The 70,803-nt window shown below is 46.1% G+C and overlaps 1 protein-coding gene and 1 long non-coding RNA gene across 3 annotated transcripts; one reads left to right on the top strand and one right to left on the bottom strand.

Moving 5' to 3' along the window:
* Positions 1-26,110: 26,110 nt before the first annotated feature.
* Positions 26,111-67,493, top strand: COG2 (component of oligomeric golgi complex 2). Of its 2 annotated transcripts, none has more exons than XM_072970970.1 (18): positions 26,111-26,315; positions 33,304-33,465; positions 34,544-34,609; positions 36,661-36,741; positions 38,285-38,388; positions 41,018-41,126; positions 42,310-42,489; positions 44,148-44,272; positions 49,251-49,377; positions 52,730-52,869; positions 57,165-57,226; positions 58,480-58,631; positions 60,285-60,482; positions 61,368-61,440; positions 61,737-61,879; positions 64,333-64,472; positions 65,527-65,710; positions 67,208-67,493. In XM_072970970.1, exons 1-18 carry the CDS (start codon positions 26,244-26,246, stop codon positions 67,310-67,312), a joined length of 2,223 nt encoding a protein of 740 aa, XP_072827071.1. In that variant the 5' UTR covers positions 26,111-26,243; the 3' UTR covers positions 67,313-67,493. The 2 variants fall into 2 exon arrangements, with proteins under 2 accessions (XP_072827071.1, XP_072827070.1); XM_072970969.1 differs by having other exon boundaries at positions 61,734-61,879.
* Positions 48,572-51,602, bottom strand: LOC140699230 (uncharacterized). Its single transcript, XR_012077250.1, has 2 exons — positions 51,492-51,602; positions 48,572-49,058 (listed from the first exon to the last, which is right to left on the bottom strand). It is a non-coding gene; the product is annotated as an uncharacterized lncRNA (long non-coding RNA).
* Positions 67,494-70,803: the final 3,310 nt, after the last annotated feature.

Genomic DNA, 70,803 nt, shown 5'->3' with positions numbered 1-70,803 from the left:
CTTATTCACATTCAGCTGAAGTCACTTTTGATCAGATGAACGAGCCTGTAGGCAAAGAATAATCCAACAGCCATCAAAATGGACGTCATGTTTACATCACACCATGTCTTTTAGAAAAGAAGTCTCATGGATTTGAATTATTAATAAAATTGTAAACTAGGATCATTTGGTCTGAAAAACATCTGTTTAAATAAAGGGAGAACGTTATTACTGTTCCCTGAGTGTTAAGACTGGTGCCGGGAAAGACAGGGGGCAGCACCAGCACCAAGGCACCGGGGCGCCAGGACCAGAAAGGAGGTTGGCAGACGAACCTCCCTCTCTCAGCCCCTTTTCCAGGCACCATTCTGCATAAAGTTGCTTTCATTACAAAGCCACCTACCTGTATCATTTAAATATAGTGTGAATTATATAATTAGCCTACATAATAATGTTATTTATGGCACACCCTTCATCTCAGGATGTGCAAGCGCTGTAAAAGCTGCACTTACGCAGAATTACCGGTGCCTCATGTTTGACCTGTAAAGGCAGGTTCCTGTTGCTGAGATCATCAGGTCTGGAAGTGAAAGGATGGGAGAGGACTTCCTCTCTCTGTAGACAACCTGCAAAACTGTCATCAGCCAGTTCTCAGGATGACACCTCTAATTGTTTAAGTGTACCTTAACCCCCTCCTGATCCGTGTGACACTGGAACCCTTGAAAGAGATGCTGAAACACGGCCAATTGAAGGAGTCGATGTGAGGGCTTCTGTGAGCTGCAGATGTGTGGGCTAGAGAAAAAGCCGGGACAGACTTAGATGCACCCCTAACATCTTTATGATTAAAAAGCTAGCCTGGTACTAATAGATATTCTTTCTCTCTCGGAAATCAACAATCATGCTAAGTGAAATAAGTCAGAGAAAGACAAGCACTGTAAGATATCACTTACACATGGAACCTAAAAAATACAACAAACGAGTGAATATAACAAAAAAAGAGCAGACTCACAGATTTAGAGAACCAGCTAGTGGTTACCTGCGGGGAGAGGGAAGGTGAGGGGGCAAGATAAGGGTAGGGGAGCAAGGGGTACAAACTCTTAGGTATAAAATAAGCCACAAGGATGTATTGTACAACCCAGCGCTTACAGACGGTGCTTTATAATAACCATAAATGGAGTATCGCCTTTAAAAATTGTGATTCACTATATTGTACACCTGTAACTTCCATAATATTGTACATCAACTATACTTCAATTACAAAATAAATAAGTCAGTAATAGACACAAAATGAGTTTAACATTTAAAAAAAAGTAAATAAAAGAAATCAATAACTTGTAGGCATGTTTGGTAGCCCTCACAAGTCTCATATTTTTTTCAAATATAGCATTATGATCTTCAAAAGACTGTATTTTGAAGGTGTTAGTTATTCCGTGTCATAGTTTGGAGGGAGAAGGTGGGTGGCCATAAGGGCCCAAGTGGACAGAGCAGAAGTGACTTGCTTAGGGTTACCCCGCTGGTCAGGAGCTCGCAGCGTTTTAAAAATTAAAATTGCTGGCAGGAGGGTATAGCTCAGTGGTAGAGCACATGCTTAGCATGCACAAGGTGCTGGATTCAGTCCCCAGTCCCTCCATTAAAAAATAAATTAAAATTGCATGTAGACCATCTTACCTTATAATCTAGAGGGCAGAGAATGGGGAGGTAAATATACAAATAAACAGCTTAGCTACTGAAAGTTAATGTTAAAGATATTGAAACAAATAGTTTTAAAGATACACTTTACAGGTCAAAAGAATTCAAGAGAGTGACCGGGAATTCTCCAGTGTGACAATCCTGAACCTGCTCTCTGTCCTCTAATCCTTCCTGGTGGATTTTAGCTTTATGGTGCTTTCCAACACTCCAGCACCCCCAGGGATTTTGGGGGAGTCAGGGCAGAAGTGAGACAGAAGCCAGCTATGTGGTCCCCGTGTGTCCCCAGGCGGACCCTACCCTCACGCTATAGCCATCGTATGCTCTCCTTTCTTTCCCACCCCATCTGCCCATCGTAAGTAGCCCCTGACCTGCACTCCTGTTCTCATTACCGGAGGCTGAAGATGTTTGCATAATCCATCCTAACCATCAACTTAGAAGCCCCGCCACATTTTCAGGGTCATAGCAATGCCAAAGTGAACGCTTTTGTGCAAATGTGTGTACAGAGTGGATTCCTTCACCCCTGCTTTCGACCAAGGGGTGATAACAAATTCTCCGGAGAGCATCACACCAGAGGGCAGAAGATTCGGGTTAAGAGTCTGCTCTGCCTCGGCAGAGCTGAGCTGGGAGAAAGTAGCGAAGGGTAAACACCTCCTTGGTATTTTCCTCACATGTGGAGACACACAGAAAGCAAAGCAGAAAGAACAGCTTGAAATCGAACCACACTGCAGACGGTCAGCCCAGAGGCACCGTTCACGATCCACTTAACCCATAGCAGGGGCCGCCTTCCACTGACCAGACAGAAGGAACCGGACCTAGGCCCACTGGCCAACAGCTCCCCTTTCTCTTGTCCAGAGCTCATCTGTCGTCCAGGCCTTTTCCATCTGCCTCTAACTGAAGTGGCAGCCAGAGGTGAAAGCGGGCAGACTGGCAGCTTAGGGACTTGGACGCTTACCTGGATAACGACCAGGGAAGTGCCAGCTCCTCCTTTCTTCTCATCCTGTCCCACTCCCCGAGGGCTCCACCACACTGCGTCCTTAACAGGCTAAAAAGGCTTAAGACATCCAACTACAATAGGGAAGAACAAATCTGCCTCTATCTTAGATCTGTTGCTTTGTCTCTGACCCTGTGCTCTGTTTCCTGGGCTCAGTCATGCTGGCTCTGCACCTTTTGTAAAAGAATGTTGCCTAGAGCCTGAAATGTGCAGGAGAGCCCAGTCTCCAGGCTCTGACCTTTAAGGGTGCACCACTTTTCCATTCTTACAGAGTTAAAAAGTTGTAGAACAGAGGATAACATTTGTATTGTTGGAGAGTTGCCAGAACATCATAACCTGACCTGCATGGACAGCTGCAAGAACAAAGGATTCTGACACCAAGAAGTTTGTAACAGTCAGTCACACCCCCGCCCCTTTCAGTATAAAAGAAGCCTGAATTCTAGTTCTGGTGAGATGGTTCTTTGGGACACTAGTCCCCCATCTTCTCGGTCTGCTAACTTTCTGAATAAAGTCACTATTGCTCGCCCCAACACCTCATCTCTGGCTTTAATGACCTGTCATGTGGCAGCAACACTAAGACCTCCCCCAGAGGACACCAAATCTCAGGCCATCTCAGCTCTCTGCTGGTGTGGTAAGGCGGCTTACGGGCTGGAGCCCCAAGAAGGCCACAGGTGCAGGCCATTAGGAGAAAAGCACACCGAAGTCAAGGCCACACAGAAATGACAAGAAGGCTCCAAGGGCACCAGGGGAGCACCAGTAATTTCCCCGCAGTCCTAAATAATAGTAGAATAATGGTAAAAAGCAGGCATGAAGAACTCCATTGTGCACACATATTTGCATGTGTTCAAAAGGATCCTTGCACAAGGGTGTTCATTTCAGCACTGTTTCAAAATAACAACCACCACTATCACCACCAAATACTGGGAAACCACTTAATGATTCACGAATGGTTGACTGGATAAATCAATTATAACATGTTCAGATTATTAGCTGTTCAGAACACTTTTCAGTAGATTAAGCAAATTATTAATATATTCAGAATATTACTCAGCATATTAAAACGTATACCAGATTTTTATGCTTTTTAAGATATATTAAGTAAAAAAAAGATTGAGTTGCAGATGAATGACCTTGACAAAAAGAGGAGTTAATTTCCAGAGACCCTCCCCTCAATCATGCGGCAGAAGGGCATAACAGTTTTCTATTTTCAGTTGATGTTCTGTCATGCAACTAATTGGACTCAATCTCTCAATTCTTCAAGGTTGAAAGGGTCTCCCATAACCCTGTTTTACCAGGAAACATCCCAAGCCATGCAAGATGCATATTATAAGACCCTCGAGGATAGCACGTGGGGCCATGTTTCACATCTGGGGTCTCCTTGAAGCCTCCAGTCCAAGCCCTTCTCAGGGTGGAGGCTGGCTCTGTGTTGCTGGCTGGCAGGCTCCCAAAGACTCTCCAGGACCACTGGTGCTTCGTTCCTTGAGGCTGCTGAAATACATACGTGACTAAGAAGCTCATGCCTTGTAGGGCACTTTGATTTGAACATAGCTTGACTGACTGTAATGCAGACACGAGATTTTCATGTGCTGATATTGGTACTGAGAAGACAGTGGCGAAGCATCAAGACTATAATAATTTTGAAGTTAGTGGTAAAGAAGGGTAATAAGAGGAAATGATACAATCATTTAAGAGAAACCACAAGATCAAGAAGAAGGGATGGAGCGTAGGTAAGTAATCATATAGAAACTGAAAGAGCATTCCCTGGAGAGGAGGTTAGTCTATGACTTGCTCCCCTCTACTGCCTGCTTCGCTTCAGCCTATAAAATGCTCTCCCCTCCCAACTTAATAAAGGGACCCTCAACCTTGTCTCATGTGTCTGTAGCTGCTCCCATCTGCCTCCTTTCTCCTTCTATTCCCAGTCAGTGGTCATGAATAGTTCCCTGGGATCATCACTTCCATAGCTCTTCCACTCAGTCCCACTCCTCCCTCTCTTGTTAAGGGCATCAGTATCTCAAATATCCGAATCGGATGGAGCATTTTCAATTCTTAACCTGATTTGAGTGGCAGTTGGGTGTCGTGAAATGAACCTCAGCTTGCTTCTCTTTTGAAATTTGACTTACATATCACCTCTCTCAGCCAGGCTCCCACTGACACCTGTCAAGAGTCAGGGCCTCTCTGCTCTTTCTGTGCTCTATATATACATCCACTTGACATCTCCTGTCTTATCATTACTTACAGGCTTGTCTCCCTCAATGGCTTGTGAGGTTCTTGAGGGCAAAGGCTGTGTCCCCTTCAGTACCCTGTCCCTGGGTCCAACTTCAGATCCAGTCAATAGGAGATGTTCGGTAATAGCTACTGAATGAATGCATTGAAGAATGAATTAGTACATGAATGCTTATGGGTAAGCCTGGAGAACAAAGACGAAAAGATCCTAATTCTTCAGGTGACTAAGAAGACAGAGCTCTAACTCAGACTGAGGAGCAAGTAAAGGAGGAAGCAGAAAAGAAAGACTGAAGAACCCCAGCTTTGGGTCTAAAAACATAAACCCTGAGAATAAAATACAGAGAGACAGTTATTCTGGGCAATAACAAACTAGGTTGAGACCTTCTTTGAGTAGGTAGAATAATGGAAAAGTTTTCCTTTAGCCTCTCTGCTTGTGCATACACGGTTCCAGGTATCATCGCAAAATGGATAAAATGGATTAACTCCATTCTGCTGATGGAGTCTCTGTTTGCTATTTCAGACAGCAGGCTGGGGAGAGACCTTGGTATCAGGCACTGAGCATATAAAGGAAAAATTCTGCCAGTTCTTTGAACGGTGGGCAGGAAGTCATGAGGCCATGATGTTGGGGAGCCAATAGTTGAGGGCCCATTTCATCACAAAGAGCAAAATAAATATTCAAAGTAACAGAATTTATTCACTCTTGTACTCCAGGCAGAAACTCGCCTTGGCTGTCAGGTCTCAGGAAGAGGCCCACATCCGTCCTTTGCTCTCACGCCTCCTCTTACAGGCAGCGAGGAGGCAGGGGTTCTGAGAAGGGGTGCTGTCCCCTTCTTGGAATAACACCTGATCGTCTGGTGCCAATTAGCTCAGTGTCCTGGCAACAAGGTTAGCAAAACTCAGCGTCTGCATCTGGCCTCGGTGTCGATGTGCCTGTCACAGTTCTGCTCAAGGCGAAGCATCTAAGAACCCCGCCATCTGTTCCTGGGGAAGGCTGGACCAGGACTGGCAGAGATCCGAGAGCCTGGGGGAAATGACAGCGATGCAGTGTCAGGCCCCTGCTGCACTGGTATTAGATATAACTGACTGGGTCTGTGGGCCTCCTTCCTGCCTCACGCCTACAGACCAAGCTCCGGAGGGGCCAGACCCTATCGCCCCCAACCTGAACCCACTCAGCGCCATGACTCTCAGTGTGAACTTGGACATCAGTCAGTCTGGGCATATATCTCCCTTGTGCTTCTTAGCTAATGATCTAACTCAATCAAACCTTAGTTTCCTCACAAGTTTAAAGACACAGTATTAGGAACTCCCTCATAAGGTCATTTAGAAGACTGAACCAGGTAACAGATGTAAAGGGCTGGGCTCTCTGCCTCATTACCCTTGGCCATTATTGTTGGTCTTGGCACTGTGGACCAAGGTCATGGTAAGTGTCCTCCCTGTTGGGTAGGCCAACAGAGAGCCCTCCTCGGGGTGGACAGTTGCTGCTTAATACCATCTTCCTCCCTCTGGGCACCAGGGTGAGAGTCCTGCTCAGAGCTTGAGAGCACTTCCAAGTCAGATGGAATGCTGGCTTCTTCACTTATGACCTGGTACTTGGGCAAAAGGCTTATCATTTCCAAGCCTCATTTTTCCCATCTGTAAAATGAGGATAAAAATATGTGTGCGTCCCAGGGCTGAGGGTGAACCTGGTGCCTGGATAAATTGTGTGTGCTCGGGAAACTGAAGCTGTTACTAGCGTAGTATTATTTTTCTTTTTATCGTCATCTCTAGTTTCGGTGTGGTAGGTCAGGAAAATAAATTATGGTCGTGGAACAGAGAGTTTTGCTCAGGCTTAAACCTTTTTAGATAAGAAGAGAGGGGAAATTCTGGGAAAGATGCTCCAAGAAAAGAGGTAAATGTAGACAGAAAAATCCAATCCTTTCGTGGCTAGTCTTTATTTCTTTCTGAAAATACATTGGGGGTGAGAGGATAGCTCAGTGGTAGAGTGTGAGCTTTGCATGCACAAGGTCCTGGGTTCAATCCTCAGTATCTCTGTTAAATAAATAAACTGAATTACCTCCCCTACTAAAAAAAAATAGTAAATTAAAAAAATATTTTTAAAATGTTTTAATTAAAAAATAAAATAAAAATAAAAATATACTGGACTTCAATGGAAAAGATATGAATACAGGAGTTAGTTGGATGGTCTTATATTTCAAAGCATTTTGTTTTTATTTCCTATAAAAACATCTGTCAAATATTTGCAAATCATATGTCTGATAAGGGATTAATATCCAGAATATATCAAGAACTCCTACAGCTTGACAAGAACCGAAAAACAATCCAATTTAAAAATTGGCAAGACTTTAAGACACAAATGAACTTATTTACAAAACAGAAACAAACTCACAGACATAGAGAACAAATTTATAGTCACCAGTGACGAAAGGGGTGGGAAGGGATAAATTGGGAGTTCGAGATTTGCAGACACTAACTACTATATATAGCATAGATAAACAACAAGTTTCTACTGTAGAGCACAGGGAACTATATTCAATATCCTATAGTAACCTATAATGAAAAAGAATATGAAAACAAGTATATATATGTATATGTTTGGCTGAAACATGATGCTGTGCACCAGAAATTGACACAACATTGTAAACTGACTCTACTTCAATCAAAAAAAAATTGGCAAGACTTGAACAATTTTCAGAAGATATAAAAATGGCCAGTAAGCACAGGAAAATATGCTTCATATTAAAATCACAATGAGATACCACCTTACACCCACCAGGACGGTTACTATAAAAATAAAAGTGGAAATAACAAGTGTTAGTGAGGATATGGAGAAACTGACATCCGTATGCACTGATGGTGGGAATGTAAAACGTGTAGCCACTACGGAAAACAGTGTGCAATTCCTCAAAAACTTAAGAATAGAATTACAATCCAGCAATTCCACCTCTGGGTACATATCCCCCAAAATTGAAAGTGAGGACTTGAAAAGATACTTACATATTCATATTCATAACAGCATTATTCACAATAGCCAAAAGATGAAAACCACCCGAATGGCCTCAACAGAAAAAAAAAATTTCAACTAAGTTGAATTTTAAAGACCTTGTTGGCTTTATTCAACAATTCATGACTTCTGCAGCATCCAATCTAGCAAATAGAAAGGAGCTCTGTGAAGCTGTTTCACTTCATTTTCCTGTTTCATTTCACAAAATGAGAGACTTTTTTAGGCAGAAGGGAGCAGGAACAAGGAAGTTACACTAGCAAAAAGTGGATTGGTTGTGGTAAAGTCACTTTCCTTTGCGGGGTAGCAGGGGTCTAGCAGACAGATTACCTAACTTGACTAGTGATTCCTGGTTGACTAGTTTAAGATTCTAACCCTGGGAAAGACTAAAACTGTAATGACGTTGTCTCAGTTTGGTGATGTGAGTTTCACATATGTGACATCATGTTGAACCTGTTGTCTCATTTTTAATAATGGATGGACAAAATGTGGTATGTACAATGGAATATTATTCAGCTTTAAAAAGGAAGGGAATTCTGTTGCATGCTACAGCATGGATGAAACTTGAAGATGTTATGCTATAGTGAAATAAGACCAACACAAAAGGTCAGATATTGCATGATTACACTCACAGGAGGTACTCAGGATAGGGAAATTCATACAGACAGAAAGTGGAATAGAAGTTACTAGTTGCCTAGGGAGGAGAGAATAGGCAGTTCCCGCTTAGTGGGTTTGGACAGTCTGTTTGGGATATTAAAAAAAAAAGAGTTCTGAGAGAAGGGTGTAGCTCAGTGGTAGAGCATGTGCTTAGCATGCACGAGGTCCTGGGTTCATTCCTCAGTACCTCCAATTAAACAAAGAAATCAACCTAATTTACCACCCCCCAAAAAAATCCCAAAAAAAAGTGTTTAAAAAAAAAAAACTCTGTGCTCACATGATGTCACTTATATGTGGAATCTGAAAAAATAGATACAAATGAACTTATTTACAAAACAGAAATAGTCTCACATAGAAAACAAATTTATGGTAACCAAAGGGGAAATTTGGGGTTGCGGGAGGGATAAATTAGGAGTTTGGGATTCATTGACTCATTTGCTGTACACCTGAAACATTGTAAATCAACTATATACTTCAATTCAAAAAATGAAAAACACAGGGAAAAAAAGAGGTCTGTGGATGGATGGTGGTGATGGTTGTAACAATAATGTGAACATCCTTAATAATACTATACACTTAAAAACGATTAAGATGGACTTATCAAGGCCTGAAAGTAATTAATAGTTTATCTCCTTCCAATCATTTCAAGGATTTCAGAACACTTAAATAACGTACAGTAATGAACACAGCAATAATGTACCACTGTACAAGAATGTACAAGTCAACTGTGACAGGTCAAAGATGCCAAGGCTAAGTCAGACACCCCATTTCCAACAGTGCATCAAACTCGTGATTGTTCTGTGACATCTAAGTTCTAGGGTTTATCCGGACATGGCTTCTATGGTCGGCACTGCATAGAATGGGAAAGGGGTGCCTGGTCTATTTTTGCTCACAAAAATAGGGGTTTTATCGGGCCCTGGGATTCAGAACGAAAGATCAGTACTTAATAAAACTCTTGTTAAGTGGTTTAATTTGTTGTCTTGCTTCCCCCCACCCACCAAGTTTGATTTAAACAAGTGAATTGATTTGATCCACAGAAGGTAATTTGAAAAGGGATGGGAGAATAAAATGCATGAACTGCAGTTAAAATTGATTAGAAATCCAGTAGAGGATGTTGCTACATGTGAGAGTGTTTTTTCAGTTACTTTACCGCGTGCCCCTTCAGGAGAAAAGCAGTGCTGGACCATTGCTGGAAATACATCAGGAGAGATGCAGGCTGGCGCTTCTCTGGGACTGGCTGGAAAGCATTTCTCTCACTGAGTTTGTGTGTGGGAAAACGAATCATCACCTTTACTTCATAACATAGCCAAAAATTAACTTGAAATGAACCACAGACTGAAACATAAGAGCTAAAACCTTATGCTTCTAAAAGGGAATGGAGGACAAAATCCTCATGTCCTTGGGGTAAGCAAAAGTGGGTGGGGCCAGATAGACTGTGCCTTGGGTGCAAGGAATTTGGAGGCAGGAAGTATGGGGTCCTCTTTTGGTCCTGAATCTCAGCCGTGGTGATGCATCTAGCCCTAAAAACCTGGCACATTGAGCTGAATTTGGCTCTTAACTGTTATCAGCCTGGGTTGGATTCAGAAGAAGGATTATTCATTGGCACCTTCCCTGATCTCTAAGAGCACATTGGTCGAATGTTATTTCTTTTTCCCAGATTTGGGAAACCATGGCAAGGGTGGAGGAGTAGGGGCTATGAAACACTCTAAGATCTCTGGAAGAAGGACAGCTAAGATTTACAAAGGACCCATAGGGTAGTTGCTCTTCCCAAGAGTGTGTCTTCCCTTTGACTTGTTGCCAAAAGCCTGTCTTTCATCTGTCTTGGGAGGTCTGTGTTTAAACATAATAACAGTGAATTACCAGGTTGGTGGTGGGGGTGGGGGTAGGTGGGGTGGTCATTGAATGCAATGGATCCCACCTTTTCTGTGCCCTCTATTTTCCTTGCTTCTCTCCAGCTCCCCTTTAGCCTGTGACAAGCATAATTAGCTTAAAGAAAGTTATCAAACAACCCTGCAGTTAACTTAGCCCCCAGGTGTCAGAAGAAACAGCCTAAGTCCCTGAGACATGATATGAGACGTGTCCCCAGCTTACCGATGTAACACCCCAGCCCTGCGCACTGTGGGAAGCACTAATCACATAATCCAACAGGGGCCCCGTTGCAAAGCATACATCAAAGGAGCAGGGCAGACGTGAGGAAAGACAATTATGTTCAGCAAATGAACTAAAACAATTATGCAGCCACCCACTGGGTACAGAGCTCTGAGCTCCGCTTCAAATGGGCTATGACATAATCAATTGAGTCGAGCTGGTCAGTCCTTTCCCAGAACTCATTCTGGGATGAGTACACTGATGTTGTCAAGGAGGGCAGTCTGAAAGGCGCTCTCTTCTCAGATCTCCCGTGAGTCGACAGTGATTCCCCATAATCATTAGGCACCCAATAATGGCCATTTGAAGACATTAAGACCCTACGCCTGGTGATCTTGTGATAAGATCATATCATATCTTTGTCATAATTTGTGACACCCTTCCTATAGCTGAGGAGTTGCCCCCACTCTACCTTTCCTCTCCAAAGCAGAATGAGAAACGTATATTCTTCTTTTTTTTTTTAATTTAAGTACCATCAGTTACAATGTGTCAATTTCTGGTGTACAGCACAATGTTCCAGTGATGCATATAGAGAAGCGTATTTTCTCACTCCACCATTCAACTGACCTTACGATGTGATGTGACCTAAGAAGGGCCCGTGAGAGACACCCACATGAGGCTTTGGAGGGAGAAGAGGCCGGCACCACATGGGGTCTGTTTCTAAGAAGGTTGGAGGCAGCTGCATGGAGCTGTCCCACCAGCTGTGGCCAGCGTTCTCTCCAGGGCCCCCATTGGGGTTTCATTGCAGCATCTCCCCTGGGCAGCTCCAGCCAGGGGGAGCCCGGCTCTGGTTGTGACACAGCCCCCAAACCTGACTCTTACCTCCCTGGAGATTCTTTAAGGCCCCCAATAGTCTCTAATAAAATCTTTTTCTTTCAAATTAGCTATAACATTGACTGACAGTGTCGTTTTTCAGAAGCTAAATAACAGGAAAAAACTTGTAAGTGCTTTGGAAACTGTAGAAGGCTGAACCAACCGATGGTGGCAGTCAGAGCACGTGGCTTTTCGAGGTAAGAAGCATCAGCCCCAAGCTTGCACATCAACGGATCACTTTCTAGCTTGTGAAACCTGTGGCAATTTACAAAGCAACACACGGGTCACAGGACCCATGTCAGAGATGTTCCTTTGGAGCCACATGACAGGAAGTCTAACCAGGATGAAGAGATGGGTTCCAGAAGTTTCCAAGGCCACTCAGGGTAGGAACTGACAAGACAATTCCTGTCCTCTGTGCTCTGGCATCGGACACTTTGTCCTTTGGGAGGGCAGATGACCAGAAATGCCAAACTGGTGGGCAGTTTCAGGGGCCTGCAAAAGAATTTGGTTTAGTAAAATCTGGTCAAGGAGGGACAGGGCATGGGGTCGTGCAGCCCCCATGCACTCTGGTCTGAGCCCTTCAGCTTATTAGCTCACAAATTACACCCTCCTTTTGTCTGCAGGGAGCATCAGGTGGGGTGAGATGATTGGAGAGGGTGCCCTAAACCAGCATCCTTACCACAACATTTTTCTACAAATATTAGGCGCTGAACACATGGAGCAAACTGACAAGTTGTCTGAGCCATGACTTCTCAATGTTTACCCAAACAGTGTTCATTTCAGGGTGTGGGTATGTACTGACGTCTGCAGGGCTTTGGGGGGTGTGCACATCTTTGGTAAACAAATAAATTCCCCCAAAATGACTTTTGGGATTCTGGGCCAGGCCAGCTGTCTCAGGTCGAAGAAAGGCCAGGTGTATGGTAGAAAGACCTGGAGAACTCGGGGAGCTGTCTGGGCAGCGGCTGCCACTCGGGCAGGCTCTCAGACAGCCAGAGACGTGGTTCTGGGGATGAGTCAGCTTGGGGTCACCCTCAGTGGGAGGCCCCCACCCGGCTCTAACGCTCTGTCCTTGCCGGGATTCAGCTGTGTTGACACTCCCTCCTCCGGTCTGGACTCTGCATCGCCTTCTGTCTCGGCTCCAGATCTCTCTCTGCCTCACAGCTTTTGCTTATTCACAGCCCAGCTGCCTTGTGGCTTCAGCTGAACGTCCTTGCCTTGTGTCTTTCAGCGTCTGGCCCCCTCCTGACAGCAGATACTAATTACAGGAGTTCTGCTCAACTTCTCAATGGGAGTCTCGGATGGTTTGCTTTAGTCCCTCCCTGCACCCCAGACCCTCTCAGGCAGAACTCCTCGGGGGTCCCCCAGAATGCAGGTTGGGCCCTGGTCATATGCCTCCTCCAGTTCCACCCGCCCAGTCACCCTTTTGTGTCCCCTCACAAATGGATGCCCCTGCTCCCCACCGCCCCAGCCATCACTCTCTCTCAGGGGTCACAGCACAGGTAAGAGATGTACTTCCGGCTGATGGACACCCTGAGCTCACAAATGGTGAGCTGTGCAGAGCCTCTCTGGACAGATTGCATTTTCCAAACATCACGGCACCTGCATAGCCCCATCCTACGTGCTCCCCTTGGAAACAGGACAGCGACCTTATGAATCTGTGGTCCTTCTCCTTGAATCTAGTGATGGCCAAGGCTGAGTCATACAGTCAAGCGAGATGACTCCCACTTACCTTCTTAGAACCCTTGCCCTTGGCATCCAGCCAGGACACTGTGAAAAGTCAGCCAGCGGGGGAGGGGCAGGGACGGCGCTTTGGAGGATCTGCAGCCCGGTCCTGGGTGAGGGCCCAGCAACAGTGTGGACACCAGACACGTGAGCGAGCCAGGCAGAGGTTAGCCCAGCCCCAGCTCACACTGATGGAGAGACAGACTGCCCCCACCGAACTGAGCGTGGGCTGCAGATACATGAGAAAAAAGAAACACTTATTTTAAGCCATTAAATCTGGGGCCCCCTGTTACACAGCACCAGGTAACTAGAACCACCCATTACTGTCTCCTCGTGACCTTACCTGTCAGCAAATCCCCGTTTCCTGTGCTGCAAGGTCACCCCCTCCGCCAGCCCCTAACCCTTTGTCTTTAAATGTGCTCTAGCTGCTTCCAACCTAAAATTGAAAGAAAGGAAAGAAAGAAAGAAAGAAAGAAAGAAAGAAAGAAAGAAAGAAAGAAAGAAAGAAAGAAAGAAAGAAAGAAAGAAAGAAAGAAAGAAAGAAAGAAAGAAAGAAAGAAAGAAAGAAAGAGAGGGAGAAAGAAAGAGAGAAAGAAAGAAAGAAAGAAAGGGAGAAAGAAAGGGAGAAAGAGAGAAAGAAAGAAAAGAAAGAGAGAAAGAAAGAAAAGAAAGAAAGGAAAGGGAGAAAGAAAGGGAGAAAGAAAGAAATCCTTTACAAATTCCTTCAAACAATCCAAAATGCAGCTCCCTCACCAGGCGGGGTAAACACTCGTTTGCATGGCACAGTGTTTTTTGGGTAAAGGCTCCCTCTTTCCCTTCACCCCTGGCCACTTCCTCCCCACATTGGGTCTGAGGGTAGGGTGGGTTGGAACCCAAGGGTGGTGGAATCAAAGGCCCTTGGATTCATGTTGCATCCTGGGAATTGGTGGTCTTTGCTGGGGGACACTGGCTTGGGGACTGACCTGGGTGTGTGTCCTGAGCTCCCACTGCCTGAGTCTGCCTTCTGTCATGAAGTCCCAGGGCGCTGTGACCATCTCATCCCAGCCCATTCCTCTTGGTCTCACCTCTGCTCCCCACCAGGAGTGGGGGACCCCAGCATGTTCTGCACCCCACATACAGGCTGCGTGGAGCCAGCCCTCAGCCCCCGTCTCCTCCTCCATCCAGGCACTAAGCCTCTTGGCTCAACTTTAATGGTGGAAAGAGCATTCTTGCACACTAGGAAAAAAGCGCTACCACGGTGTCCGCCAAGCCTGGCTCTTAGAAGTTAAAAGGAAGAAATTTTTTCTAGCTGTGGATTTTTTAAAAATCCAACTTTGAGACTCAGATGCTCAATGACTTCTTTGATTTCAGTGGTACCTGCTCACCTTCCAGGGACTTACAGCTCGGCTGTAGGGATTGAAGTCCACATGGAATGTAATTTCAGGCCAGACTGAGAATATATCGATGTTGTTTATGAAGAAGACAATCCCCGTTCCTCAAAGTCAGTCTTAGAACAAGCAGGGTTTTTCTTCCCCGTCCTTTGGGAGACCCTGTTCTGGTTCCACGGCTTTCCCCGCGTGCTCCCAGCAAACCCCAGTGATCTCGGGGCTGGGGGGCGGAGGTGGGCTCACTCACCTGAGAAGGCGAAGTGGGGGCCCAGGCGCTACAAGAAAATCAAATCACGGGGGATACTTGCTGACTTTTTAAAATTGAAGTGCAGTTGATTTATAATATTAGTTTCGGCGTTACAGCAAAGCGATTCACTTATACATGTATATACACATACTTTTGTTTCTTTTCAGATTCTTTTCCATTTTATGTTATTACAAGAAATCGAATATGTTTATTTTTAATGAATTAAAATGTAAATGGATGTTCCCATCTTCGAAAGCCAAAACTTGCCAGCATCTCCAAATTCTTAAAACTAACTCCCACCTCTTCCAGCTCCATGTCACGTTGGCAACGTCTACACTCTGACCTGCGTCCGGAATCCTGAACAGAGCCTGGCATCACTTTATGTGCCCCTGTTACTGACCTGGCTCACTCCCAGGCCCTACTTTTTGGAAGTCAGGGAGGCGCAGTAATATATAGAACCAGAGTCTTTGAATGGAGGCGGAAATTCCTTCCAGAACACCCACAAATGCCCCCCATACCTGCCCTTTACATCTGCTTTCCCTCAAGTGCCCAGTAAGTTCCTAAATCATTCCGTTTAATTTTATGTTTATATACCTGGAATTACTCTTTCTGTTTTTTATTATCTTGAGTCTTCAGTGTTTAAAATAAATGACACATTAGACCTCCACTTTCCCCAGCTCAGTGATGGTGTGTGACATACAGCAAGTGCTCAGTGTAGGAGGAGTTTGGACTCGATCCAAAGGATACGTGGGAGATGCTGCAGGATCTTAAGCAGAAACGTGATGTGACCGGACTGGTGTGTTGTGGATGCAGTGTGTGAACTTGGTCACGTGGGGGCAGAACTGGAAACAGGCAGTTAGAGCAGTTGGGAAGCTGCCGCAGTGACCTAAGAGTGCTTCTGTTTGAACTGCCCTGGGGCGGGGACATGGAGGTGGCAGGTAGACAGACAGGACAGGTGGGTGGTAGAGAGAAACACAGAACTTGACGATGGATTTGACGGGATAGATGGAAAACGGGGAAATGACTTGGGCCACCTGGGCTGGTGGTGTCTTTCACTGAATTCGGGACACAGGACATGGGACAGACTGGAGCAGACAACAAATGTGGTAGAAGTTTGAATCCGTCACCTGTGTGATAGCCACACAGACCTGCAAGGGAGCAGCAGTTGGATACAGGGGTCTGGAGCTCCGGGAAGCGGTCTGAATAGGGTCCCTCACAGGTGTTGTCATCACTTTAGGATCACAACTCAGATACCTGAGGGGAGGGAGGGGAGACACATAGTGTAAATGAATGCTGCTATTTACAACAGCCGAGACATGGAAACAACCCAAATGTCCAAAATGTCCATCAACAGATGACTAGATAAAGAAGATGTGGTACATATATACAATGGAATACTACTCAGCAATAAAAAAGAATGAAATAATGCCATTTGCAGCAACACTGACAGACCTGGAGATCAACATTCTAAGTGAAGTGGGCAGGAAAGAGAAAGAAAAATGCCATTCAATATCACTTATATGTGGAATCTAAAAAAAAATAATAACATTAGAAAAACAAGGGTACAAACAAGCAACTTATTATTGATAACTTAGATGATGGGTTTCTTGAATATGTGTGAGCACATCTGACTGTCCTTTATGATTGGGTTACCGCATTCTGTTGATTCTTATTTTGCAGTTGGCTTTATTCCTTTGATGACTATGTAAGTTTAAAAAGCTAAAGCTCTAATCTGTTCTTTGAAACGATCAGTACACATATGTAAACTAAAAAAAAGTGCATTATACTGTATATATGTATTTACATGCAATATAATGTATATGTGCAGTCAAATTGTAATAATTCTAATAAAAACTGAAAAAGGGAAAAAAAAGTGCTGCCAGTCAGTGTGACCAGGAGGAAGGGCACGGAGGGCCTGCGGGGGAACCAGAAAGTTCCAGGGTTGCCCCGAAGAGATGGGGGTGCTCAACATCACCACATCTTCTGCCAGAATATGAAAGCCTTTATTTTTAATACATTCTTGCAGCCAGGGCTTCAAATAAAATGCCCCGCACAGAAGAAGAGTCCAGACAAGAGGGGCCAGGTCTTTCTGTTGCTCCGATCACATCAAGGCTGCCCTGGGAGTCTTCACCCGGCACAGCCTGGCTGGGAGGCTCCCTCCTGTGTCCCTTGGGGAGGGAATAAAAAGGGAAAGAAAAGTTCTGGAAGGTTTCACCCCAGGTGAGTGGAAGGTGGCGATGAGGTTTGTTTCACATTTTCCAAAGATCACTGTGGCTGCTGAGGAGAGAACGAAAGGAAGGAAGGCAGAAATAGAAACAAGCTATTCTTCAGTATTTATGGAGTGGCTAGTCTGCGCCAGGTGCTCTTCTAGAGCCTGGAGATGGAGTCGTTAAAGAAGAAAAAGAGAAACTTGCTGCCCCGCCGTGAAGCTTCCATTTTAGTAGGAGAGCCAGACAATAAGCAAGTAAGTACACTTAGACACCAGAGAAGGTGTGGTAGGCAGCGTTCTAAGACAGCCCTGTGATGTCTGTCCCCTTGTGTTATGTCCTCTGAGTGTGGACAGGACCTAAGACGTGCTTCTAACCAGTAGAATTTGACAGGGTCAGGGGCTGTCACTTCTGAGGTTACATTGCATCACATTGCATTCCATAGACTGTTTTTGCTGACTGAAGTGAGAGGCCCTCTTGCCAGACTTGAAGAAGCAAAGAGTCATGTTTCAAAGAACCCGTGGGGAGAGTGGTGTGGCCGGGAACTGCGGGCAACCTCGGGGAGCTGACGTGGTCTCCAGGTAACAACCGGAAGGAAGCTTCCCCCCAGGGCACACAGGTCCAAAGACATGAATTCTGCCAACAACCTGAGCAAGTTTGGAAGCAGACTCTTCCCCGGTTGAACTTTCGAATGAGAACACAGTCCAGTAGACACCTGCATTTCTGTCTTGAGTAAGACCCTGAGCTGAGGACCCAGTTAAGCCTTGACTCCTGGCATACAGAAATAATGAGATAATAAATGTCTGCTGTTTAAAGCTACTAAGCTTGCTATTTGCTATGAAGTAACTGTTAAAACAGGACAACACGCCCAAAATGGAGTTGCTTATGCTAAGCCCCATGTCACCAACTCGAGTCTTCATTATAATTTCTCCTCTTCCGGAAATGGAATCTTTAACCAGTCAGACAGGACCCCCCTGATCAGTGCTAGTCAGGTGACCTGCCATCCCCTAAAGCAAAATAACCTTGTGGTACCCAGCCAGCGCTTTTGCCTCGTGTAACTTCCTTGTTCTGCTCCCCTCCGCCTACAGGAGGCTCACTTTGTACGGCTCCTCGGGGTGTCTTCCTGTCTACGCGGTTGGATGCTGTCCAGCTTATGAACTGTTGAATAAAGCTGATACAATCTCTAAAATTGACTCCGTTGAATTTTGTTCTTTAGCACAACAGAAAACTAAACCTGAAGGCCGGAGTCCTGGGCACACCAGTGTTCAAAGGTCAGGGAGTTCCAGGTTGACCAGCAAAGAAGACTGCAAGGCATGACCAATGACAAGGGTGGAACAAAAGGTGAGTCAGAAGCTGGGTGAATAAAATATAATACCTAAAGGAAAATAAAGGGACGGCTGTGTCATTTAGGATGGACAGGCTGAGTCCTTTGAGATCTGAGAATTAATCACCGGATTTGGCCACGTGGTGGTTCTTAGAAACCTTGTGAAATATCTGTGTAAGCGTAGCAGCAGGGCCAAAGCCTGTTTGCAGTATCTGAGTTGGAAAAAAAATTCAGAATTTGGATTCAAATGGGAGCAAGGGCTATGAGGAGCAGAGACCAAGTCTGAGTTCTGTTTAGCGGTAACATCAGTGGGACTTGCTGGTGGATTGGATACGGAGGTAAGGGAAAGGCAGAACTCATCCTGGAGCGGAGGCTTTGGCTGCTAGGCAGGTGGGAATGCCATTCATGGAGATGGTGGAGGCTGGGAGAGGCACCCGTTGAAGAGGGAGCAGGTTAGAAGATAATAAAACACCTGTTACATAGTCATAAGGAGCAATGCTGTGGGCAGTTGGAAATATGAGTCTCAGATCCAAGAAGGGTTAGGATTGGAGGTATGAGCTTCAGAGCCTTCATTTTTTAGAATGTACTTAAATCAGTGACACTGGATGGAATCCTCTAGAGTGGTGGGTCTTAGACTGAGTGAGTGGGGGTCATTTCCAGGGCACATTGGACACCATCCAGAGACACTTTTGGTTGTCACAACTGGAGGAAAAGATGCTACTGGCATCTAGCAAGTGCAGACCAGGGATGCTGATAAGCATCTTACCGGGCACAGGGAGCCCTGCAACCAGGAATGCCCAGCCCCAGCGTCAACAGTGCACAGGTTCCTGGTGACTAGTTCTCGTCCGATCACAGAAAGAATTCAGAGACAGGACGGGGAGGCTAAGACAGTAAAGTGAGGATTTATTAAGGGATGGATAGTACATGCTCAAGGGGAGAGCGGGCAGGCTCAGGTGAGCAGCTGCCTTGAGTTTCTTTGGCAAGTTGGTTACATAGGGTGTAAAAATGGATGGGCAGAATATTCATTGGGGAGGGAAGGGTTTGGGGTCATGTTCCCCGATTTCCATCCCAACTCTACCTTCCCTAGAGGAAGGATTTTTGCCCTTATTTAATCTGGATTGGAAGCGTCTTGGCATCAAGGCATGATGGGTACTTCTAATCTGCAAGGCTAATTTTATTGTAATGAGGGCATCATGAGCAAAAGGTTACATTTGGACACTGGAGATTCCTGCCTTTTCCCATCTGTATTTCTCCACCTCCAGGACACTTGTCACCCCAGAATATGTGACCATTTATCAGCCCAGAGTTTCCTGCTTTCTTTCTCTGCCCAGGGACCGCTGGTGCTTACATGATGTATAGTTTCCTGCATTTGACCCCACGCCCCTGCTTTTTGCCCAATTGTTAGCATTTGGCCCGTGTCCCCTTTTCCCGGCTCATATCTAGCTATCTGCCTGCTCTAACACCAGGGTTGTGAATCCCTGATCTGGAGAGAACATGGCCACCAGGGAGAAGACCCAGGATGAAGCTCTAGGGTATTTAAGAACGTAGAGACCAGCTAGAAAAGGAGGCTGAGAATATAGGTCCAGAATGGTAGGCAAAGAAAGCATGTGACAGGAGTGTGCTAAGGAGAGAAGGGGTCGTGAGGACCTGGGGTCCCTGAGCACCCGTCAGTGTTTGCTAGTGGTTGACGCCTTTTGTTCACGTACCCCTAAGAGCATTTGTGTACCACCCGATGCATTTTTAGGTTGACACCTGAAATTATTCATCCTAAACTTTTCATCCCAAGTTTATATACATTTTTATTAACTAGTGTTTGAAATATTAAACATTTTTGAGAAATGAAATAGGAAAAGATTGACTTAATGGAACAAAATTTTCCTGTGAGTATTTGATTTTTTTGAAAATACTGACTGTCTCGTTTCCTATTATTTACTAAAGCACACTGAATCTGAAAGAAATCAGTTAAAATGCTTTTGTGTTTGTTCTTATTGTATCTGGAAACATCTGGTAGCACCCCCAAACAATACAGTTGAATTTAGAAGAGTCAGTGTCATGGACCCAAACTGATTTTGCTTTTCTTATTTCAGAGCATTTCAACACCAGCCCAAATACCCTTTCTCTCTTTTTGTGTGTGTGTGTGTAGGGGGGTGGTGGTAATTAGGTTTATTTATTTTATTTCTTTTAATAGAGGTCCTGGGGCTTGAAACCAGGATCTCAGACATGCTCTACCCTCTGCCCACAAATACCCTTTTCTTTCTTTTTCTTTTTCTTTTTTTTTTTTTTTTGACTCAGTGTGACTTAACAAACACCCTTTTCCTAATGCTAAGCTTCAGCTTTAACAAGGAGAGGAAGCCCTCAAGGCAGACGGCACCCCGACGCACCACTGAAGGTTACCTGGTGTGGAACCAAGGTTTCGCCTTTGGCGTCACCCCAAGGCGCACACTGGAAGAAGATCTGGAAGGACAGGAGCTTGCTGCTCTGTGAGGAAGTAAAGGGAGGAGGACTGTGATGCCAGGCTCATCCTTGGGCGTGTCAGCTTCAGTGAAGGACAGGCACAGAGTCGGGGATCTGGAGATGGACTCCCTTAGGATGGTCCATGTGCAAGGATTCTTCAGAGAGTTTCCAAGGGCATGGTACCCCAGCTGGGCAACCGCAGGTAGAGACGAACATTTTAGAAGTTATACTGTGAACAAGGTGGGGAAAGAAATGCAGAGGTTGCAATAGGAAGATGTAGGGGCCAAAGTAACTTTTTTTGTTTGTTTTTAAAGATGGAAGCTTGTTTGTATGCTGATGGGAATAGTCCATTAGAAAAGAGACATTGATGTTAACTCTGGAAACGGAAGCCTTGAAACGGCTGGAAGGAATGAATCCCAAACACAAGGAGGGGCCTGGGTGACAGCTGGGACACACACTCCCCCGTAATCGGCTCTTCCTGGCCTTCTCTGTCATCTTGCTTTATTTTTAGCAAACGTTCTTTTTTGTTGTTGTTTTTCACTGTACAGTTCTCCAATTACAATGTAAATCCCATGATGATGGACTTTCCTGTACTATGAACCACTGAGTTACCAACACCCAGGGCAGTGTCTGGCGCATAGTAGGTACTTAATTAATACATGTTGAGTAAATGTTAACCAAAAACAAATAAAAATGGACACAGATGCAGGTACAGATTACCTGATGGTGGGGGATAAGGGAAGTCCTGCATAATTTGCTTTTATTTTTCTCCAAGTGTAACACTGGGCGCGAGCTGAGAGTAAGGTGATGTTGCTTGGAAGAGGTAGGGCCGGGGAGTGTGGAGGCAAGTCGTGAAGGTGGGAAATGCTCATCTTCATTAGAGGGAGAGCAAACACACTGGGGAGACAGTCAGCCCCGTTTGAGGTTGTGGTCCAGCAGGCAGGCTCAGGTGTGTGATTGATTCCCGGGTGTCTGGAATAGGCAGCCGACCTTTGGTGGGGCCATTTGTCAAGAAACAAAAGGAAGGAGGCTGAGCAGGTCTTTCAGACAAGATGATGAATGAAGTTTTGAACACGCTGAGTTTGAGGCACCAGTGGGACATCCAAGTGCAAGAGGATACGTCAGGGTGGGTGACATGGACATGGTGGGGAAGTGAAGAGGCAATGGGAGCTGAAACCAAGGGCATAGTTGAGATCCCTCCAGGAGAGGGTAGCACGGAAGAGAAAGGTTAACTGAGCCCCGAGGAGGAGCACTGATGGGAAAGTCACATCATCTGTCATGCTTGACAATGACTGAGTGAGTCACAGCTCCCCAGGGCCAGGTGCCAGGTGCCACGTGGTGAGCCTCATTCATTCCCTGCCTCTGGCAAAGTGCTGGCCACACAGAAGTTAATTTTGAAATTCACCCTGATTTGATTCCTCTGCACTTTCATTTACTAGAATCCTAATGCGGTTTACTATTTGAAACGCTGCCAGGATAATTTTTTTAAAAGGTAATATTATGACTTTCGTACAAATAGGAAAAAAATGCTTGTAAAGGTTTTACTTAATTCAGGAATTAACAAGGAAATCGGTAAGATATCACCACCACTTCAAGGAAGAATCCAAAAAGCAGATAGATAAACAGTGATGCTGAAATGAGTTTGCTTTTATAGATGCAAATAGATGCAAAACTGGATCCTTCCAAAGGAAAGAGGGGGGTCAGTTGTCTTCCAGTGGACAAAATTCACTTACATGTCTACAGACAAGAATCAGAGCACAATATTTTTCTTTGCGATTTTTGAGTGTTCTGTGGCGAGCCTGCCAAAAAATGTGACAACTATAAATAGGGAAGAGTGGGAAGGAAAAATGGGGACGTGTCACGACGCCACTGGAAATAGGGAACTGAGAAATTTCCAGAGATTCAGAGTCAAGGGGGGGAGCATTTACTTAGAAATGGAGTAGGAGGCACAAGCTTTATGAGACAAAGGGCAGAAGTGTGAAATTTGGGAATATTAGAGAGACTTGAAGATAGAAAAATGTGTCAAATTGAAGACTCATGTTTAAGGAAAGGACAGATCAGAGAATGAGGGAAGGAAATTAGGATGTACTGACTGCTTATTACGTCTTGCACTGATCAGGAACTTAATATCTACTTCGTGTGTGTGTGTGTGTGTATATGTGTTTGATGATTGATTTAATATTCACATTTGCTTTTTTTCCTATTGAAGTATAGTCGGTTTACAAGGTTGTGTTAATTTCCGGTGTACAGCATGGTGATTCAGTTATACATATATATTCCTTTTCATATTCTAACTGCTGTATATATCTACTTTTTAAATTTAATCTTTCAGCCCTATTTCGTATGAAATAGGTGCCATTACTAAAGATGATATTCAAATATTTAACAAGAGACAAATATTTAACGGCACAATTAACCAGTCGGAAGCTGGCCAGAGGACCCCTGCTGAGCCAGACATTAACCCTCTACTGGCAGGCTCCCAGGATCACCGTAGGAATTTTGGGAAGGGGTCAGGGCCGCAGAGGGGCATGAAGCAGGGCCTGGACAGAGGCTGTGCACCAAATTTTGCATGAGTGAAACGGTGTGTAGCAACTGAATATCAGCTCTGAGAGGAGCAGTGTCCTCTGGGCAGGGGCAGGCTTACTCTCCGTCTTCCCTTTGTCTTCTCCAGGCTGCTCTGCTAACATCTGAGGTCACTCCTGCTGCTTCTACCTTTGGTGGGGGGCACCACTGCCACAGCCTGTGGCTCCAAGTGGCAGCCCGCTCTGTGGAGTCTTGGCTGCCTCCCTGCTGTCTCCCAGGAGGAGAGCAGGCATCAGGGACCCTCATCCTCCTTTGCCACCAGATCCCTTCAGCATCCCCAAGATTTAGCACAGCAGGCTGTACGAACTTAGGTACATTTCTTTCCTAAAGGCCTGGGAGCAATTTCAGAAGGGAATTAGAATGGAGGGAGGAAAGCGTTCAAGTTCTAATTCATCTAGACTTCTAGAGAAGCCAGGGTGTACCAGGCATTTTCACTTGGTCTGCCCAGCATCTTTGTCGCCTCTCCAGGTGCCTTGGTTAAGAGTGTGGCTTTGCAGTCTGCACGACCTGAGTTTTCACTCATCACTCAGTAACAATGTGGCCTTGGGCTAAGTGTCACCTCCGAGAGCCAGTGCAGATTGGTTATTAGAACTGGTAATTCTGTTAGGTGTGATGATGGCTTTGCGGATGTGCAAGGAAATGTCTTCTCTTTCTTCTTCTTTTTCTGTGATGTGTTAAACCGAGGCCTTTGGGGAACAGGAAATGGTACGATGTGTGGAATTTGTCTTAAAATATATTGCAGGCAAAAAAAACGGGGTGGTGGTGGTGCAGGCACAGGAGAGGAGAGATGAAACAGATGATGTTGAAGCGGGTAACGAGTACCTGGGGGGTTTCCTCGTGCTCTCCAGACTTGTGCGCGTTTGAAAATTTTCATAATAAGAGTAAACAAACCAAAAACCAATCATGAGGCTGTCAGACTCCAGATTTTTAAAAAAACAAAAACAGGATGTACTTTTCATAATTGCAACTTATTTTGATTTTCTAGACAGATTCCAGCTCTCATCCTACCCACCAGCTTCTCCAGACATTAGCTGGGAATACTGCCTTTGACAAGGCTTATCAGGACCAATGCTAGGGAATATATTGTTTCTGATTTTATACCCACATTTTAAAACTGTGACCAGTTTCTTATTTGGAGTAACTTGAATGCAAGAGTCTCATTTGAAGGTGTTGCCTTCTTCTGTCCAACTCCTTTTTTAAAAAATTCTTATTTTTTATTGAAGCATGGTTGATTTCAATGTTAGCTTCAGGTGTACAGCAGAGATTTATATACAAACAAACACACACACACACACATATGTATTTTTTTCAGATTTTTTTCCATTACAGCTCATTACTAGAAATTGAATATAGTTCCCTGTGCTATACAGTAGGTCCTTGTTCTTTATCTATTTTATATATAATACGTGTACCTATTCATCTCAGACTCCTAATCTATCCCTCCCCTCCCCTTTCCCCCTGGTAACCCCAGTTTGTTTTCTATGTCCATGAGTCTATTGCTGGTTTGTAAATAAAATCTGTCTATACATTTTTTTTTAAGATTCTAGATGTAAGGGACATCGTATTACTCACCCATAAAAAAAGAATGAAATAATGCCATTTGCAGCAACATAGATGGACCTAGAGATGATCATAGTAAGTGAAGTAGACAGAGAAGGACAAATATGAGATGATGTCTAACTTCTTTTTAAGGACTGCTCGGGGTTAATATTATCTCCAAGGAGAAAACATCGCTTCGAGGAGGCACTTAGACCTGGTTTATAAAGGCAACACTCAGGAAGGAAAGATGAAGAAAGTCACCTGAGGTTTGTGCTTTGAGTTGTCGGAGTCTCAAGGAGAAAAAAAGAGAAACGAACCATCATTTGACCATAGTCTGCACAGCTAAAGGAAGGGACAATGGGCGAAAGAGCAAGGAAAAGAAAAAGAAAATGTCAAAATAAAATTGGGACGGACGGGGGCGGGGGGCAGGAGAAGGGAGAAAGTCTGAGATATCGGAGTGGGGGTGGTGAGCGCACCAATACTGGCCACAAGCACAAAAATTTGCCCATTCCTGGTTTGAATTCAAAACAAGTATGTACGCACACTGGGTTCTGACTTGGCAGGTGGTGAGACGCTCTTTTAAGAACCTTGAAGACCCAAAGTTGTGCTCAGACGGCCCACCTGGAACTGAGCCCAAAGTTGAACAGGGGCTCAGGTTGCCTGGCTGACCACCTTCTTCCCTATAGTTTCCTAGAACTGAGCCCAGGGAGGGGGCGCTCTGCTGGTCCGCGGGTACCAAGGCCAAGTCCCCGCAGAAGCCTCAGCGCGGGGCAGCGGCGGCGGCCACGCACCGGGACCAGAGGAGCAACCCGGGCGCGCTCCACACTGGACCACCCGCTTAAGAACCGAAGGGCTGCCACGCGGCCATGCACGTTCTCTCCGCGGAGCAATCTCGGGGAGAAGGCGCTGGAAGGGCGGTGCAGGCAGATTTTCCCCAGGGGAAGGGTGGGTGGGGAGGGAGCCCCAGAGCCCTCCTGCCTGTGCTCTTCACGCTCTGCCCCGCCTCCCTGGGACCCTGACCGCCCGGCCGGAGAGGGCGCGAGCTGCAGCGCCGCCCTCCGCCGCACGATGGCAGCACGATCTGCAGCGCGGCACGGCGGCTCTCCGGTGCCTCTCTTGGTGGCGGCGGGCGGAGGCCGGCCCTCGACGCCTTCGCTGATTGGCTGCGGCGCGGACGCTGCCATGTTGGCGGAAGCGGCGCCTTCTGTGCCGTGGAAATTGGCCGTGGCTGCGGCCACCGCGTCTATTCGCGTAGCCTCCTGTTTCGTCGCCTCGTTCGTGTCTCAGCGCTGAGAGGCGGCGGCCGGCGGGATGGAGAAAAGTAGGATGAACCTGCCCAAGGGGCCGGACACGCTCTGCTTCGACAAGGACGAGTTCATGAAGGTGCGCGCCGGGGCTCCGCTCCCGGAGCCGGGCCGCGGGTGGCCTGCCCTCCTTTCCCCCGGGGCCCCTCCTCGGGCGCTCCGGCCGCGTCCGGCCGGCGCACGCCCCGGGCCGGCCCTCGGCGGAGCCTCGCCGCACTTCCCAGGGAGTCTCTTGGCCCCAGGTTTGGCAGGGGCAGCCCGGAGAAAGCACTTCTGTGAATTCGTGTATAGTGAGTGAAAGGGCCTGCAAGTTCTGGGCAAGTGGTTTTGAGCTAAATGTAAAAGCCCCTGTTATTATTACCCGACCTCGTTACCATGCAGTGCAGCCCCCTTGCCAGACGGAAGCTTGTTAACCAGTGCCTTGCACCTAAAAGCTCAGTACGTCTGTATTGACCAAAGCTCTGAACCCACGTACCTGCCTGGGGATCAGGTGGGATGGGAAAAGGCGCGTAATCGAAAGTTTTCCTTTAGCATTCACCTAAAGCTTCTGAATGGGGTATTTAAAAGCTAGACTAGTCTCCATGATTTTGTTGCAGTCAAACAAAGCAAACCATTCTGCTTTTCTAAAGCTGCCCTACTTCTCTTCAATAAGGTGAACCTGAAGTTGGTTTGCAGGTAGCTAGTACATAAGCTTACATAAACAGAATAGAAAGGTAAACTGGAAGCGTTTTATGGATAATCAAGGTTCAAGAGGCACAGCCTTGAAAATGTCCAAGATTTGAATCAGAGCCAGGAGGAACTCTGCATGCCTATTGGGTGTAGCCGTCTGGGTCTGTACTTAAGCCATCAAAAAATAGATTTATGTTTTATTTCTAAGGATTTGGATTTTTGATACCACTTATTGGCTGTTTTCAGTGTTAAAAAGTTAAAAGTTTTGGCTCAGTAGACACCTAAAATTTAAGCAAGTGAGTTTAAAACTCTTACTGTTCTCTTTTGATGACTTCAAGACATAATAGGTTTTTTTCTTTTTTAGGTTAATTAGTCTATCTCTTTTTGATATTTGCATTCAGATCACATCTCTGGCTTTTAAAGTATTTTCATCTGGGTCCTCTCCAGTGTGACCCTGTCACTTTTAATATGGGAGGCTACCTAGACCCAGGAATAATGTACTCTTGTTCTTGTAGTGATGCTTCTACTAAACCTGTAATAAAAGATGTAACTTGAAAAGAATGTCTGAAAGGGAGTACAGAGTGAACTCACTGATCCAGGAACCCTTTGTTCCGCCCCCCTGGCTGAGAGCTGCCCCGAAGGGAGAATAGAAAGAAAGAACAGGAGTAGAGGAGCATAGGGAAAAGAAAAGGCACTAGCAGGGGCCTCATTCTGACTTCCGATGTCAAGGGTCTCAGAATAGAGAACACACAACTTGTCTGACTTTGGGCTTCTTCAGAGCTTCCTTCAGGCTCAACACCTGCATTCTTTCTGACCTGCTGGCCCCACCGTCTTTCTTGCTCAGAGCTGGCAGAAACCCTTTGGGAAAAGCAGCTTCAGAAAACAGAGATCTCAAAATAAGTTTTAAGGTAGGACTTAGCTGTAAGGAGGTGGCTGGAATGGCAGCAACGTGCCCTACCGTTTTCATGTAAATAAATGGGACGACTTCACACAGAGGAGAAAAGTACAGAGGACAGCTGCTCTGTGTTAAGTGTTGCTGATTTTCTAGGTGAGACCTGGAGATAAAGGCTATTTGCAATTTGTGTTTCCTTGAAAGAGACATCTTAGCAGTTTTAGATTCTTGGCAGAAATGATGGGTGGGGAGCTTGCTGACCGGATTACCTGTGTCTTATTCAACACATTTTGTAATTGGGTAGGTTTTGTGCCTGTGGGAAAATCAAGGAATGTTACTTACAGTAAGAGAGAGGAGATTACGTGAAATCCAGTCATTTGGTTGGAAATTGTGTCATTCCTGTGCTAGAGATGATGAGGACTTGCTAGGGCAGTGGTGGCACTGCCCATTCAGTCAACGGACATTCGTTGGTCACCTACTTTATGTCGGCCGGAATCTAGACACGGTGGCCCAAGGATAGGTAAGACGTGGTTTTGGCTCTTCAGCACGGTGATAGGAAGACCGTGTGTGCTGAGAAATTGCACTTAGTCCACAGAGGCTGGAAGAGTGGCCAGGAATGAGGCTGGGAAGGTAGAAAGGCAGATGGGCGGGGTTGCAAGTTGCACCTCGCCTCGTGTACTGCGCTGAGGGGCTGGTGCTGATGCGGTGTTCATTGTGGGTCACAGCCCAGTTTAAAGCAGGAAATTACCTGGTCCCTTCCGTTGCGTTGGAGCTGACCCGCAGGAGGGCTCCTTACAAAGTTATTTCAGTGGTCCTTCTGAGATCTAATGAGAAATCCAGAGGGACAGGTTTGTGAAAGATGTAGGTGATCAGAAGACAGGAGTGGCGGGTGGAGGAATCACCTGAGACAGAGGTGGTGGCAACATCAAGCTGCTAGCTTTGTCGGCTTAAAAAACATACAAAACCCTTAGGCTTGGCCGCCAACTGACAGATGAGATAGGACACAAGATACGGGCAGTGGGAGAGAGACAGTGGCCTGCTGACAGAGATGCATTAGAAGCGTTACCCAGGTGTGCTGTTGAAATCCCAGCATGTGACTTCATCTCCTGTTTTATAGGAAAAAGAGTGCCAGCGAACGGGAGCGCCTTCGTCTTGCTGATAACAACTCTATTCTTGTATCTGTGCCGGTCCTTCTCCTCCTGGCCTCCTGTGTGTGTGTGTGTGTGGGGGGTTCCTCCCTGAGCCCAGTCCTCCCTTGGAGCCCAGGCCCGCTTGCCTTCTCAGCACCCTGCTCTGCCCTCCTTCCCGCTGGCTCTCAGACGCACTCCTGTTTTTGTCTCTTCCCACCTCTAGTCATTGCCCTGTCACTCTCGTCCCTGCCACAGCCAAATGCTCAAGCTCAAGACTTGTCTCTACTTTCTCATGTGCTTATTGGCCACTTGTGTGTCTTCTTTGGAGAAATAACTGTTCAGAACCTTTCCTCAATTCTTTTTTTTTTTTATTGAAGTGTGGTCGACTTACAATGTTGTGTTAATTTCCAGTATACACCTTTGCTTGTTTTTTAGTTGGGGTATTTGTCCTTTTGTTGAGTTGTAAGAGTTTTTTTAATATATTCTAGGTAGTAGACCTTTGTCAGATACATGATCTGCAGATATTTTCTCCCATTCTATTGGATTGTCTTTTCATTTTTTAATAGTGTCCTTTACACACACAAGTTTTTATTTTGATCAAGTTCAGTTTATCTATTAGTTTGACACTTCCTGTATCATTTCTAAGAAACCATTGCTTAATCCAAGGTCATACAGATTTTCACCTTTGTTTTCTTCTAAGAGTTTTATAGTTTTAGCTCTGATATTTAAGCCTTTGATCCATCCTGAGTTAGATTTTTGCATATGGTACAAGGCTGGTGTCCAGATTCATTCTCTTCCATGTAGATACCCTCTCGTCCTAACATCGGTTGTTGAAAAGACTATTCTTTCCCCATTGAATGGTCTCAGCGCCTTTATAAAAAAAAAAAATCAGCGGACTATAAATGTGTGGGTTTTAAGTTCTTTCTTTTTAAGTATTTAGCAAATCTCCAGTAAAAAGTAAAACTATTTCCGGTAAGTGAAGTTTGCCGTCATTATATGCCCCTGTGAGTTGGGCGTTGTTTGTTGTCACAGTATTCACAGACGCTCTAAGTAACTTAGCCTGTGCTGTGTGACACTTATTGATCCAAGAACAAATGTGTAAATGGCAAGTTGAGTACTAATGCCACCTAATAGCATTTGTTCGTTAGAGCTGACTTACACAATTTAAAATGTCATCTGGAAGTCCAGATCCACCTGAGGCTCAGAACTTCAGAGAATATGTACCTGAGGCAGCAGATCTCTGCTGTTGTCAAGTCGCGCAGCTGGCTAGTAGCAAGGCCCGGCTGTGGAGCTGAGCCTGCCCCCTGGTCTGGCTGTGCTGTGCTGTGCAGCTGTGGGCAGAGGGTGTTACCTTAGGTGCTCTCGAGAAGCATAATGTCCAGGCTAATTGTGGCCCCAGGTGAACAAGCAGATGGTTTTTCAGTAGGTGGCTGTGAAATTACGATGTGATAAGCAATCCCCTTCTCTGATACTAGCAGAGCAGATACTGGGCTGATTACTTAAGAAAGTCAGTTAGAAAGGTACTCTTAAGGAATGCTGTATACATTCCTTAACATTTCATTTTAAAACGTACCTGTGTACATTTATTCTCCACTGATGTGATGCCAAGCTCTTTTCTCTGAAAATTTGTCTGCTGTTAGATTTCTGTATCGTCCTTTCAGTTGAATGAGGACCCTAAGGCGTCTGCAAAGAATCTGGTGTAGAACCCATTGAGATCTGTATGAGCGCCTTCCGTCTGCCCTGCCTGGTTCCTGGTCCCCTCCCCCATATATAATTGAATAAAAATTTTCTTATCAATTTCTCAGTATCAAGTCTTTCCAAAGCATCTGCCTTAGCTTTCATGAAAAGTTATCTTTTTGTACACATATTTTGTTGGTTTATATGATGTGTAATAAAATTCTGTTATTTTGTTAAGTACCAGTGGCTTTAACAAGTTTGGGAATCATCACATCTGATTCTTGATGACTAAACAGCTCAGTTAGGTGCAGTAGACAGTCACCTGCTGGCTCTACGCATGTCTGCCAGCCAGGGGCGCCAGAATGTTATAAAGCTGAAACAGAGCATAGCAGTCCTGTGAGACCAGTACTTGGAATTTGGTTATGAAAGATTCTGAACATCTGTTCAATAGAATACTCAGCCTCCATACAAAATGTCAGTACAAATTTATATGTATTATGAAAGACCATGAAGTTATATTTTTATACAGGGAAAGATTTATTAGGAGTGTGTGTGTACACAGAAAAAGGTCTGGGGTTTGGTTCAAGATGGAGACATAGGAGGATCCTAAACTCCCCTCCTCCCACGGACACACACAATCTGCAGCTATGTGTGGAATAGTTTCCTCTGGGAAGAAACCTCAGAGCCAGCAGAGCAACTCCTACACAGCTGGCCAACCAGAGGGAAACCCCATCAAAGCGTGTAGGGAGCGGCTGAGACCCGGTCTCGCCATAAACCCCACCCCCAACGTGGTGACCCCAAGTCGGGAGGGAACTCCCATCCCCAGGCTTCTCCCTGAGGAGTGAGAGTCTGAACCCCACGCCTGGCCCCCCTAGGTTGAAGCCTTGCACCTGAGAGATGAGCCCCCCGAACACCCAGCTTTGAAAGCCGACTGGGCTTGCGCCCATGAGACCCGCGCGGCTGTAGTGACCTGAGAAGCGGTCCTTCCAGGCTTGTGTGGCCTCGCCCACCCCAGGGCCCAGTGCAGAGGCAGCGACTGAAAAGGGCCCAGACTTTCTGTGAAAGAGGCTGATTGGTTTATGTTAAAGCATCAGCCTGAGGGGCAGGCTTCTCATTTAACTCACATCTGGGGGCTTGGAGGCCGGCAGGTGCCGCCTTGGTGCTCTGCCTCACTGCAGCTCTTCAGCGCCTCCTGGGAAGGAACGTGTAACTTGTCAGGCGCCCTGATTTTACAGCTGCTGCCCGGGGATGCCGCTGGATCACCTGGCTCTGGTGGCCAGTGAGGCTTGCACTCACGGGTCCCTGGTGTTCACAGCAGCGCTGTTCATGACAGTTAAGACATGGAAGCAACCTAGTGTCTGTCAGCGGATGAATGGATAGAGAAACTGACACGCACACCTCACACATGCTGGACTGTTACTCAGCCATGAAAAAGGAATCTGCCATCTGTGACAGTATGGATGGACCTTGAGGACATTAATGCTAAGTGAGATAAGTTAGAGAAGGAGAATTTTGGTCTCACTTATATGTGGAATCTAAAAAACAAAACAACAAACATGGACTCAAAGGTACAGAGAACAGATTGCTGGCTGCCAGAGGCAGGGGGTGGGGGAGTGGACGAAGTGGGTGAAGGGGATCAAATGGTACAAACTTCTAGTTAATTAGATAAATGAGTCTTGGAGGTGTAATGTACAGCATGGTGACTATAGTTAATAATACTGTATTGTATATTTGAAAGTTTAAGAAAGTTAATCTTAAAAGCTCTCACAGCAAGGAAAGAAAATTTGTAACCCTGTGTGTGACAGGTGTTAACTAAAACGTAGTGTGGTGACCATTTTGTAATAGATACAAATATGAAATCATTATGTTGTACACCTAAAACCAGTACAATGCTGTATTCAATGATGTCTCAATTTTTTAAATGATTTATATTTTAAAGAGAAGGACCAAAAAATTCTGGAAGGCTGTGAATTGCCATGTTAAGTAGTGAGAAAAAAAAAACATTAATAGGGCTTATCTGTATAGCATCAGACTGGGAGTGATATTTTTGCTCTCTGCCTTTTATATAATTATTGCACACACCTCCCCTTATCCTTGGGATCCACATCTTCGGATTCAACCAACCAGGGATCAAAAATATTTGGAAAAAAATTCCAGAATGTTTCAAAAAGCAAAACATGAATTTGCTGCATTGGCAACTATTTACATAGAATTTGCGTTGTATTAGGTATTACAAGTCATCTAGAGATGATTAAAAGTGTGCAGGAGGGTGTGTGTGGGTTGTATGCAAATACTGCACCGTTTTATATAAGTGACTTGGGCATCTCCAGATTTTGGTATCCTTGGGCGTCCTGGAACCTTTCCCCCAGCAGATCCTGAGGTACAGCTGTATGTCTTTGTTGGTTGAAAGTTTTAACATTGAACGTTTGTTGAGGCGCCTATTTAAAATGTGTAATTTAAAAAAAAATCGAATCCCTTGGTAGAATTTAGGCAAAGGAAAGAATGCTCTTGTTCGGCCTCCCCCTTGGCACCTTTATAGTGAGCAACACCTTTCTGCACCGTGTGTACTGGGTCCCTACAGCAGTGCAGCCTTTCAAATAAGGATGGTGTGTCTCTCTTATTCTTTCTTTCACTTAATTTTTTTTTATGTGAAATGTGGTATCGTGGCAGTAACTTTTCTTTGCCGGTTTTATCTTCAGGAAGATTTCGATGTGGATCACTTTGTGTCCGACTGCCGGAAGCGGGTCCAGCTGGAAGAGCTGAGGGCCGACCTGGAGCTGTACTACAAGCTGCTGAAGACGGCCATGGTCGAGCTCATCAACAGGGACTACGCAGATTTCGTCAACCTCTCAACCAACCTGGTAACCGCGAACTCTGCGCTTCCTGCCGGGCGGTGCATTCGCACGCGCCCTGCACACGGTCTTTCTTACTATTTATTCTTAAAAGTGCCGAGTGTTTTTAGATATCTTGGTTTTTTTTTCCCCCAAGAATCTTGAAGAGATGACTAATCTTATTAATAAAAGAACTACCACTCTAGTTTATATTTTGAATTAGTTATTAAGAAGTAGTGAAATGTAAAGGATAATAATATCGAGAGTGGTTTTTGCCAGTTGCTGAGTGGTTGCCCTGAAATCTCTCTGGTTTAGGTGAATTTGCAAGAGCAAATATCAATTATTCTTAAGGAAATATTTAATTTGCTTTCAGGTACGTATGCCGGTCAGAGATAGGTTGAGGAACCACTGGCCGCTGTTCATCTTTAGGTGGCCTGGTTTTAGAAAAATGTAGGAATGGGTTGTAAGGAGCAGATCAGTTACTTGGAAACGTCCTTTAGAGATGCTGAGTTTTAACACTTATAAGAGCCGCCTTGTTCATATTTTATTCTGTTTTTAAATCTGTTTGTCCAAAGAAGTATAGGATGTAGTCATCTCCATGGGAATTGCAAGAAGCACCAAAGTTAATGAGTCATGTTTGCTCTTGGGAAATACACCCCCAGGAGAAGTGTTCCAGGAGGATTAGAAACTCTGAAAAGTTTATTTTCGTTCTGTTTAATTTGGATTTTTCTCAAGGGCTATAATAATGCTCAGGAGAGGCCATACATAGCCCACTAGACTTTCACATCGGCTGGTTGAATATCATAAATACAGGGATCACTGTTTTTCCCCAAATGTTTTGGATTCATTTAAAATTTCATCCAAAGGCAAATTGTGTGTAAGGAAGCTTTGAATTTTTATGACTTCCCTCATTTTTGTAGTTTCATGTATGTCAATAGATTTTTCATATTCTGTGAGCAGTGTTGATGGCGAAATAACATTTCTGTTGTTTGTCTAGTTACTACCAGTAGATGGTTGTGCAGGAAGCGTACTGTGTGGCACCGCTTCAGTCAGTAAGCAGGTGTTGCTCCTGACTGCTGTGTTCACACCAGCGTGACTTTGCCTTTAGGTCGGCATGGATAAGGCCCTCAACCAGCTTTCTGTGCCCCTGGGACAGTTGCGAGAAGAGGTTCTGGTAAGTCCTCAGACGATAGTGAACAGTCTACCGCAAGGCAGGCCGGTCCTGCTTGCCTTCTCCAGGAGGAGTTCCTTAATCTGCCTGCTTGTTTTTTGTTTCTGTTGTTTGGAATGACCCATGATTACAGTACTTGCCTGCAAAAGCGTTGTAAATGATTCTGTTTTTTTCATGTGATATTACAACCTAAAAAACATGTTTGGTTTAAAAGTGACGGATTCTCAGAGTAGATAGATTTAAAATGTCAGGGGAGAAGAAGGGTGTTTCAAAATTCACCTTGTTAATACCTCCTCACCTGTAAGTGGTCCCCAGATTAAAACTGACTTATGTTTAAAAATCTGTGATTTTACAAATATTTCCCTAGACAATATTTTACATGTGGTTAGGTTCCTAGACCAGTCCACGAAAGCTGTTTAACCCCTGATGTAACTGAAGGGTGATATAAATGTCCTGTGATACCTGATTTCTCTGAGGAAATGCTCTCAGCCATGAGAACAGGGACGATGGAGGGGGGTTTTGGCATCACCTCCGACAGAAAGCTGCCTGTCCCCGCTCAGCCCCGAGTCTGTCAGGTGCCCCGACCTCCATCCTCCCTTGGTTCTCACACAGCGCCCTGGACTTGGTGCACCATTTGCTGCTGTGTCACTGCTGGACCACGCCAGCCAGAGCGGCCTTGTGCACCCTGCCCCCCGAGCCAGCGCCTCTCGGCTCTCCACAGAGACTAAGGAGAGAGGCCAGCCTGGTTGGAGCAGGAGAATGGGGGTGTCGGTGCCGAGGAGCCCGAGGCGGAGGGTGGGGTGGCAATAGGAAGGACTCCATGGAAGAGAGATGTCTTGAGCCGTGCCCTGAGCTAGCAGATATTTTTGAATGTTTATGTCTTGTTTGAACTTTATGAAAGCTTGTTAAAGGACTTTGCCTGGGAATGGAAGAGAGGTGGGGTTTGCCCTCCCCTGTTGGACCCCCGCCAGCCTCTGCGAGGCTCTTTCTTCTTTTCGGTGCTCTTCCTCCCCGTGCCTTGGAGCTGGGGCATTTCCTCGGCCTTTATTCACCTTCCTGTCTTCTCCCTGAGCTCTCTCTGAACCGCCCGTCCTGCCCTGCCAGTACCACGTCCCCTCCCTTTTCCTGCAGCTGCCTCTGTAGCCACCTTCCTCATCAGCCACAGACCTCACCTTCCTTTTTGATCTCAACTCAGGAAGCCGCTGTGAGATTCTAAGATCGTTGAGGGAGAAGACTGTTTCCGTCTTAATCTGTCATTGTACCCTCATTGGCTACCACAGTAGTTGACGTGTATGTTTATTAAATGAATGGATTCACCTTGCTACAAAATTTTTGTGATTTATCTAATTTATTCTAATCGTTTCTGTTGTCTCCGTTTCAACTCTAATTCCTTATACTTGACCCAATTTATTAGCTTCTGAACGTGTTTCTCCACCTGTAACCCCTGCCTTTTTCCTGGCCATTCTGTTTCTTCTTGATTCCTAGTATCCCCAAACCAGCATCTCATCATGGTCCATCAGCACCTAAACATTGTCTTGTTCTCCAAAGTGCATGGAATCTAGTCTCACGTCCTCCTAAATTGACCCCATTTGTTTGTTTCTACTTCTCTCCAAAGGGAAGCCTGCAGTGCACCCAGGTGCATGCCTCACCCACCCTGAGTGTGTCTACTCAGTTCTGTCTTCCCTTCTTGTGTTCTGATAACCTCTTCTCCACCCTTGTCAGCTTACAGATTTTCACTGTCAAACTCAAGTCCTGTCCTCTTGCCAAACTCTCCTGTACTTTGATTCAGATGATTCTTCTTCTACTCTGACTGCCTATGACATTGACTGTGTTTGTGTTGTTATTCTGTTGGCTGTTCATCCTGTGTGACCTTGGCTTTATGTGTCATTTTGCCCCCAAAGCGTGACAGCAGTTTTGTCTGATGTTTTGTGTTTTTGTCAATATCTGCACAGCAGTGGGCTGTAGGTAGTTAAGTTCTTTGGAATTTAATAAATGTCTAAGTTTCATCATGTCACAAAACGGCTTCTGTAATATATTTCTTTATTCTTTTCAAGAGTCTAAGGTCATCTGTCAGTGAAGGAATTCGGGCAGTAGATGAACGAATGTCTAAACAAGAGGACATTAGGAAAAAAAAGGTATACTTGAGTGTCCTTGGGGTCACGGAACTTGTATATACGTGGTCTGATTTTCTCTTCCTGGTACCTTTGCAGAGAGGAAGCGTGGGGAGCCAAGCGGGAGCTGCAGCGCAGGTCCTCACTCCTGGTCTGATTAGGGTCCTGTTAATAAGGGGGTATTTTAATTAATTGAAGGTTATTCATGGTCGCATTACAGTTTTTGAAGGAAGCTGTAGATTTCTTATGCTACATGCCAGCTAAACGCCCTCCCCTCGTGTCTTCTCACACTTTGCAGTACTGTGACACTGGCGTTTTTCAAAGCTCTTTTGCGTGTATGTATTGATGCTTTAATGTCATGTTATCTATTTGAAATAAGAAGACAGAATTTTAGAGACACCCAAATGGTACCAAAATGAAAATTCCTCAAGATTTTCCAGAACAAGAAACAGTAATAACTGGCATCAGTGAAGCACTTTGCAGTTTAGAAGGCATGTAATTAATTTCTCAGCTCCCCGGTGAAGAGGAGACTCACACTTTAGAGATCAGGGAGTAGGCGGGCTTTCTAAGGCCAGCCCTGCCAGTGTCCGACTGCGGGCTGACGGTTTTAGAAAAAGTAGTACGTTGCTCCTCATCCTGCCACATTTATTTCTCCTTTTGTTTCCACCTGTTGACTGTACCTCCACACACGCTGCCTTTACTTCCTAGTGGGCCCATGTTTTAGTTTTATTTTCTGACTTCAACGATACAATGGCAGAGTTGGGGTTAGAGTTCGAGACTTCTGATTCCAGCCTGGTGCTCTAGTCAGTATTTTCTACATCTATTTATTAGCATGTTTTTCAAAATCTCAAGAGAGAGAAGCCTCTTTTTAGCAACCTTCTGTTTAATTCTCCTTTAAATCTCAGCTTTTGTCCAAAGATTTTAAGGATATAGTGTCTTTCTAGAAAAGAGCGTAAGCTTCGGGAGAACAGGGAGTTTTTGCCCGTTTTATTCACTCATGTCCCCACTTCTGGCTCACAGTAGGTGTTCAGTAACCATTTGTTTAATGAATGACTTTGTATCTTTTTGTTCTTTTAAGGTTGAGAGTTTTTATAATGTTCCTCAACCTCTTTGATAGTGTTTATAGGATAATAATGTCTTCAATGAATTGACACTTGGGCATATAGGTGTGTCACATTCATGTAACTTGAGAGGATAAAGATGGTCAGAAACTAAAATTAAAACATGAAAAAAAGGGTCATAAGAAAATAAACGTAGTGCCCACAGAGAGGTTCATTTAGGATGGGAAAAAGTGCAGGGAATGAGAATGCAAAAAGTCCAGTTTTTTTTTTTTAATTTAAACTATAAACTTGCAATAGATTATTAATATGCTTGTTCTAGAAAGCTAAAATTAAGATCTGCATTCTTGGGAATTCAGTGTTATGTAGAAATACTCAAAATGTGGTGTTCTCTAAATAGTCTAGCTTGACTTTTGGTTTTGTATTTTCCTGCTTTGAAATGGGGAAAAAAGATCATTAAAATTAAACATCATGATAACTTTTTTTTTGCTTAATTTTTATTTTTATAGATGTGTGTGTTGAGGCTTATACAGGTTATTCGATCAGTTGAGAAAATTGAAAAAATCTTAAATTCTCAAAATTCTAAAGAAACATCTGCACTAGAAGCAAGCAGGTAAGTTTTGTTTTTTTTTTAACTAAATATCCCGTAAATTAATACTTCACAACCAGGCTAATTTTTTTTTTTTTAAGTTAAAACTCTTTTCCAAAAAAGTAGAAAATCCAAGTTTGTGGCTTAGTGTTTTTCACTGTAGTCTCAAGAAGAGCAGAGGGCATGAAATGGTAAAGTTTATCACATGTCCTTATAAAACCTTGGTGGTTATAGGCAGTATGTATTTTTTAATATATATATATATAACATAAAGTTTTTATATGTAATATGTATAATATATATAATTTTATATGCTATATGTTATATAATATATGTTATACATATGTACTTAGGTGGTAAGTGGTTATAGCTCCAACACATCACCTTGCAGGGAATCAGGGAAGTGTGCTTTCAGGAGAAGATGTTTATCCTTGGAATTGCCTTGTGAAAGCACTGGCAAAATCCTTGTTGATCTCTGAGGTGTGGAATAGCATCCACGTTTCTTAGATTTATTTCGACAGGCCCAGAGTACTGCCATTCGTGTGTCTGCACTAGCATTGTATCATTAAGAAACAGTACAGGACACATTGAGTTATAATTTATAAACAGGAAAAACCTTGCGAAATAAGGAAAAGAGGACCGCTTCCTCTGTTCCACTGCAGCTGTCTTACTACCTTCCTAGTCTGTACTGGGAATCAGCCAGGTAGGTGAGTGACGCAGAAAATGAGTTGAGTAGACCCCCCCACCTCGGGGAGCGCCAAGGCACAGAGGATGGAGCGCAGCTGCGCACCGTGTGTGCCGCCGGGCAGCCCGTGTCACGGCGCTTCAGCCCCCTGTGCCATCTGTACTGTGAGGCCGCTCACACCACGAGCAGGGCGGTCCGACGGTCGCTGAGATACAGTCAGCCAGTACCTGGCACGTCGCAGGCCCTCATACGCATCTAACTTGAGTCTGACATGAGCTTTTCTTATGGTCACATGACAGCCATGCCGTTTTTCCGTGGGTTTTATTGGATATTCTGCTGCAGAACCAGCCAGAGCAAACTGAGCGTCCCTCTAGTTCAGTGTCTTGGTCATACGGTAGAGGCATGTTGGATTTCTTCATTGTAGGAATCGAATTGTTAGATTTGGAAGGGGCCTCAAGGACAGCGTGTGTGCCCCATGTCTCTTGTGGTATTGATTAAGAAACGAGGCATCCAGAAAGGAAATGATTCTCCTGTCCCGGGTCTCTGCTTCCGCTCATGATCAGAATGTGCAAATAAGTGGTCAGCACCTGCCGTCTTTGTCTCTTCAGCCACTGCCCTCGTGCTCCCGCCCTGACCCTCCTGGTCGGCGTCTCTGCGGCGTCCCTCTGACCTGACCAGTGGCGCAGTGTCTCGTGATCTGCTCCACTTCCCTGTGGCCTCAGCGGCTCCTGCCAGCTTGTTCTCACTCAGCAGCCCTGCCTCCTGGTTTTATTTTCATTTTCGTCCATTCCGACTCTGTCCTTTTGATAGAAATGCCTCACTCGTGTCTTTTTCTACAATACTTCTCCTTTGTGATGTTCCATCTTTAATAGACATGTTGCTGCTTCTTGCTCAGAGTCACCTTGGAGGATTTTTAAAAATTCAGATCAGTAACTTTGGGCTGTAAGAGAAGGGAAAACCAGGGCAGCGCAAGTGAATGATAAATATATCATGCTTGTTAGGCCAAGAAGCATTTAGATGGTTTATACATAATAGATCCACGCTGGGTGACTCAGGGAGGAGTCAGGGGTTAACCTTGGGGTTGGTCCTGCCAGGGAACTGCTCCCCCGTGAACCGCAGACGGAGGGCCGGCGGGCCTGGCGTGGATGCATTCACTTCCTGTGATGTGGGTGGTTTTCCTCACTAACTAGCCGGTGATCATCAGATAGAAGGATGCCTCGGAAAAGCCCAGCAGATGCTTCAGCACCTTTATATTTCTCTTCTTTGCTGGTTAGCTTCCTTTTGAGTGATACTGTTTTATAATGTGTTTTTTGGGAGGTGCATTTATTAGACCTTGTCACAGCGAATGTCCTGTCACTAGGAGCATACGGATAGAGCACCCTTCAGCGATATGGGAAACATAAACGTAAAGTAAGCTCCTCTGACTGACTTGATTTGTTGCTGTTAGAAGGCCAGTTTTATTTTATTGGGGAGACAACAGTAGTCGGTATTTTTAGAAGTACTAGAGGCATCTTAGAAGGAGGGAGATGAGACAGGTAGAGCAGTGGAGGAGGATTCAGGTGTAAGTAACAGATGGGGCGAGAGAGAGAGAAGGATGGTTAAAGAAGAAGAAGGTCACGAACGGCAGAGCCTGGAGGAGGTGGTGGAAACACGTAATTGCACCCACACTGAGCTGGTCCAGCTCCTGCTTCTTGTCTGGACCCTGTGGCCAAGGCCAGGCGGCGTTGGTGGCATCTCCTTAACTAGTTCCCAGCTGTCCTGTAACATCCTGGGCATGTGGCTTGTGCAGACCGATGGCACACAGGATGCTTTAGCTTCTGCCTTGTAACACGGGGGCCACAGAGAAACATCGGCTGAAGGAAGTTACAGTACACTGGGTGCTGGAACGTCGCCGTTGCTCATCGTGCAGTGTGTCCTCTTGGAAATTAAAAACCGTTAGAAATTATATTCTGTAATTATCTCCACTAGCCCCCTTTTGACCGGACAGATTTTGGAGAGAATTGCCACCGAATTTAACCAGCTGCAGTTTCATGCTGTCCAAAGCAAAGGCATGCCTCTCCTGGACAAAGTGAGGCCGGTAAGCGCCGTTTCTGATTTTCACAGTTCGGTGTTCAGGAATTTGCTAAATAGTTTTGGTTTGACCTAGAACAGGCAGACCTTGTTTTATTGCCCTTGGCTTTTATTGCCCTTCAGAGACATTGCATTTTTCTACAAAGTGAAGGTTGGCGGCAACCCGGCATCAAGCAAGTCTCTCTGCCTGCCAGCGTTTTTCCAACAGCGTTTGCTCGCTTCCTGTCTCTGTGTCACGCTTTGGTAATTTTCACAATATTCCCGACCCTGCACCAGCAAAATAATTAATTGCAGCTCAACTGAAGGCTCAGATGATGGTTAGCATTTTTTAGCAATAAAGTATCTTTTATTTAAGGTAATTAAGGTATATACCTTGATTTTCAGACACGATGCTGTTGCACACTTTAACATACTACAGTGTAGTGTAACGTGACTTACACATGCACCAAAAAAATGCTTGTGACTCGCTTTACTGAGATATTTGGTTGCAGAGGTCGGGAATCACCCCTCAGTATCTCTAGGGTCTGCCTGTAGTGCCCCGATAATTGTTGAGCTACAGGATTTTTTATTTATTCATTCATTTTTATTTGGGGGAAGGTAATTGTGCTTATTTAGTTATTATTTTTAGTGGAGATACCGGGGACTGAACCCAGGACCTCGTGCATGCTGAACATGCGTTCTGCCGCTGAGCGGGACTCTCCTCCCCGAGCCGCAGGGCTTGGAAGCTAGCTTTGAACTTTTTCTTTCAGTTGTTGTTTTTGGAGTGCCTGCTTCCTAAGTGTCACACGTTGTAGATTTTGTGTGAAGACACAGGCCTATTCTCTGAATTGTAAGAGTAAAATTAATTCTGGATTTCGTGTAACTTGACACTATCTGATGTAGTTAATTTATCCAGAGCTGTCGAGTGGACTTCACTTTCATGGTGTTTTTCAGATTTACTCTGCAGCTTAAGAGGAAAATAACTTACTTTCTCATTCTGCAATTCTGTCTAAATCCTCCTTTGATATGGTAGAGATTTAATTATAAAGAGATTATGGGGAGGAGGAGAGAGTCATTGTTACTCTCCAGAAAATGCTGCTATTTTAATTTCACACAGATTATCTCCTGTTGGAATAAGAGATTTGTTACGGATAAATTTGAATCTTGAGAAATAGTTCTGCGTGGAGCTTTCTTGCCTGTTCTTCTTGCAGCGCATCGCTGGCATTACGGCCATGTTGCAGCAGTCCCTGGAGGGCCTCCTGCTGGAAGGGCTGCAGACCTCCAATGTCGACATCATCCGGCACTGCTTGCGGACCTACGCCACGATTGACAAAACACGGGACGCCGAGGCCCTGGTCGGTCAAGTCCTGGTGAAACCATACATGGATGAGGTCTGTGCCCCCAGCGCCTTCATCCAGCAGACGTTCCCGGAGCATCTCCTCTGTCTTGGCGGCCTCCCTGGGTGTGAGGGGATACATCAGAGGAAAGACCTCTGCAGATTCTCTGTAAAGATTCTCCTAGTCACTGCAGTGTCAGTTGTAAGGAAGGGCTGGTCCCTGGTGGTGACAGCCGGCGTGCCAGGAGTCGGGCACCCTCTCGTGTGTTGCCTTGCGATGCTGTAGCCCAGGGGTCGTCTTCATTTATTGGGGCGAGGGTCTTGCCTAGGGAGAAGGTCTGTGTCAAAACATTTTTAGGTCAGTTTTATGGTATGTAAATTATACGTCAGTGAAGCTTGTAGAACACATTTCTGAACCACTGGTCCAGTGGGTGGAAGAGGACGGTTAGGCAGGTGACAGCGCTGCACACAAGTGCCCGGGGGAGGAGCGTGTGAGAGCCGTGAGCACGGAGGGGCATCCGCAGAAGAGGTGTGGCCGAGGTCTGGAAGATACTCAGGAGTTTGCGGGCCAGGATGGTAGGAGGGAGAGGATGTTCAAAGGTGAAGGACTTTTAGAGGCAAATTGGCAGAGTAATACCTTAAATCCAGAATTGAGTGTCCACTGTCCTTCACCTCCTAGGATGCAGTTAAAATTTGGAAATAAGCATATCATGCCTTTGAGCAGCCAGAATGTAGATTGTACCGTGTGAAGTTGTCAGTACTCAGCATTTTGCGACACACAAAAATGGCAACTTTGTCTGCTTCAAGCTGATAGAAGTCACAGGCCCGTCCTCGGTGTTGGCGGACTTTGTTCAGTCACCCCTCAGTGTGGGAAGCGCAGAGTCCTGCTTGCCTTGACTTTGGGATGAAGGTCTTCCGTTCTGAATGGGAAAAACTGAATCCCATTGATAAAAATGAGACTTAAGGCCTAATTTCAGCAATCCTGTCCACTTCATCAGGGTTACTTAGGAGCAAGTGGTCTGTCACTTCCCTCTGTATCCTGTATTTATTAGCTGTCTCTATACGGGTGAAAAAGACAAATCACCTGTATTATTTCTTTCTCAGTAAGTGAAAATGGTTACTAATTTATGCCTTTGTTTTTCACTGAACTGAACCTAACGTGCTAAATTAAAGATGCATTTGGCATTTCAGTGGCACATGGTTTATTTATTCAGTAAACAAACCATGGCCACATTTTAATTTCATGTACATTCATAAGCTTATCTTACTGTTCACCCCTTGGCTCTCAACCTTAACACAGAAGATGAAACGCCACAGTAAAATGTGTCTTCTTCCATCTTCCTCTGTCTCTGACCTTCCCCTGATCTGAATGATGGTAGAAGAAGAGACCAAGGTCAAGGTGGTGAGGGGCCGGTGTCGTGGGGAGTCGTCGTCTTACTTCCCTTTCCGGCTCAGAAGGGAAGCAGATGGCTGTGCCAGGCTTTCAGTGTCAGGCCAGCCCATCACCCAGCCTGTGCCCCCGCAGCAGAGCCGTGCACCCCCATCCTCGGAGCTAGTTCCGAGGGTGACTATTGCTGTTAGAAAACGTGTCAATCTCGGGGGGGGGGGGATGAGGAAACCTATTTTTAAGATTTTCTTTATTCTTCTCTCTGTAGCATATGATTCATACGTCTCTTTCAGATATATTTTTAAAAAGGATATTCGTTTCAACAGGTGATCATAGAGCAGATTGCTGACACTCATCCAGGTGGCCTTCAGCTCATGTACAGCAAACTCCTGGAGTTTGTCCCCCACCACTGCCGCCTTCTTCGAGAGGTCACGGGAGGCGCCATCTCAAGGTAGGTCACTCGTCAGGTCGGGGGGAAGCGGGGACTGCCCCCGGTGACTCCTTGCATGTTAGTGAGTATTGCCGACTTGTAGGGCCTGGGTTGCAAGTCCTTTCCTGTTTAATTGCCAGCACGGAGCTGTGGGGTGGCTGGGGGTCACTAGCTTCATCTTACAGGGAAGGATGCTGCGACCGGTGTGTGAGGTGAAGGACACGTCTCTCTTGAGCCCAGGACCAGTGCTCTTCCCGTCTCTGTACTTTTTCCTCAGTCAGGTCTTAAGTAAAAACTGGTTTCCTTCCATTATTCTAATGTCATAATCTGTTTATCAGTATCAATTCAGTTTAATTTAGCAAATTCTATGCTAATGTGATTAAAGTCATCTTCACTTTTGTCTCCTTTTATCTGATTTCCATACTTTTTAGTTTTGTTGCACGAATATCCCACCGCCTTTCACTGTTGCCACTGTCCCAGTCTGGGCTTTTACCATCTTTTGTCCAGGAGAACAGGGTCTTCCTGCCTTATCTCCCTGCCCCCACCCTCTCCCTCCTCAGTCTGTCCCCCGGCTGTCCCTGGATTCTGAGACTCAGAGTACCTTCTTCCCAGGTCTTCAGTGGCTTCTCGCTGGTCCCTGAGGAAGATCCAGGCTTCTGGACGCAGTGTGCAAGGCCCTTGATGCCATGGGCTGGGTGGCTCTCCGGTGTGGGTCTCCTGCCTGTAGAACCCGCCCTTCTGCCGCTGGTCACCAGCTCACGGTTGCACCTGCTGCCCCAGCTCACACCGTGACTTCTCTGTTTTGCCTCAGAGCCTCTGCATTTCCCATTCCCTCTGTCTTTCTGTTGATTTGTCACTCCACGTGAAGCCCCAGCTCAGATGCCACTTCCTTCAGGAGACCATCCTTTATCCTAACGTTGAGCATGAACCCTGTTCTCTGCCTTCCACTGCGTGTGGCTCTGACTTCTGTCGAGGACCAACCTCCATCTTAGCTGTGCGCTCCTCTCCTGCCCAGCCCACACCTCTCCTCCTGGCACAGCGTCCCGAAGACAGCAGCTACCCAGTGTTTGCAGAATGACAGAATTAACCTGTTTGCAGGTCTCTGTCTTCATAGAGTAAGCATTGTATTTGACCTTGAATTTTCATCCTTCGAAAAGAAAAAAAAAGTCTGGAGGATAAATACGCTGTTTGACCTGTGAAGTCTCCTCTATTTCCACTCCACGATTTCAGGTGAAGCCCAGTCTTGCCTCTTTTGTTTAGGCACCGTGAAGATTTAGTTGGATTTGGACTTGGGGTAAGAATTCAGTAGAAGTCACGAGGCAAAATTAAAAGAGCCACAGTTGTGAAACAGCCGGTCATTAGATTTGATGAGGCTGTGGTCCTGAAATGGCAAGTTTCAGAGCCTCACACGTTCTTGCCCACAGTGCCCAGTGTGGCAGAGTTCTCGTGGAAGCCTCAGGAGTTTGAGGACTCTAGCTTGTGCCTTGGTGGGTCACCATCGCCATGCTGTCCCTGCCTCCCCTCGCTCAGCTTCTGCCTTTAGGGGCCCTTTCTATCTCGCAGCCCCAGCGCGTCCAGGACTTGCCTTCCAAGGAATATGGATCGGCTCTTGTAATTGTTAATCTTGCAGATTTAAATGTTCTCTTTGGGGAAGGCCTGTATCGCTATAAACTTCCCTCTTAGCACTGCCTTTGCTGTGTCCCATAGATTTTGAGTGGTTGTGCTTTAATTGTCATTTGCACACTGCCCAAGGCAATCTGCAGATTTAATGCAATCCCTGTCAAATTGCCCAAGACATATTTCACAGAACTAGAACAAATCATAATAAAATTTATATGGAACCACCAAAGACCTAGAATTGCCAAAGCATTACTGAAGAGAAAGAAAGAGGCTGGAGGAATAACTCTCCCAGGCTTCAGACAATACTCTAGAGCTACAGTCATCAAGACAGCATGGTATTGGTACAAAAACAGACATACAGACCAATGGAACAGAATAGAGAGCCCAGAAATGAACCCACAAACTTTTGGTCAACTAATCTTCGACAGAGGAGGCAAGAATATACAATGGAATGAAGACAGTCTCTTCAGCAAGTGGTGTTGGGAAAACTGGACAGCAGCATGTAAAACAGTGAAGCTAGAACAGTCCCTTACACCATATACAAAAATCAACTCAAAATGGATCAAAGACTTAAACGTAAGACAAGATACGATAAACCTACTAGAGGAAAACATAGGCAAACCATTATCTGACATACATTTCAAAAATTTTCTCCTAGTAGAAATAAAAGCAAGAATAAACAAATGGGACCTAATGAAACTTACAAGATTCTGCACAGCAAAGGAAACCATAAGTAAAACAAGAAGACAACCTACAGAATGGGAGAAAATTTTTGTAAATGAAACTGACAAAGGCTTGATCTCCAGAATATATAAGCAGCTCATACGACTCAATAAGAAAAAAATAAACAACCCAATCCAAAAATGGGCAGAAGACCTAAACAAGCAATTCTCCAAGGAAGACATACAAATGATCAAAAAGCACATGAAAAAATGCTCAGTATCACTAATTATCAGAGAAATGCAAATCAGAACTACAGTGAGGTATCACCTCACACCAGTCAGAATGGCCATCATTCAAAAATCCACAAATGACAAATGCTGGAGAGGCTGTGGAGAAAGGGGAACCCTCCTACACTGCTGGTGGGAATGCAGTTTGGTGCAGCCACTATGGAAAACAGTGTGGAGATTCCTCGAAAGACTAGGAATAGACATACCATATGACCCAGGAATCCCACTCCTGGGCTTGTATCCAGAAGGAACCCTACTTCAGGATGACACCTGCACTCCAATGTTCATAGCAGCACTATTTACAATAGCCAAGACATGGAAACAGCCTAAATGTCCATCAACAGGTGACTGGATAAAGAAGAGGTGGTATATTTATACAGTGGAATACAACTCAGCCATAAAAACCGACAACATAATGCCATTTGCAGCAACATGGATGCTCCTGGAGAATGTCATTCTAAGTGAAGTAAGCCAGAAAGAGAAAGAAAAATACCATATGAGATCGCTCATATGTGGAATCTAAAAAACAAGCAAACAAAAACAAAGCATAAATACAGGACAGAAATAGACTCATAGACAGAGAAAACAGACTTGTGGTTGCCAAGGGGGCGGAGGGCGGGAAGGGATAGACTGGGATTTCAAAACTGTAGAATAGATAAACAAGATTATACTATATAGCACAGGGAAATACACACAAAATGTTATGGTAGCTCACAGAGAAAAAATAATGTGACAATGTGTGTATATGTCCATGTATGACTGAAAAATTGTGCTGAACACTGGAATTTGACACAACATTGTAAAATGATTATAAATCAATAAAAAAATGTTAAAAAAATGTTCTCTTTGGGGCTTAAATTAGATATGTACTCTGGGAAAGAAGTGTCTTGTCATTCAGTGTTGCTTATGTCACGTACATCTCTTGTGTAAAATCCTCAGTTTTGTTCTTTTTCTCTTCTGATTCCTTAATAGAGCTGGTTCTTATGATTGAAAGTATATGATACAGTACGTGGGGTCGGGTATGTAGAAAGTAGGCATCTTCCTTGCCCTCCTCCAGCCCCAGTGATTTCTCATCGATACCTAAGATTATTTGATAGCTCTTTCGAGATAATAAAGCATAGCTTCTTTAATACGCTGCCCATCGTAATGGTTTTTGCTAAGCAGGAAAATTTTGAAAACTTTTTACTGTGTGTATTAATACTTACCAGAATGTTAAATGCTCATTTGACTGTCACGGCTCAGCTGCACAGCTCCCAGTTTTGCTAAAGTAAAACCGTATGTTGAATTGACGACCATTTTTAAAAGAGAATTATCTTAAAATAGAGCATATTACTCAGTAATACAGCAGTCAAAGTGGATAGGTAGTGAGATCGTGTTGCCCAGAAGATATTAACAGGTCTTCAGAGTTCAAGAGCAACTTAAGGAAGTCGCCTTTTTTATTTATGTTCTTGTGACTTAACCATTAATAACGTAGCCCTTGCTCCATGCAAGGCGCTGTCCTGAGTGCTTTACAAACACTAGTCCATGTAATGATCCTGTGAGGTAGGTATTGTTATCATCCCTGTTTTAAGGATGAAGAAAGCAAAACACAGAGGAGTGGAATGACCCGAGATTTGACCTCAAGTACTCTGGCTCCTGAGCGCGTGGGTTATCTCAGTGTTGTCTCTCTGAGTTTGTGAATTAGAAACCCAAAGTCCAGCCCTTTTGCTAAAAAACGCAAAATAAAACACACACGCGCGCACACGCGTAATTAATGTTACCAGTTTTTTGTATCAAGATTTGTGATTGAGCTTTTACATGAAATAGTCTTGGAATTTTAGAACTGAAAATAATCTCAGCGATAGCTTCATCGCAAAGCCGTTAGTAATTGATAAATTAGCATGGTTTACAGTCGTCATCAAGTTGGGTTCATCCCAGGGACACAAGAGTGCTCCAACATACGCAGATCAGTCAGTGTGATATACCCCATCAGCAGGAGAAAGGACACAAACCACATGATCGTCTCAGTAGATACAGTGCTTCAGAATTGAGTGGTGTTAAGGGTGAATACAGAGGTTGCTTTTTTTGTGGTGGTAGACTGCTTCTTTTCCGAGATAGAGGGTAACCCATTTCAATGCAGAAGAGAGTGCCAAGCCAGGTCGGTGTAGTAGTTTTGCACTATTCTTGACACTAGCCTGGCTAGTATGTGATAGATGTAGGGGTCAGGACACAGAGGGTGTGTCAGGTTCAAGGTGAGACTGAAATCAAAGAGTGAAACAGATGTTAGGGTCTAGCAACAAATTAACTGACGAATATAGTTTTTTTTTAAGGTTGAAATAAATTTTAGGCTGAGGAACTTTTATTTTAATAAAAGCATCACAATGGAATTTTGCTGTTTGTAAATAGAAGATTCTGGTGTATTTGACTGAAATTTTTCTCTTATCTCACAGTGAAAAAGGCAATACTGTTCCCGGATATGATTTTTTGGTGAATTCCGTCTGGCCAGAAATAGTACGAGGATTAGAAGAAAAATTGCCATCACTTTTTAATCCTGGGAACCCCGATGCATTTCACCAGGTACCTTTTCCTCCATCATCTTGATTCTTGAAGATGTTAACCAGAGGCTTTAGAATAATCGTGTTCTCTTCTGCACCGTCTTGGTTCTGTGGTTTATTAAAAACCAAATTTTGAGTTGCTGAGTGAGTGAGCACCTTAAAATCCACATGTTGTTTTACGCAAGTCACTGTCTCTGATACTTTGGGGACTAAGGATATTTTTAGAATGAATGTAGAGTAAAATTCAGTCTAGACGTAATTATGACTTAGAAATGTATGTTATTTTTTAACTTTTGAAAAAAGATCCCAAGGACCATTAAAAACAGTCTCTTTGCAGTTCTTTTCCGTGAGAAATTAAGTTTCTAGATCTCAACTGCACAATGTTGAAGGAAAATAAGGTATTGGGTCTTAAAATGTAGTATATAAATGTCCTATGTAATTTAAAAGATTAAGAGGCCTTACTATTTATTTTTTAAAAATCAGGTGATCATTTAAAAGACTTCATGGTTAATATTTCAAAAGTAAGCTCATGCGTTTGTGTTCCGTTGTACCGTTTTTAAAAGACAGCACATACGCCCTGGTGAAGAACAAAGGCGCCGGGCGGGTGGCCCGAGGCCGCCGCCTGCTGTCCTGCTCGGCCCCCGTATGCCTCAGCCTCTTGGTGTCTCTCCTCCTCTGCCTGCCCTGACTTTTGATTTTTGTTTTTTGATTTTCAATTTTTTTATTCAACAAGACAGTCTTTGTCTCTTAATTAGGGGATTTATTAAACTTAGAATGCTCGTGGTTACTGATTTCTGGGTCCTTTTTTACGCTTCCTGTTTGTCCCACTTTTCTTCCCTCTTTCCCTTTATCCCTTCCTTTTTCACTCTCCTTTTCCACCATCTTTGTATTTTGGACTTCGAGGGATTTGTTTTCCTCATTTATTCTGTGTTTGTCCGCCCACTAATTTGGAAGTCCTGCCCTTTGTTTCTTCGTGTAAGATGCCAGCAGCACAGGGGGCTTGGCGCGCTTTCCCGCTGGCCCCATTCCGTAGCGTGCATCATCGTTCCCAGGGTCTCGTTTCTGGTTTGACTTTTTTATCCCCAAAATTGGGTGTTATTTTTATTGTCTCACAGGGTCGTCATCCTCAGAATTACCCCACGTGTTTATCATTTCCTTTGCTTACTGTTTCTTCTTGGCTGTTAGACCTTCTTTCTTGGATCATTTTCCTTCCTCCTGAAATTCATCTATTAGAAGACTTTTTAGTCAGGGTCTGTTGATAATAAACTTCAGTTTTTTATAATTAACCCTCAGTTTGTATTTGTCTGAAAATAACTTTATTGCTTTTGTGTTTGAAAGAGGAAGTTTGGCTGCAGCTAGAATCCTCTGCACTTGGAACGCTGTCTCTTGACTTCCATTATGAAGTCAGTCATTGCTGTCGTTTCTTTTTAGTCGTAACACCTTTTTCCTCTGGCTCCTTTTAAAGTCTTCCCTGTGACTGTGATGTGCTATTTCGTTATGGTGTATCTAGTGTGGGCTTTTTATTGATTGTATTTGGGATTTGCTGGGTTTCCTGAATCTGAGGATTGGTATTTTTTTTAATGAGTTCTGTGTCATTTTTATTTATCAGTCGTTCAGTTGTGCTCCTCTCTCGTTCTTCTGCTATTTTCTTCCAGAGCTCTTGATTAGAGTTCCTCACTTTATCCTCTGTGTTTCCTAAATTAACTGTTTAATTTTTCATCTCTGTCTCTGTGCTGCATTGTGGATAATTTCTCAGGGCCTTTCTTCTACTTCACTAATTCCTTCTTCAGTTGTGTCTAAACTCTTTTTCACCTGTACGTTGTTTCCAATTCTAATTATCATTATTTTCATTTCTAGAAGTTCTGGTTGCTTCTTTTTCTAGTTCTGCTTGGTCAGTTTGCCTATTAGGTTTTAAGCGTCAAGAGGCACAAGGTGAGTGTGGTGAGCCTGGGGCCTGGTAGACTTAAAAACAAACACAACAGCAAATTTGGAGCTTTATTGTCCCAGAAATACCTCTTCTCTGTTCTCGTGGTTAATCATCCTGTTTTATATATGACTGAGTCATATTTTCAACAAATTGTGTGATGGTGATTTTTGTGACTTTAAGAAAATACGGTTTTTAAATGGATACCTTACACAGAATGCAGCAGTGGCCCCAAGTGTCAGCAGTTCAGATTCTTTACGTTTCCCTTTAGAGAGTCCTGTTGATCGTGTTAGCCTCGGGAGATTTCTCAGCGCAGAAATGAAGCTTCCTGACGGAATGTTGACTTTAGAATTCTAACCAATACACAATGCTTGTGGGTACATTTCTTGTAAGACGTGCTTTCAGCTTGCAGCTTTAAGATGACATGCTTTTGTGAAAAGGGACATTTTTTTTATTCCTTTAATATCCACTATATGCAGAGGTATAGTTCATCCCAAAAAAGGATGAGTAATACCTTTCTTTGTCTCCACTCCACATCTAGATCACACTCGGGAATTCAGTAAGTGTTGCTTGAAACCAATTGAAAGAAATGTAACACCTGCAGTAGTGTTAACTGCACCAGAATTCCCATCTGAGCACATGAGCACAGTCAGCTGGATGGTTTGGCGACCCAGAATTGAGCCCCTGTTGAATGAGAAGCACGTGGAAAGTCCTGCAATGTTCTTGGGGAATAGACCCCCCCCCCCCCCGCAAAGGAACATGCAGCTGCAGTTTTGCACTGCTGACAGCTGGGGTTCTGCTTCCTAGCTTTGTCTTTGGGAAAATGCTCTCTGAGCCTAAACAAGAGGAAGCATCATCTGCAAAATGGGGATGATAATAACAGTAGTTACCTGGTAGGGTAATTTTCTCGGTTAAATTAAATAATACAATTTGAAGCACAGTGTGTGGATGTTAATGTTAGGTACGTGTTGGCTGCTGCTCTTAATGGTGGTGTTCGGTCCCCCATCAGTCCTCATGCTGTCTCACCTATAAAAGTGATGTAAGTACTCATATGGTTTGAGTCTTTCTTTTTAAAATTTTCTGCTGCTTCTGGAGAGACAGTGGAAATTTTACCACTTGATCTGCCATGTCCTCTGATTCCAATGGACTGGGCTAGGGGTGCCCCAGAAGATGGAGGAGAGCTGTCACTTGATAAAAAGCACCGGACTTAAGAATGTCTGGGTTTCCTGATGGGTTTCCCCCCCGAGACCTGAGTGTGTCTTGGAACCGCTTTGGACATAACTTGATCTGTAAGTGGGGACCTTGGAAGGAAGATCCCATAAGGTCCTTATCTGCTCTAGAAACTGATTCTGTGTGTTGACCTTTATCTTGATTACAGTTTTCAGTATAAGCTCCCAATCCTGGTTATTTCACTTACAATGAAAATTCCACCTGTTTGTTCTTATTGTAGAAATATACCATAAGTATGGATTTTGTAAGAGCATTTGAACGGCAATGTGGATCACAGGCCAGCGTGAAGAGATTAAGAGCGCATCCCGCCTACCACAGCTTCACTAATAAGTGGAACTTGCCTGTTTATTTTCAAATAAGGTCAGTAACTTACTTCCCCCACCTCCGCCCGTCTAAGGTAGAGTTTGAATACCGGTTAAGGATGTTGCTGCAGTTAACAGCCCCTTCTCCGTGGTCATCGTATTCTTCCTTGGGAAGCAAAATTTAAAGTAGAAATGCACAAGAAGTGTCATGATCGCCAGAGTTCTGGCTCGGGTGACAAAAAGAGAAGTTTTACTCTTTGGTCACGAGAGAGCTGAGAACCCTGGACGCAGAGTGAGCTCGACCAGGCCCAGCTGCACACCCGTGTGCTGTGTCTCATGTGTTGTGAAGAGCCGGATGGAGCTGGAGTCACAGCAGCCGTTTCTCCCCACCCTCCTCTCTGCTCACCTGATCAAAGAGCAGACGCACGCCCTCTCTACTGTGTGACCCGCCTGTGGTAGTCTTCCCCTCGGAGGGAGGAGGGTGGAGCGTAGCCTGAAAGTCTTCTTTGTCGCTTTCCCCCTCTGTCCATTTATAAGCATTCCAGGTATTATCTTGGCTTCCCTTATAATCTTTGTGACATTTTTTCCTCTCATTCTGGAAAACAGTGACACTTTTCTTCCAGGTGTCATAATGCTATCACCTCTGTCAGTAAGTGGTTCTCTAAACTGCTTGGGGAAATTCAGGATAAATTCTTCACAACATACATTCCTCTAGAAAAAGAGATGATAACAGCCAGTTTGCAGATTCTCTTGTGTGAGATCATAGTCAGTTCCTCCATGGAATGGCATTTAAATGTTCTTTAAAGCACTGTAGGGTTTTTTTTGTGTAAATTGCTGGATGCTTTCATTAATTACGATGCAGTCTTTCCCCAGAGTTCTGAGGGAAAATTACGGAGAGGGAATATATTAAGCATTAGATCCCTTGATTGTAGTTGCTTGCCATGATTGAGAAGGTATGTAATCATCTTTCAATAATGAAACCACGGCTGTAAGAACGGTAGTGAGATGCCCTTTCACATACAAAACTGGGTTTTGTGCTTAATTTTTCAAGGTTACATTATCACGTAGGTTGTCTTTTAGTAGGAAATTAAGGACTTGTGTATCTGAGATACTCATGGATGGGGTGGGAAATAATTGTTACGTGATAATCAAGATTAAGTCAGGGCCAGAAGCCCTGTTGCTTCATGAGCAGAACTTAAAACGGTGAAGCATCACTTTATCGTACGAGACTACGGCGGAGAAACAGTGTTTAAACTGTCCCGTGTCTTCTGTAGTCCAGGCTCGGAGTTAGGTTGCTTCAGACATCTAAGCCCCTCGCGGCACGGACTTCTGTTCTCTAGCTGTTTCCTCCAGATCCCATGACCACCCCCCCCATAACAGGTTCTCTCGGGGCTGGTTATTGAGCCTTAAGCTCTGTCGAGACCCTGAAAGACTTTTTTGCTTTCACCAGATTTTAGCCTTAAGCCTTCAGGGAGATTTGGCTAACTTTTCTTTGTAAACAGTTTTATTTAAAATCTATAAAATTTGCAAACGTTGTTTGAGTTATGAAGCGTGGAGCTTGTTTTCAGTCCTTCTGTTTTTCCACTGAAAAAAGTCAATTCCGGCAGTGCTTTAGAGGCCTGTTCTGTTGATTTTTATCAGGCGTTGGAGTGACTACTCTGAGGCATGACAGAACAGTCTGCAAACACGGCTAGGGTCAGAGTTGTGTTGTGATCTGACTCACGTCAGGGTCGTTTAGTCAGCGTGACCGCCAGCGGGGTGGTGACGTTTGGCCGTGGTTCCAGGAGCAGTGTTAGCATTGCACTCGCAGTAGCGGGTTGACGGTCCTGGGTCTGACTCTGTTCCATCCTCTTCGGGGAAAAGGGCTGGACTCCCCACCCGGCACCACTCCTGCACACGTGTGCACCCCGCACTGTCTCCTGCTGTGTCTGCGTCCACTTGTCCTTCCAGGAGGACTAGAAAGTCGGGTTAGGACTTTGTTTCTCATAGGGAAAGAATAAATGCAGATGTGCCCCAAGCAGTCTCAAATGGTGGCCAATCAGTGGCTACCTGGTTGCTGTGGATTTAGCCCCTTAAATGCCGAAGGCGAAGAGTTAGGTCTTTTTTAGTTGATATCTTTTGAGATGTTACATACTTCCAGAACATTCACATGTATGTCCCATGTATGTGACATGCAGTATGTGCTGCACATGGTCTGCCCCCTCCTGTACGGTGCGGAGGTGATATGGTGGTCACGTGCCCCCCCTCCCCTCCTGCCCCCTCAGGTCTGCGTGTGCACGAAGCAGGGGTGTGCGTGGGGTGGTGTGTCGCGAGGCCTTCCCCAAACTCCAATTTAGAAACCTTTGTGTAGGGGTTGCCTTTCTTACAAATATCCTGTCAAGAGTAGAATGACAGCCCACAGACACGTGAAACTGCAGCACAACTCTGCAGGTCCCACCAAAGCAGCCTCCCACACTTTCTATTTTCCAAGAACAGATAGAACCCATCGCTTCAACCCTGGGAGCGACTGCCCAGCGAAGCCGCTGGGGGCCAGTGCTGGGCTCCTGGCTGGGGAGGCACCGTGATGCCCCGCGACCCAGCCGGTCTTACCCCCGTGGCCCTTGCGCTGAGTCGCGCGGAGCCAGGCGGCTGTGTGAAATGCGCCCCCGTCCGGGGTCGGCTGCGGTCGTTTCTTGTACTTCCTTGTCGGTCTGGTTTCAGACTCGTCGTACGCAGACGTGTCGTTTGCTCCTGCTACTTGCTGCTGAACTACCCTGGTGCTTTAGAGCTTTGAGCGGACCTCTGCCCAGCTGCTGCCAGGGCGAACGGGCCATGCACCTGCAGAGCCTTGCCCTTCCTCGGGGCGCGGAGTTGCTCCCAGGCTTCTCTGTTATAAGCCGTGCTGTGTTCGTTGTCAGGCTCTGGCCATGTTGGAGGCGACTTCCTGTGTTTTGTGTAGAGTGGAGGGGAAGTGGGGTCGGGGGTCTAAGGTCGCAGGCAGGCGCTGGCGTGCCCTCCCCGCCGCAGGGCAGCCCCCTCTCCCCTCCTCCCTGTGCTCGGGGTCACTGCCTCCTTCACCGCCGTTCCCGTGAGGTCCCCGGGGCTCTCTCCTCTGCCCCCTGTTTTCTTCTGCCTGTCCCTTGTTCCCTCTGTGCCTGTCCCTCAGCCTGGGGAGACCAGCCTTTCGCAAGCGTCACCAGGCCGTCAGGGAGCTCCTCTCTGCCCCGTGGCAAAGGGCAGCTGCGGGGACCGGGTGGTTCAGAGCCTGCCGCCCTCGGCGCCCAAGCCTCCGTGAAGGCCTGGGCTGCTGTCTCTGCGGTGCTGCTCCTCTGGCTCTTCCCACCATTTCCTGAAGCGCTCAGTCTCCAAACTGCTTTTAAAAAGCACATGTCGAGGGGAGGGTATAGCTCAAATGGCAGAGCGCATGCTCAGCATGCGTGAGGTTCTGGGTTCAATCCCCACCACCTCCTCTTAAGAGTAAATAAATAAGCCTAATTACCTCCTCCCACCAAAAATACATAATAAGTAAATTTAACTTAATTTTTTAAAAAAAGCACATATGTACCATCAAAAAGCCCAGAATTATTACTTAGGTAAGTCGATGTTCAGCACGGGTCAGAATTTATTGCTCTTGGGAACTAGCAGGCGACAATAAGAGAGTGGGTTTTGTAAGGAAAGTCTGAGGAGGGGAGGGCTGTGCAGCTGGCACGGAGGGTGCTGCGCACGCAGCTGGTTATGCACACACGCACGCACACAGTTTGACGTCCCAGAGTCATACAGATGTGTCCGCTTCAGTTCTGAGCACCACAGTCTGTCGGGAAGATGTGGGTGACAGACTGGCCCACAGAGAGAAAAGGCAGCTCATCCAGGAAGCAGATCTGTGGCTGTGGGGCCGGCAGGGCCGGTTACCATGACAGCGGGGGTGGGCAGAAATTCTGAGAGCACCAAGCAATGCCTCGTTCTAGTCTTGACTGGCTCCTTTCAGTGATTTTCCTCAGGCTGCAAACAAAGATACAGAATACAGCTGCCCCACTTACTCGTTTGGGGACGTTGACTTTCCCCCGATGGTACTGAGGTAGGAAGGTTGGAGGGACCGCAGTCTGACGGCCCACATGATTAGAGCCTGGCGAGACTTGCCAGAAATGGCTTCCCAGTGGATTAATGAAGAAAAGTTTATCTCCTGCTTAGTTTAAAAAAAAAAAGAAGTGTGGAGAATAAGCACCCCGAGTGGGTGGGGCATCTCTGAGAGCAGATGGTGGCTTTACCCACCCACAAGCAAGCGGAGGAGGGTCCTGTCCCACGGGAGTGGGGTGGGGTGGGGAGAGGCACCTTGCAGCAGAGGGACACTGACTTCCGCTCTTGTTTTTATCTCAGGTTTAGGGAAATAGCGGGCTCCTTGGAAGCAGCACTTACAGATGTCCTGGAAGACGCGCCAGGTAACCTCCTCAAAGTGACAGATGACAGGTATCACTGACTGAGTGAGTCAGGCTCCCCAGGGCTTCTGGACCTTAGTGCCCTGAGGGCTCTTGCACATTTCCTAGCATACAACAAGTTAGACTCTAAAGACAGGGTTTAACTTCTTGTTTTAAAAGAGATTTATAGATGAGGGCAGGTACAGCGCAGTGGTACAGCGTATGCTTAGCATGCACGAGGTCCTGGGTTCAATCCCCAGTACCTCCACTAAAAAGTAAATATATAAATAAACCTAATTACTACACCCCCCCCCGAAAAAAAAATAAAGGCATATTTATTTTTTAAAAAGAGGTTTATAGAGCTCCTTGGTTTATAAAAATGACAAAAAGGACGCTTTAAGATCACAGGAAGGAGACCTCATTTTCATTCCTGAATATAACCTGTCAAGGGAGTGTAACCCCCGTTGTGCTTAAGTGAGCAGCCCCTTTCTACAGCAAAGTGGCCACGCTGCCCTCCCTCTCAGGCTCAGGTCAAGGATCAGACGGCCCTTCACTCCTGGGGGCAGGCTTATAGCTGGGGCTCCTGCCCCTGGCCTCCAGAGCCCTTGGCCCCAGCCCTCGGACATTGGGCAGGTGGCCCGGGTCAGTGTACACCCTCCAGACACATCAGCATCCTCACATCCTCAATCGTCTTGTGTCATGTGGTCATCGTTCCTCGTGGCCGCCCAGCAGTATGTGGCTGTTCTATAGCCACAGGGGTCTCTAGGCAGCCGCCCTGGAGTGTCTGCTCCCGCGTGTGTGGCTAGCTTCAACCTACACTGCCCTCTTTTAGCCTCAAAGTTAGTTTTCATGTCTTTGCCAAAAGTGGTCACATGTAATTGACTTCCTGTATTTGAATATATAGCATATTCAGGTAGGGACAGAGAAGACAGGACAGATTCCAAACCAAGGTTACACCCTTGCACATGTGATGGCCACTCCAGCCTAAGTATGTGGATTTGGTATAAAGCACCTATTAACTGATCATCTCCGAATGCTGTTTAGTATTTATCAAATTCCTGGAAGGGGGAATCTTGTAAACTTAGAAAACTGCATTGCCGGAGAGATACGCAAACGTGGTCTGTGGCCTCTTGGTCATCGCACTTCGGTTGCTGAAGCCTTGCTGACCTCACCAGGTGCCTCGGGGTGTTGCAGCTGCACGCTTGGATTAGACGCTGACAGAGTTAGGTGTTACCCTTCAGTGGCCGGGCCTCCTTAACTGTGTGTTTTCTTTCCAGCTGGCAGTTCCTTCTGCCTTTTGGCTTCTCACAGCACGTGGAGCAGCCTCCAGAGGTGCTGGTCGGATAAGATGTTCCTGCTGCCGCTGGCGCACCGTCTGTGGAGGCTGACGCTGCAGATCCTGGCCCGGTACTCCGTGTTTGTCAAGGAGGTAGGGCTGGCGGGCGCTCGCCCCTCCCAAGACCGGAGCAGATCAGATACGTTAAACTAACTGGGCCAGGATGTTTAAGGGCGTGTTTCTTGAGAGGTTAATGGGGCAATCGGCCGACTTCCCCAGTTTGTACAGAGTCCGTTTCTGGGTTTCCTTTTCACTCTTGCACGTGTGGCCTTTGGGGGTCTGTTGTCACATGTTCGGTGCCTCGTCATATTGAAAAGCACCACACTGACAGCCTCCTTCTCTCTTCTCAACACCAGAATCTTTGTGCGGTGCCTCCAAACTGAAACAGAGACGCTCATTTTAATGAAAATGATTAGAAGTAAAAATACACATATTCTAATGTTTAGGATTGGGAAGTTTAAAAAATCATACGATCGTCGAGATGAAAAGGAAATAAAATTAATTAGCCTTCCCTTCATTTCAGAATATCATTCTTTTTCCCTTTACAAGTAGTTGAATGCAGTAAGTGTCCACACGCCTGTGATGGTTTCTTAGATACTGTACGTAAAGCCACAGGAGGGTTCGTACCGCCCAGTGCGGGGCACCCGGCACCCCCAGTATCTCGTCTCAGAGATGCCCCATGGCATGGACAGCTGGTGACAGATGTGCGCCCTGGCCCCGGTAGAGTGATGAGTGTGAGAGCAGAGAGTTGTGAGCAGAAGTCCAGGGAGAGACGACTGGAGAAGGCACATCCATGGACAGGAACGCACGTGTCAGTGGAAAGAGCGCGGGCTTTCAAGTCAGAGAGACCTTGGCTCTCCACCCTTCAGTCTTGTGGTCTTAGGGAAAGCAGCCGGGTCTCGGGTTCTTCGTCTTTTAAAGAGGGAAACAGCTTCTACACGTCGCTGCCATGAGGAGTAAGGACAGATTCACTGACCGACAAACTGCTAACTGGGGAGCCTGGCAGGTGGCAGTTTTCCAGAGTCCCTTTCCTCCCCCGCCTGGCCTCCCTCTGCTCAGGGGGGTCCCCGCAAACTACCTGCTCCATCAGGCCGCTCCTGCAGACCATCATGCAGGTCCCAGGACACGTGGGGCTGGCACGCTTCTCAGTCAGGCCGGGCCTGCTCTGTCACCTGAGCGAGATGCCAGCCAGTAATTCTCACGTCTCTAATATGTTTCTTTGCTTTCAGTGTGATGTTCCCTTCTCTTCCTGACGCCCTTTTCCCCTGTAGCCATCCCTTGTGCACAGAGCACTTTTGTTACATGTATTATGTGAAGCATCATGAAGTTTGGATTCTGACTGTTGATGCTTATAATAATAATAATACGTTTATTAAGTAAATACAGTAAATTATTTACCTTCAGTAGTTAATTTATTTTCTAATTCAAATTTAACAGTGATTTTTTTTAATTAAAAAAATTTCAAATTAATTTTTTAAAACCTGTGATGTTCCAGGTATTAATTTCCCTGTGGTTTAGGGGCCTGTTAACTTCAGACGAGGAGGGTCAGGGCACCGGGGGTTGCAGTTGGTCCTGTTTCTCTGGTTTTGACACCTGTCTGGGGGGAGGGAAAGTGGTGGTCCCTCCTGAGTAAACTCTCGCTGAATACTTCACAGGCAGCTGGCCTTTGGTGGTGAGTTGTTGACTCATAAACACTTGTGTATTTTGCTTGTGGAAACGTATTTAATCATTGAAATCCTTCTCCAGCTTTTGCTCAGGCCCATCTCTAATGAAAGTGCCAAGGATATTAAAAAGCCTTTGGTCACTGGCAGCAAAGACCCTTCCGTTACCCAAGGAACTAGTGAGGACCAAGGAAGTGGCCCTTCAGAAGCGAAGCCTGTCGCCTCCGTTTCCAGCACTCAGCTTGTGTACGTGGTGGCGGACCTGGACAGGCTTCAGGGGCAGGTAAGCCGCGACCCTGCAGAACTCCAAGAGCGGGGCTCAGTGTTTTCGCCGGAAGGAGTTACGTGCAAAGATACGAATGATGCCATCTGGCCTCTTGGGGCTTAGAATTGTGGGCCCCTGAGTACCCCCAAGAGAGAGCGTCTGGTCCTGTCCCTTCCCTTCCAGGGGTTTCTGCTGCTTCCCAGACAGGCGTGCTCCCTCCTCCTTGCTCTCCCGCCTTGCCTAGTGCTGTGTGAGCCCCGGGGCTCTGCTCCCCTCCCGGGAGGGGTGTTCAGGCTGAAGCGAGCCGGGCTCTGCTCTTCTTCCCATTAGCTCAGCTTTTTCTGTGCAGGCATGATCTTTAGCGGGTTGGATTTGAATTATTTCAAACTCACTCACCCAGTGTTTCGCGGTGGCATTTTAACCTTCAGCTACACTTGAAAGCGCTGCGCTATTAAAGCGTGCTCCTGTTCTCTCCGTATACGTCCCGCGCTCTTGCTTTTACCGCTGACAGGGCTTTGTGGGACGGATGTGTTCCAGTGCTGTGACATATAATTCTGCTTTTCTCAGGTTTAAATATTTGGTGGTGCTTGAACAAATACTGTGTTTTGAGCAAAAACGTCTTTATCATGAGTTTTTTTGGTACTGGGAAGAGCTACAGAGTAGAAAATGACTTTGCATGTTCTGTGGGTCTGTTAGTAGCCATGAAAATGCTGTTTCAACCCATGTTGTTGGTGTCTTTCATAGTGAAAGTATTAATTAAGAATTTTTCTTCGCTTCTGATGAAAATTACTGAAAGTCCTGTTTTCTTCATTCATTAATATTTCAGAGTTTGTAGATGCAAATCGAATCACCTCTTTCATTTTTAAAAGGTAACTGAATATATAAAGTGCTTGTTTATTTCAGCTTCCAGAACTCTTGGAAACAATCAAGCCAAAACTTGAAATGATTGGCTTTAAGAATTTTTCTTCTATCTCAGGTAAAAATGAATCATTAGATTCAGCAACTCTTTGAATGAGAAATAATTTAAAATAGAATTTTAGAGACTTGAGGCTATATCTTAACTAACCATTTTCCTCTCTAGTTGGAAATCCTTTGGTTGGTTCTGTATTCTGTTCTGTGATTATAGCTTCCCTGAATGAGACATTTTGTTGAGTTCTAGTGATTTGATGTGATTTATTATAGTGGATTCTCTAAATGCCATGACAGTATTTAAAATAGAATTCCCGCCTGGGCCTGAGCGGAGTGACTGACCATGTCTTTACGTCTCAGCAGCAGCCCTGGAGGACTCCCAGCTGGCTCTGTCCGCCTGCCTGCCTGCCTTGAGTAGCAGGATCATCCAGGACTTGAGTGAGTCTTGCTTCAGTTACCTGAAAAGTGCCCTGGAGGTTCCCAGGCTTTACCGAAGAACCAATAAGGTCAGTGCCATTCATGGAAGAGAGTGCTTTGTAATTGAACTACAGTCAGTTACAGTGTGTCCGTCTCTGGTGTACAGCACCGTGTCCCAGTCATGCATACACGTATGTTCATTTTCATATTCTTCATTAAAGATCATTACAAGACACTGAATATAGTTAACAACTATATATAAAAATAGATTAAAAACACAAATTTCTTCCGTATAGCACTGGAAAAGAATTTTGAGGTGGGGAAATACATAGATGAGAAAAGCCAAAGGGGAGGGAACGGTTGAGCGAGGGACAGGTGTAGGCCCGCAGGGAGAGAATTGGCCTCATTCAGAGATGCCGCATTTGTGAGGAGGACGCTCCTCCGATGGACGTCCACGTGCCTGGGGCAAACGTAACTCAGGTCGTGGGACTTGGGCAGTATGGACGTCTTCTGGATTCTTCTGCCCTTGAGGAAAGATCATATTTTCAAAGAAAGCATCATGTAATAGAGTATTTCTGCCGTTGTTTTGGTCTTCATATCTTATATTTGAAAAAATGTGAATTTACCTTGTTTCTTTCATATTGTCATTGAAGTACCTGCTTTCTCCTGTCTTTTACTGGTTTGAAAATCTACGTTAAGAAGTATTAAAGGCATTTATAAGATGAAAACTTAAGCCCACCCTGGTGGTCAGAGTCAAATCCCCCTGTGTCCCCACTTCATAGCGCAGTGATCGGGGGGTGTTTTCACCAGTGTTTCAGTTGTCCCTGTTGAGCGCTCCTTTTCATAACTTGTGCTCGTTTCCTTCTTGCTCGATCTCACTTATTTTCCTTCCAGGGTTCTTTTCTCCCAGTTGTATAGTTGGATCTTGGGCAGCTTACCACTAAAATCATCCTCAGGAACTGTGAAATCTCCTAAGGCGCCGTGCTGTTGGCGCATCCTGGAGTTCCCGCAGACGTGCCTGCTGCAGGGCCCTCTTCGTGGTGCACGCCCTGGGGCCGGTCTCGGTCCTGTCGCTCTTCCCACCCGGCCCCGTGCCCTGGAGGCAGGAGAATGAGGGCTGCGCTGAGACTGAGCGCATCTCCTCCGTGGCTGTTCTCCATTTCCCTTTAAAACCTGGGACCCGCAGTAGAATGACCACTTTTTTTTTTTTCTCCTGTTCCCATTTCCTTATGCCTCACACACATTCATAAGGTTATCCCTCATGTTAATTAAACCTTCACACTATCATTTTGCAGCATATGCATTCCTTAAATTTGCTTTTTCTTTGTGTGCATGTATTTTTAATTTTCTGATCTATTTATTTGTAGTATTAGCATGATCTATCTTTTTTTTGTATGTATATTTTTTATTGAAGTATAATCAGTTACAGTGTATCAGTTTCTGGCGTGCAGCACAATGCTCCAGTCGTCCATGAATATACATATATTCGTTTTCAGTCTTTTTCACCATAAGTTACTACAAGGTATGGAATATAGTTCCCTGTGCTCTGCAGTATGAACTTGTTATTTATCTATTTTATATATAGTGGTTAGTATCTGCAAGTCTCCCAGTTCATCCCTTCCCCTCCCTCTTCCTCCCCTGGTAACCATAAATTTGTTTTCTATGTCTGTGAGTCTGTTTCTGTTTTGTAAATAAGTTCATTTGTCTTTTTTTTTTTTTTAAAGATTCCATGTATGAGTGATCTCATATGGCATTTTTCTTTCTCTTTCTGGCCCACTTCACTTAGAATGACGATCTCCAGGTCCACCCATGTTGCTGCAGTAAAATGACCACTTCTAGCAAGAGTACCTTATCTCCTGATTTTCTTTCTGTCCTGAATGGGAGGCAGACCTATTTTATTTTGCCGAATTCATTACTTTTCCTTTAGTGGTCTACCACCTTGCCCTCTCTCTTCAACAGGGTGTTATAATATATTTACCGAGCATTTGCACTGTGGGTCAGACCCTGTGCTGAACACTTCACACTCTCATTAGTCCTACACAGTGGGTGCCAGTGTCCTGACTTACCGACAAGGAAACCAGAGCTAAGAAAAGTCAATGACTTGCCCTAGATCCTCGCTTCTCCAGCGGTGAATGGTCTGTTGACCAGAGCAGTTGGTCACTGGTGGGAGCTCGTCAGAAATACACCGTCTCAAAACCCAGCCCCACCGCCCCCTCCCCACACACACGCAGAGCTGGGCCTGGAATTAACGAGCCGGCCGGGCGAGTGGTGTGGCCAGGAGGCTCGGGGCGCAGCACGCCAGGCACCCGAGCTGGGCCCGCACCCGAGCCCAGCTCATCGGGCGTCGTCCCCCGTAGCCCTCCTCTCCCTCTTGGTCCCCAGGGGTCTTTCTCTAGACTACACCAGTGTTACTTCGGGGCGGGGGTGGAGGTCATGTGTGTCTCAAATTTGTACATCGGTCATGTCCTTTTGAACTTGAGGTTTGAGTAACTTACTCTTTTTTTTTCCTGTTCATCCTTAACCCCTACCCACATCATTCCAGGAGGTGCCAACCACAGCGTCCTCTTATGTGGACAGCGCTCTGAAGCCGCTCCACCAGCTCCAGAGTGGACACAAGGATAAGCTCAAACAAGCCATCATTCAGCAGTGGTTGAAAGGCGCACTCTCTGAAAGCACTCATAAGTAAGTAACTTAAAAGTGGACTGTTGGACTTCCTTAGAAAAGCCCGAAGGCAGAGATCGCTAGGACCGGCAGAGGTCGCCTGTGAGCAAGGTGGTGAGAACGTCAGGCCGCAGCTGGGTCCTCTGCCCCTGACTGTCCTGATGCCGCTGCGGGCGGGCACGTTCCGCGGGCCCAGGCGCGTGTCCTCCTCTCGGGTCCTCTCTCCCCTCGCTCCATCAGTCCACGATGTCTCGGCTCAGCCAGGTCATCAGCGGACTTGGGTTGGTGAGACCAGTGTCATCAAGGAAGAGAAAACGTGAAGTGTAGGATCAGTCTAACATCTGAAAACTAACGAGACTAGCGGAGCTCTTCAGAGTCACCGCGGTTCAGTGTCTCTTCGTTTGTAATTCAGTCTACTTCCCTCAAATCCAGCATCGAGTTATGTCAAAAATTATATTATTTGACTTGGTTGTTGGATTTTATTTAGTTATTAATTTTACTGTAGCCTTTTATTTCTTTCAATTACTAATGAGTTAAGCAGCATTTGTGAGTTAATTTAGAACATAACAATGAATTATACTGCTGTTTCTGTGGGCAGATGTGTTCTAAAGGCCCAGTAACCAGCTTGTAAACATTTGAAATATAACATTTGAAATATAATTTGAAAATTATATTGAGAATATTTTAAGGGCAATTAGTTCCATTTAAAATTTTGGAAATATATTTACTGTGTAAAAGATGAACTGTTCCTGGAAGTGATCGTAAGTGAATTTGCTGCTTGCATTTGGGGGATGAGCCGCAGTATATATGATACGTGATTTCCTCTTAGTGCTCAGGACTGAAAGTTTAAACGAAATTCATGTACATAGTTCTTCAGTTCTGAGGGGATACAGTGCCAGTCAAGACCCTGTTTTTCTTTCAATCTTAAGAAACGGTATTTACCATGACTGATTTTTTTTTCAATCAGAAATGAATTTTTATCTTAAAAATCCCTTTTTTGGTCCACAAAGCCAGTCAGTGCATTTGCTGCTGCACCCACACTTCTCTTCCCCCATCTGTGTGTCTCTTGCTCAAGGTACTACGAGACCGTGTCGGACGTCCTGAGCTCTGTGAGGAAGATGGAGGAGAGCCTGAAGAGGCTGAAACAAGCCAGGAGAAGCGCCCCCACCAACCCCGCCGGGCCCGCGGGCGGTGGCATGAGCGACGACGATAAAATCAGGCTGCAGCTGGCCTTGGATGTGGGGTACCTGGGAGAGCAGGTAACCCCGCAGACCCTGGCGGTTCACTGAGCCCAGCGGTGCTGGGAGGGGCCGGGGCGCCTGCTCCCTGGGTGCGAGGAGAGAGGGCCGGGAGCCCAGAATACCTGCAGGGGAAGGATATGCACCTCGCAATGATGAGAAAGGAAACAGAGCACTAAAGATGGGCTGTTTGAGTCTAGCAAATTGACCGCTGGAGTGGCTGACATCCACCTGGCGTTCCCAAGGCCCGCTGGAGCGCGAGCCCCCAGAGACGGGGTCCTTTGGTCCACTGTCTAGAAAGTGCGTGATACATCATTGGTGCCACACCAGGGTCTTTTGAGATGCTTGTTAGTGTGGCTCAGAGCAGCTAGAACCAGCCCGTTGGCTTCTCAGTGTGGTGCCTGAGGGACCATCTGAGCCCAGCCTCTTTGCTTCCTTGCCTGGGTTCTGTAGGTTTTCTAGAAAACACAGATTTTGGAGTCATGGCGTATGGTGAACATGCCTGCACATACCATTCCGTAAGGGCAGGTGTGGGTCACACCAGGGCCTTCCGTCCTCGCGAGTGTCACAGAGCGTTTGGGTGTTCAGAAGCTGCTCTCCAACCTGCTCGGATTTCCTGTAGCAGGAGATCCTCGGGGAGGGCCCTGGAGCTGGAGGAAAGACGTGACGCCGCAACGCCCCCGTCAGAAGGTGTTCGGTTTTCCGGCAGCTCAGCTCTTGTTTACCGTTCAGGCTCATCCCTGAAAATCTAACTTTTCCTGCTTTCGGGTGACTTTAGAGAAACATTCTGGCCTTGTTTATTTCACAAGAGAAACTTGAAGGCTTTTTACAGGCAGGAAAGTTTATCATAGACACGTGGAGAGAAAATAAGCGGAATGGGGAGGGGAAGGAAGGGGCGGGGCCGACCCGGCCCTGGCGCAGCGCGGCTCCCCGCGGGCTCCGAGCGCCGGTCTGGGTTTCCCGGACCCACTCGTCCCGGGCATGCGCACATGTTGTTTTTTGTTGTTACACCGAAGTGGGAAGAACACGGCGTGCCGGGCCTCCGGAGTAACCCGCAGTCGTTGCGGTGCCAGAGGGTTTTCCAGTTCATCAGTTTCTAAGAAACAGTTGCTGATGACATGTTAAGAAATTAAGAGCTCAGGCCAATCCTTTTTTTTGAAAATTCTCTTAAGAAAAGTCCTTCACTTTAATTCTTTCAGTGCGAATTGCCTTTTCTAGTCCGCAGAAGGAGCCGTCATCCTGGTGAGAGTCTGATTGAGTGAACTGAGACAAATTGGCACTGGCTTCTTGGGCTGGCCCCCCCCCGCCCCCCAAAAGTAAAGTTTTACAACAAGTCAAGTTTTTTTACTTCATTTACTTGAAAGGAAACAACATCCTGCGGTCTTTAGGGAACTGCCTTTTTCTGGCTTAGTCGAGGGGGAGGCGAGGGTGGATATTTTGCTTTCTTTTCTGTAAAGGTCTTTTTCCCCCGTTGAGCTTACGTCACAGTAACTTGATTCATTCTCGGGGCCCCTGCAGATACAAAACATGGGCCTGCGAACGGAGGACTTGAGAAGCTTTCCAGCCCTCGCAGAGCTTGTCGCTGCTGCCAAGGACCAGGCGACGGCGGCCGAGCAGCCTTAAGCATCTTGGAGGAGCCGGGGGAGAAGGCAGCTGAGCCTGGAGCCCGCGGGGAGGTGGTGGCTCTGCGCCGTCACAGGCCTCCGGCAAAGAGGTGCTTCCCGGGGCCCTGCCACGCAGCCTCCCTCGGCCCGTTTGGGTCTTCGTTCACCCAAAAAGAACACAAAAGCCTTTTTCCGTTGTATGGAAGACCTTTTTTATGAGATTTAAAACTTTCGACGATAGTTCACAATGCAAATTATTTTATTTTTATCATAAATCTTAGCGTGGAAGCGCTGGTTTCTAAACTATGATCAAAGTAAATATATACATATGAACAGGAAACACCATCTCCCCGATCTGGCGGCAGCGGGGTGACCATATCGTGTGCGCACACCCTTCTCCAGGATGAGAATAACTGTCCGCTTAAGACTTTCTTGAAGAGGCCAGGGGGTGGCCCGCCATTCTCCCACGGGGTGTTCAGCCATTCTCCCACGGGGTGTTCAGGAACACTGCTTCTGATCACACTCACCCCCCAGGCCTCCATCAGGAGCTCCAACCAGCAGGAGGGATTTATTTCCTGAGTAAAAGACGCATCCACCAAAAGCACGTGTACCTCTTGTCTGCGAGTCCAGCACAAGTTAAATCCTGCCCCCAAGTCCTGCCCGGGGGTGCAGCACTCCCTCCTTGTCACCCGGAAGGGCCTGTCCCTGTCCTGCAGGTGTGCGGGAGTTCTGGCCCCGGGACGGTGACCCGCGGTCAGCAGCACCCCTCCCGGCCGGCTGCTCCTGCCCATGGGGGAGGGGGAGGAGTTGGGAATACTGGAAAGCGGGGCTGAAAGCGTGTGCTTGGTTGGCTGATTGCCATACCGACCTGGCAGTGATGTGAGAGCAGGTGTGCGTCCCTCCAGCTTTGTGTCCCTCTGTCTCCGTCTCTGCTCACAGGTTAGCTGGAGAGAGAGAGAGGAGAGTAAGGGCTGGGGAGCCAGGAGCACGGGTCTGGGGGTTAGCAGGAATCAGAGGGCAGAGCCAGACAAGTGGGAGGGGGAGGAAGGGGCCCCGTGAGAGCTGTGAGCCGCCTGGGCAGGTGGGGGAAGGAGCCAGGTGCTTCCCACCTCGTCGTCTTGCGGCAGCTTACACTCTGTCCAGGCGACCAGCCTCCAGAGAGTGGCGCCCTGGCCTGTACGCTCCCTGGGGAGAGCGTGTGCTCTGGTCTTAGTAAGGAAGGCCCTGTCCTGGTCAGATGAGTGTCTTAACTCTGCATAAGTATTAGGAAGCTGGGTCAGAAGAACAGAACAATGAGCCAGTGGAAAGGATTTATCCTAAAGGTTTGAGACCGCTTGGCTGTGGGAGCTGCTCCCCAGTCTAGGCTGGTGATGCCTGGTGTGGTGCTGGACCTGTGGGCAGCAGGGGCTGGTGGGGAGAGAGCTGGGCTAAGCTGGGACTCTCAAGGATGATTTGGGGCCCTCGGGGGTGAGCCCGACCCTTGGTGACGAGTTGGGGCCCTCAGGGATGAACTGGGGCCCTCGGGGATGAGCTGGCATCCGTAGGGCAGGACAGAGCTCACCAGTCTTGCTGCCTACAGGTCTCCACGTTCAGCAATGGGGTGACTGCGGATGTGCTGTCCCCAAGCTGCCTACACACCTAAGATTTGAAGAAGCTGAGGGAAGAGGTCCTTGGGTGCCCACTGCCTCGTGTTAAGGCGTGAGCCCACGGCTCAGTGTGACGGGGCACCCTGCTCACGCTGTGTTGCTGCCCCTTCCGTATCACATGGGTCCCCTGGAGGCTGGCACTGACCTCGCTCCACACCCGGGAGGATGCCCTGGGGAGCTAGGGCTCGGCCCCGCCCCGCCAGGTTCACCCAGCACAACCTGCTACGGCGTCAGGTGGCCGAGCTGCTCTGTCCAGCCCAGCCGGGGTCAGCGACGGACTCCAGTGCTGTCCCCATCTCTCCAGCTGCTCTGCCTTTCTCAAATCATGCTGGAGAGGGATGCAGTTTTGTTAGCCTCTCCAGTTCCATCAGTGTTACTCCCAATTTGCAGAATGAGGGAGCAGAGACAGAAACTTAAAGGAGTTGAGAGAACTAATAAATGGAATTGAGACCCAGACAAGGTGGGTCCAGACCCCAGTTTATTCACCACTAGGTAATTCCCTCTCCTAATATGAGCACGGGAAGAATGCTAATAATCCGGGACTGGAACCTGGGCCGTTGATTCCTTTGGCACCTCTCAAGCCCCAGGCCCGGCCTCACCTCAGTCACACCACATTTCCAGGCTTGTTTCACGATGGCAACATCCCTGACCTCATCATGTCTGTTTCTCGGCTTAAGAAATAAGAATCTTTAAATAAGAAGCAAAATGTTCCAGAACACCTATCTCTGGCTTCCTGAGACGACTCCTTTGGTTTAACGCTTTATTAATCGGCTTTGCTTTAGAGAATCATAACTGAGTGAGGTTTAAAGATAAGGTAGCACTTCGTTACAGTTAAACTATCATTATTTTTTACTTGGTAACATACAGAAGCAAAAGGGGGTCTCAAGCACAAGAGACGTTACTTCTCCCCAGGGTGGTCTGACGGTGCCTGGTGTCCAGCGCTCAGCCACAAGGGGCTGGAAACTAGCCCGGCTGTGTGACCAGGAGGAAGAGCAGGAAACGGATTTTGGAGCTTCTTCAGATCCACACGTCAGTCTCCCATTACAGATCTTTGCCCGTAATTCCTTGCAGCTCCCTAGAACCACGGCGTGGAGCTGCCCACCTGGGAACCTCGGTCGCACAGCCTGCCTGTGGAAAGGGCTGCCCCGGGGTCTGATACCTCTGGTGACAGCCTAGTGTCTGTTCAGGTTAGGCTCTACTGCCAAACCAGTAGCAAGCAAAAATGTTTCCATTTTCTAATGTCAGTAGAAGATTTGGGCTCTGATGGGCTGTGAGACACATCCCTCATCCATCCACGCCCCAGGGTTCCTGCCCCGTCAGGATCTCAGAGGAAAGGTAACTGTTGTTGGCTGAGTCAAGACCTAGGTGACTGGGTGAGCACCTTGCGACGCCGGGAAGACGTAGGATTTGGTGCAGAAATGCTTAAGAGCAACAAACCCCTACAATTAATACTTCTCTGTTAAGTAATTCGCAAGCTGCTACCCAGCTTCCCATGTAGAAAGAGCTCCGGAGCAGAGACCAGCAAAGCCGTTCATCTGCTGCCCGTTGCTTTTTAAAATAAGATTTTAAACACAAACACTCCCTTTGCTTCAGCTGCCATGTCAGTGCTGCCTCAGGTCCATCCGGGTGACGTCAACACCCCAGTTAAGATCCCGGATGGTCCGCGGGCTCCCTGCCGCATCCCCGCACCCAGCACAGAGCTGGGCACTCGGTGGGCCCCTCAGATATTTGTCACATGAAGGAAGGCGTGTTCTGTGGGGGTGTTTTTGGAAAAAGCAGCTCTGAGGCCCAGAGTCCGCACATATTTCGAAAAAGAAAACCGTTTTCCGTTTGCAGTTGTTTTAGGAGTTACAGAAGGAAGTGC

The sequence above is a fragment of the Vicugna pacos genome, chromosome 11 (assembly GCF_048564905.1).
Source record: "Vicugna pacos chromosome 11, VicPac4, whole genome shotgun sequence".
NCBI lineage: Eukaryota > Metazoa > Chordata > Mammalia > Artiodactyla > Camelidae > Vicugna > Vicugna pacos.
This window is presented reverse-complemented; position numbering and strand designations above follow the sequence as displayed.

Bases quoted from the DNA above. Each gene is read 5' to 3' on its own strand.
- COG2 (XM_072970969.1), top strand. From the start codon at position 26,244: ATGGAGAAAAGTAGGATGAACCTGCCCAAGGGGCCGGACACGCTCTGC. The intron at 36,742-38,284 runs GTATACTTGAGT...TTATTTTTATAG, and splicing joins AGGACATTAGGAAAAAAAAG to ATGTGTGTGTTGAGGCTTAT. The intron at 38,389-41,017 runs GTAAGTTTTGTT...TATCTCCACTAG, and splicing joins TCTGCACTAGAAGCAAGCAG to CCCCCTTTTGACCGGACAGA.